Below are 65,526 nucleotides of genomic sequence, written 5' to 3' on the forward strand. Positions count from 1 at the left end.
TTAAGGCTATGAATTTATGTTTATGTCAAAAATTTATCAAGCTTAAGACCAGTATCACTGAGATTGAAGACGACAGTACGAATTTTTATATAATGTTAAATATGTAAATGCGAAGATAATTATCAGATAAGACTCAAAAAAATATATTTATTATATATCGGTGTACCTAATAAATAAGTTATCGTATTTATATTGTTATTAGTACATATACGCTCATTACTTCCTTTTTATTTAATTTCTTTTAAAATTTGTCAATTTCATATTTGATCTTAGAAGGCTAAAGCTCGTATATAATGAAACTTAATTTATAGAAATGTATTTTTGTAATGGATAGCTTTGAAATAATTTTTCATAAAACCCATCAAGTTATATTTATAATATTTTCCAAGGAATTCAATAATATATATATATATATAGATAATAATTAATAAACGTGTCGTGATTCTTATTTCATAATGAATTTACTCTCATATTCATTATAAGGATATAGACAAGTTATATTTACATAACTAATGAAAAAGTAACGTTAATTACTGTGTATTAATTTGGTCAATAATAATAGTTTTCTTTTGATAATAATGGGAAGACATATGAAAAACATGCTGGTCATATCAAAAGATCTTCTTTGAATTTATTATCACAAAGAACATGTCCTTCTGAATATTAACAGTAATCTCGATCTCAATGTATACTAGTGGAAATTCTAACAGGTAGTTCAAATGAAAAAAAATTATATTTAAATGGACGTTACTTAAAAGAGTTTCCTTAATCATTGATGCAGAAATCAATAAATAAATAAAAACATTGCTTTCGTGAATGATGACTATTTTCACTTTATATTCTTAGAATAGAAAACATAGTTGTTTATGAAGTCGATCTTTAAGAACTCCCTGTCTGATTATAGATAATTTCGTAAGAAAGACAATTCTGCTGTAAACACAAAAAAAAAACGAATTAAGTTTGTCTTCCTATATATTGTATTTTCAAAATTTTCTTCGTTTGTAAAAACTATAAAATTTGAAATTTTCTTCGTTTGTAAATACTATAAAATTCGAGTTATTTTGTCTTAGAATATCCCATACCCAGGAAATTTTGGAGTATTCCTCCTAAAGAAAAAAATTAGAATGCAATGATTAACAGAGATAGCTTGATTAATTATCATAACCAAAACATCACTTACCATAAAAAGACTATATATTTTACGCGTGTCAGTACCCCAATTGTTTATAATTATTTGTTATCTATAATTAATTTAAATCTTCGAAAAAAAATTAAATCTGATTCGTATAAAAACCTGTATTGGGCTTCTAAAATATATTAGCCAGTTTATTTATTACGTCATCAATGAACCAACATACTAAGGCATAACGAATCTGATTGAAAGTTTCAATCATAAATCGTTCCAGTGACTGATATTCAGCAACGAATCCACTGTCTCTCTTGACCATTAATAATCAATATTCGTACAACAATGAATTAAATAATAATCATAAGAAATAAATTTCTAGAACAAGGAAAAACTTTAATTTGAGTTCATTTCCAATTGAAAGGGCAATTTCTTCTGTTGATAAAGAAAATTAGAAAATAAACCATTTTTGGATATGGATCAATAATGGTTTTGAGATGTTTTTCTTTTAACCCGTTAAAAATCAAGAACTCTGGAATTATATTGTTCATATATATAACAACTTTTTGAATTGTTTTACAAAATTCATAAATTACTCAAAAATACATATATGTTGTGCGTTAACATAAAAATAATCTTGAGCCAAAATCAAGCAAGGAGAAAATTCCAATATATATTTTTTTTTTCATATATATATAAATCCCAATTTTTCATAGTGAGTCAATTATAGGCATTGTATTCAAACATGTTCAGATACCCAAGAATTCTAATTATAGTTTTATTTAAGAGACTTGTATTGCTACCAAATTTGCCTTTATAATAAAATCTATCTATTTCTCATTCTTTGATTGTGACAATCAATTTCGGCTTGTTTAAATTTGAATCTAAATGATTTGTTGATAGAAATTGAAGAAAATTATTTAAAGAACAGAAATGTAATGCATAATCAATTTTAAAAAAAATCATTCTCGCTTGTTTTTATGTTGCAAGCCATATATTTCAATAAAAAAATGGATTTATGGGTTATTGATATAGAAAAATTGGCTATAACAACACTCATACTTTCTGTCTATAAGCAAAAATTCGTTTCAAGAATGAGATTTGATCTTGTTGAATCCCTCTTCTTCAGTCCTTATTCTAGCTACTAAAGAAGTTTAAATACTGTTTTAATTTATTTCTTCTAATAATTAAAGTATTTAACAAAATTAGGTTTACCCCTTTCTTTTCTGTAACACTAACATAAACCATTTGATTTTTAAAAGAAGTTCCAATTCAAAACTACTATGTACCATATCATTAAAGGAGGTCATTATTTTTGACATTTTCTCAATTTCAATATTCCCGACAAATTGTAAAAATACCAAGTTCATGATAAACCGTTGCTGATTATCTAAGAGTTTGATGAATTCATAATTATATAAAATATATTTGTGAAAAAATCCAGTAATAATGAGGAGAATCTAAATTTCATTTCAAAACTTTGTATTCGTGCATATGAAATTATAAGAAATAAATGAAATTTGTCTCAAGTAGGATCTGATATTGGGAGATCATTAACAATCAATATGAAATCGATGAAAACGATGGAGATAAGTGTAGACTCTTTAAGAAAATGAGGCAAGTATTAGTTTTTAAATAAATATATGTTTATATTTTGTCTGTTTTTTCTTATAGGTACATAGTAACAATATATGTATTATGTGTGAATTGAAGAAAATAGAGTAATCATTTATTTGGCATAAGAGGGAAGATATTGGGCCAAAGGAGCGGGAGCACCATAACCCGATCCAGCACCATCACCAGTAGAGGCTTCAGGAAGTTCAGTGACAATATCAGCAACGAATCCACTGTCTCCTTCAACGGTATAAGACACAGTCATGATTTTTCCATCAGCAAGCTTGACCTTGTATTCACCAGAGACGATTCCACCTTCAGCTTGTTCCTCAGCACTGAAGTCATTTCCGGATTCAGCATCAAGAACAGCGTAGTTGAAAGCATAAGGAGGAGTTGGTTCAGGGGCAGCAGGTTCAGCTTGTCCAGCAGCAGCATAGGTTGGTTGAGGAGCAGTTGGTGCTCCATAAGCAGGTTGAGGTGGAGGAGGTGGTGGTGGTGCTCCGTAGGATGGTGGGGGTGCTCCATATGAGGAAGGAGCAGATGGAGCTCCTTGAGCAACGGCAAAGGCAAGACAAAGAGTAGAAGCAAGCTTGAAAAACATTTTGATGGAACTCTGAACGATCTTCAAATGATGATGAACTGAAGATGATCTTGTCTTTTTATATCCATTCCTTGCTACATGAAAATTTGTGACGCTTCTTCTTTACTACTTGTTTGACCCGTTTTGTTCGAGCGCTCATTTTAAGGCAATTTTAACCCAAAAACAAAACAAAAACGTACAACAATGAATTAAATAATAATCATACCAAGGGTAGTAGAATTTCTGCGATTGATTTAACAAGGAAAAACTTAAGTTGAGTTCATTTCCAATTGAAAGGGCAATTTCTTCTGTTGATAAAGCAAAATTAGAAAATAAACCATTTTTGGATATGGATCAATAATGGTTTTGACGTTTTATGTTTTTCTTTTAAGGTTAAAAACAAGAACTCTGGATTTTATATTGTTCATATATATAACAACTTTTTGAATTGTTTTACAAAATTCATAAATTACTCAAAAATACATATATGTTGTGCGTTAACATAAAAATAATCTTGAGCCAAAATCAAGCGAAGGAGAAAATTCCAATATATATTTTTTTACTTCATATATATATAAATCCCAATTTTTCATAGTGAGTCAATTATAGGCATTGTATTCAAACATGTTCAGATACCCAAGAATTCTAATTATAGTTTTATTTAAGAGACTTGTATTGCTACCAAATTTGCCTTTATAATAAAATCTATCTATTTCTCATTCTTTGATTGTGACAATCAATTTCGGCTTGTTTAAATTTGAATCTAAATGATTTGTTGATAGAAATTGAAGAAAATTATTTAAAGAACAGAAATGTAATGCATAATCAATTTAAAAAAAAAAATCATTCTCGCTTGTTTTTATGTTGCAAGCCATATATTTCAATAAAAAAAAATGGATTTATGGGTTATTGATATAGAAAAATTGGCTATAACAACACTCATACTTTCTGTCTATAAGCAAAAATTCGTTTCAAGAATGAGATTTGATCTTGTTGAATCCCTCTTCTTCAGTCCTTATTCTAGCTACTAAAGAAGTTTAAATACTGTTTTAATTTATTTCTTCTAATAATTAAAGTATTTAACAAAATTAGGTTTACCCCTTTCTTTTCTGTAACACTAACATAAACCATTTGATTTTTAAAAGAAGTTCCAATTCAAAACTACTATGTACCATATCATTAAAGGAGGTCATTATTTTTGACATTTTCTCAATTTCAATATTCCCGACAAATTGTAAAAATACCAAGTTCATGATAAACCGTTGCTGATTATCTAAGAGTTTGATGAATTCATAATTATATAAAATATATTTGTGAAAAAATCCAGTAATAATGAGGAGAATCTAAATTTCATTTCAAAACTTTGTATTCGTGCATATGAAATTATAAGAAATAAATGAAATTTGTCTCAAGTAGGATCTGATATTGGGAGATCATTAACAATCAATATGAAATCGATGAAAACGATGGAGATAAGTGTAGACTCTTTAAGAAAATGAGGCAAGTATTAGTTTTTAAATAAATATATGTTTATATTTTGTCTGTTTTTTCTTATAGGTACATAGTAACAATATATGTATTATGTGTGAATTGAAGAAAATAGAGTAATCATTTATTTGGCATAAGAGGGAAGATATTGGGCCAAAGGAGCGGGAGCACCATAACCCGATCCAGCACCATCACCAGTAGAGGCTTCAGGAAGTTCAGTGACAATATCAGCAACGAATCCACTGTCTCCTTCAACGGTATAAGACACAGTCATGATTTTTCCATCAGCAAGCTTGACCTTGTATTCACCAGAGACGATTCCACCTTCAGCTTGTTCCTCAGCACTGAAGTCATTTCCGGATTCAGCATCAAGAACAGCGTAGTTGAAAGCATAAGGAGGAGTTGGTTCAGGGGCAGCAGGTTCAGCTTGTCCAGCAGCAGCATAGGTTGGTTGAGGAGCAGTTGGTGCTCCATAAGCAGGTTGAGGTGGAGGAGGTGGTGGTGGTGCTCCGTAGGATGGTGGGGGTGCTCCATATGAGGAAGGAGCAGATGGAGCTCCTTGAGCAACGGCAAAGGCAAGACAAAGAGTAGAAGCAAGCTTGAAAAACATTTTGATGGAACTCTGAACGATCTTCAAATGATGATGAACTGAAGATGATCTTGTCTTTTTATATCCATTCCTTGCTACATGAAAATTTGTGACGCTTCTTCTTTACTACTTGTTTGACCCGTTTTGTTCGAGCGCTCATTTTAAGGCAATTTTAACCCAAAAACAAAACAAAAACGTACAACAATGAATTAAATAATAATCATACCAAGGGTAGTAGAATTTCTGCGATTGATTTAACAAGGAAAAACTTAAGTTGAGTTCATTTCCAATTGAAAGGGCAATTTCTTCTGTTGATAAAGCAAAATTAGAAAATAAACCATTTTTGGATATGGATCAATAATGGTTTTGACGTTTTATGTTTTTCTTTTAAGGTTAAAAACAAGAACTCTGGATTTTATATTGTTCATATATATAACAACTTTTTGAATTGTTTTACAAAATTCATAAATTACTCAAAAATACATATATGTTGTGCGTTAACATAAAAATAATCTTGAGCCAAAATCAAGCGAAGGAGAAAATTCCAATATATATTTTTTTTTACTTCATATATATATAAATCCCAATTTTTCATAGTGAGTCAATTATAGGCATTGTATTCAAACATGTTCAGATACCCAAGAATTCTAATTATAGTTTTATTTAAGAGACTTGTATTGCTACCAAATTTGCCTTTATAATAAAATCTATCTATTTCTCATTCTTTGATTGTGACAATCAATTTCGGCTTGTTTAAATTTGAATCTAAATGATTTGTTGATAGAAATTGAAGAAAATTATTTAAAGAACAGAAATGTAATGCATAATCAATTTTAAAAAAATCATTCTCGCTTGTTTTTATGTTGCAAGCCATATATTTCAATAAAAAAATGGATTTATGGGTTATTGATATAGAAAAATTGGCTATAACAACACTCATACTTTCTGTCTATAAGCAAAAATTCGTTTCAAGAATGAGATTTGATCTTGTTGAATCCCTCTTCTTCAGTCCTTATTCTAGCTACTAAAGAAGTTTAAATACTGTTTTAATTTATTTCTTCTAATAATTAAAGTATTTAACAAAATTAGGTTTACCCCTTTCTTTTCTGTAACACTAACATAAACCATTTGATTTTTAAAAGAAGTTCCAATTCAAAACTACTATGTACCATATCATTAAAGGAGGTCATTATTTTTGACATTTTCTCAATTTCAATATTCCCGACAAATTGTAAAAATACCAAGTTCATGATAAACCGTTGCTGATTATCTAAGAGTTTGATGAATTCATAATTATATAAAATATATTTGTGAAAAAATCCAGTAATAATGAGGAGAATCTAAATTTCATTTCAAAACTTTGTATTCGTGCATATGAAATTATAAGAAATAAATGAAATTTGTCTCAAGTAGGATCTGATATTGGGAGATCATTAACAATCAATATGAAATCGATGAAAACGATGGAGATAAGTGTAGACTCTTTAAGAAAATGAGGCAAGTATTAGTTTTTAAATAAATATATGTTTATATTTTGTCTGTTTTTTCTTATAGGTACATAGTAACAATATATGTATTATGTGTGAATTGAAGAAAATAGAGTAATCATTTATTTGGCATAAGAGGGAAGATATTGGGCCAAAGGAGCGGGAGCACCATAACCCGATCCAGCACCATCACCAGTAGAGGCTTCAGGAAGTTCAGTGACAATATCAGCAACGAATCCACTGTCTCCTTCAACGGTATAAGACACAGTCATGATTTTTCCATCAGCAAGCTTGACCTTGTATTCACCAGAGACGATTCCACCTTCAGCTTGTTCCTCAGCACTGAAGTCATTTCCGGATTCAGCATCAAGAACAGCGTAGTTGAAAGCATAAGGAGGAGTTGGTTCAGGGGCAGCAGGTTCAGCTTGTCCAGCAGCAGCATAGGTTGGTTGAGGAGCAGTTGGTGCTCCATAAGCAGGTTGAGGTGGAGGAGGTGGTGGTGGTGCTCCGTAGGATGGTGGGGGTGCTCCATATGAGGAAGGAGCAGATGGAGCTCCTTGAGCAACGGCAAAGGCAAGACAAAGAGTAGAAGCAAGCTTGAAAAACATTTTGATGGAACTCTGAACGATCTTCAAATGATGATGAACTGAAGATGATCTTGTCTTTTTATATCCATTCCTTGCTACATGAAAATTTGTGACGCTTCTTCTTTACTACTTGTTTGACCCGTTTTGTTCGAGCGCTCATTTTAAGGCAATTTTAACCCAAAAACAAAACAAAAACGTACAACAATGAATTAAATAATAATCATACCAAGGGTAGTAGAATTTCTGCGATTGATTTAACAAGGAAAAACTTAAGTTGAGTTCATTTCCAATTGAAAGGGCAATTTCTTCTGTTGATAAAGCAAAATTAGAAAATAAACCATTTTTGGATATGGATCAATAATGGTTTTGACGTTTTATGTTTTTCTTTTAAGGTTAAAAACAAGAACTCTGGATTTTATATTGTTCATATATATAACAACTTTTTGAATTGTTTTACAAAATTCATAAATTACTCAAAAATACATATATGTTGTGCGTTAACATAAAAATAATCTTGAGCCAAAATCAAGCGAAGGAGAAAATTCCAATATATATTTTTTTACTTCATATATATATAAATCCCAATTTTTCATAGTGAGTCAATTATAGGCATTGTATTCAAACATGTTCAGATACCCAAGAATTCTAATTATAGTTTTATTTAAGAGACTTGTATTGCTACCAAATTTGCCTTTATAATAAAATCTATCTATTTCTCATTCTTTGATTGTGACAATCAATTTCGGCTTGTTTAAATTTGAATCTAAATGATTTGTTGATAGAAATTGAAGAAAATTATTTAAAGAACAGAAATGTAATGCATAATCAATTTTTAAAAAAAATCATTCTCGCTTGTTTTTATGTTGCAAGCCATATATTTCAATAAAAAAATGGATTATGGGTTATTGATATAGAAAAATTGGCTATAACAACACTCATACTTTCTGTCTATAAGCAAAAATTCGTTTCAAGAATGAGATTTGATCTTGTTGAATCCCTCTTCTTCAGTCCTTATTCTAGCTACTAAAGAAGTTTAAATACTGTTTTAATTTATTTCTTCTAATAATTAAAGTATTTAACAAAATTAGGTTTACCCCTTTCTTTTCTGTAACACTAACATAAACCATTTGATTTTTAAAAGAAGTTCCAATTCAAAACTACTATGTACCATATCATTAAAGGAGGTCATTATTTTTGACATTTTCTCAATTTCAATATTCCCGACAAATTGTAAAAATACCAAGTTCATGATAAACCGTTGCTGATTATCTAAGAGTTTGATGAATTCATAATTATATAAAATATATTTGTGAAAAAATCCAGTAATAATGAGGAGAATCTAAATTTCATTTCAAAACTTTGTATTCGTGCATATGAAATTATAAGAAATAAATGAAATTTGTCTCAAGTAGGATCTGATATTGGGAGATCATTAACAATCAATATGAAATCGATGAAAACGATGGAGATAAGTGTAGACTCTTTAAGAAAATGAGGCAAGTATTAGTTTTTAAATAAATATATGTTTATATTTTGTCTGTTTTTTCTTATAGGTACATAGTAACAATATATGTATTATGTGTGAATTGAAGAAAATAGAGTAATCATTTATTTGGCATAAGAGGGAAGATATTGGGCCAAAGGAGCGGGAGCACCATAACCCGATCCAGCACCATCACCAGTAGAGGCTTCAGGAAGTTCAGTGACAATATCAGCAACGAATCCACTGTCTCCTTCAACGGTATAAGACACAGTCATGATTTTTCCATCAGCAAGCTTGACCTTGTATTCACCAGAGACGATTCCACCTTCAGCTTGTTCCTCAGCACTGAAGTCATTTCCGGATTCAGCATCAAGAACAGCGTAGTTGAAAGCATAAGGAGGAGTTGGTTCAGGGGCAGCAGGTTCAGCTTGTCCAGCAGCAGCATAGGTTGGTTGAGGAGCAGTTGGTGCTCCATAAGCAGGTTGAGGTGGAGGAGGTGGTGGTGGTGCTCCGTAGGATGGTGGGGGTGCTCCATATGAGGAAGGAGCAGATGGAGCTCCTTGAGCAACGGCAAAGGCAAGACAAAGAGTAGAAGCAAGCTTGAAAAACATTTTGATGGAACTCTGAACGATCTTCAAATGATGATGAACTGAAGATGATCTTGTCTTTTTATATCCATTCCTTGCTACATGAAAATTTGTGACGCTTCTTCTTTACTACTTGTTTGACCCGTTTTGTTCGAGCGCTCATTTTAAGGCAATTTTAACCCAAAAAACAAAACAAAAACGTACAACAATGAATTAAATAATAATCATACCAAGGGTAGTAGAATTTCTGCGATTGATTTAACAAGGAAAAACTTAAGTTGAGTTCATTTCCAATTGAAAGGGCAATTTCTTCTGTTGATAAAGCAAAATTAGAAAATAAACCATTTTTGGATATGGATCAATAATGGTTTTGACGTTTTATGTTTTTCTTTTAAGGTTAAAAACAAGAACTCTGGATTTTATATTGTTCATATATATAACAACTTTTTGAATTGTTTTACAAAATTCATAAATTACTCAAAAATACATATATGTTGTGCGTTAACATAAAAATAATCTTGAGCCAAAATCAAGCGAAGGAGAAAATTCCAATATATATTTTTTTACTTCATATATATATAAATCCCAATTTTTCATAGTGAGTCAATTATAGGCATTGTATTCAAACATGTTCAGATACCCAAGAATTCTAATTATAGTTTTATTTAAGAGACTTGTATTGCTACCAAATTTGCCTTTATAATAAAATCTATCTATTTCTCATTCTTTGATTGTGACAATCAATTTCGGCTTGTTTAAATTTGAATCTAAATGATTTGTTGATAGAAATTGAAGAAAATTATTTAAAGAACAGAAATGTAATGCATAATCAATTTAAAAAAATCATTCTCGCTTGTTTTTATGTTGCAAGCCATATATTTCAATAAAAAAATGGATTTATGGGTTATTGATATAGAAAAATTGGCTATAACAACACTCATACTTTCTGTCTATAAGCAAAAATTCGTTTCAAGAATGAGATTTGATCTTGTTGAATCCCTCTTCTTCAGTCCTTATTCTAGCTACTAAAGAAGTTTAAATACTGTTTTAATTTATTTCTTCTAATAATTAAAGTATTTAACAAAATTAGGTTTACCCCTTTCTTTTCTGTAACACTAACATAAACCATTTGATTTTTAAAAGAAGTTCCAATTCAAAACTACTATGTACCATATCATTAAAGGAGGTCATTATTTTTGACATTTTCTCAATTTCAATATTCCCGACAAATTGTAAAAATACCAAGTTCATGATAAACCGTTGCTGATTATCTAAGAGTTTGATGAATTCATAATTATATAAAATATATTTGTGAAAAAATCCAGTAATAATGAGGAGAATCTCAATTTCATTTCAAAACTTTGTATTCGTGCATATGAAATTATAAGAAATAAATGAAATTTGTCTCAAGTAGGATCTGATATTGGGAGATCATTAACAATCAATATGAAATCGATGAAAACGATGGAGATAAGTGTAGACTCTTTAAGAAAATGAGGCAAGTATTAGTTTTTAAATAAATATATGTTTATATTTTGTCTGTTTTTTCTTATAGGTACATAGTAACAATATATGTATTATGTGTGAATTGAAGAAAATAGAGTAATCATTTATTTGGCATAAGAGGGAAGATATTGGGCCAAAGGAGCGGGAGCACCATAACCCGATCCAGCACCATCACCAGTAGAGGCTTCAGGAAGTTCAGTGACAATATCAGCAACGAATCCACTGTCTCCTTCAACGGTATAAGACACAGTCATGATTTTTCCATCAGCAAGCTTGACCTTGTATTCACCAGAGACGATTCCACCTTCAGCTTGTTCCTCAGCACTGAAGTCATTTCCGGATTCAGCATCAAGAACAGCGTAGTTGAAAGCATAAGGAGGAGTTGGTTCAGGGGCAGCAGGTTCAGCTTGTCCAGCAGCAGCATAGGTTGGTTGAGGAGCAGTTGGTGCTCCATAAGCAGGTTGAGGTGGAGGAGGTGGTGGTGGTGCTCCGTAGGATGGTGGGGGTGCTCCATATGAGGAAGGAGCAGATGGAGCTCCTTGAGCAACGGCAAAGGCAAGACAAAGAGTAGAAGCAAGCTTGAAAAACATTTTGATGGAACTCTGAACGATCTTCAAATGATGATGAACTGAAGATGATCTTGTCTTTTTATATCCATTCCTTGCTACATGAAAATTTGTGACGCTTCTTCTTTACTACTTGTTTGACCCGTTTTGTTCGAGCGCTCATTTTAAGGCAATTTTAACCCAAAAAACAAAACAAAAACGTACAACAATGAATTAAATAATAATCATACCAAGGGTAGTAGAATTTCTGCGATTGATTTAACAAGGAAAAACTTAAGTTGAGTTCATTTCCAATTGAAAGGGCAATTTCTTCTGTTGATAAAGCAAAATTAGAAAATAAACCATTTTTGGATATGGATCAATAATGGTTTTGACGTTTTATGTTTTTCTTTTAAGGTTAAAAACAAGAACTCTGGATTTTATATTGTTCATATATATAACAACTTTTTGAATTGTTTTACAAAATTCATAAATTACTCAAAAATACATATATGTTGTGCGTTAACATAAAAATAATCTTGAGCCAAAATCAAGCGAAGGAGAAAATTCCAATATATATTTTTTTACTTCATATATATATAAATCCCAATTTTTCATAGTGAGTCAATTATAGGCATTGTATTCAAACATGTTCAGATACCCAAGAATTCTAATTATAGTTTTATTTAAGAGACTTGTATTGCTACCAAATTTGCCTTTATAATAAAATCTATCTATTTCTCATTCTTTGATTGTGACAATCAATTTCGGCTTGTTTAAATTTGAATCTAAATGATTTGTTGATAGAAATTGAAGAAAATTATTTAAAGAACAGAAATGTAATGCATAATCAATTTTTAAAAAAAATCATTCTCGCTTGTTTTTATGTTGCAAGCCATATATTTCAATAAAAAAATGGATTTATGGGTTATTGATATAGAAAAATTGGCTATAACAACACTCATACTTTCTGTCTATAAGCAAAAATTCGTTTCAAGAATGAGATTTGATCTTGTTGAATCCCTCTTCTTCAGTCCTTATTCTAGCTACTAAAGAAGTTTAAATACTGTTTTAATTTATTTCTTCTAATAATTAAAGTATTTAACAAAATTAGGTTTACCCCTTTCTTTTCTGTAACACTAACATAAACCATTTGATTTTTAAAAGAAGTTCCAATTCAAAACTACTATGTACCATATCATTAAAGGAGGTCATTATTTTTGACATTTTCTCAATTTCAATATTCCCGACAAATTGTAAAAATACCAAGTTCATGATAAACCGTTGCTGATTATCTAAGAGTTTGATGAATTCATAATTATATAAAATATATTTGTGAAAAAATCCAGTAATAATGAGGAGAATCTCAATTTCATTTCAAAACTTTGTATTCGTGCATATGAAATTATAAGAAATAAATGAAATTTGTCTCAAGTAGGATCTGATATTGGGAGATCATTAACAATCAATATGAAATCGATGAAAACGATGGAGATAAGTGTAGACTCTTTAAGAAAATGAGGCAAGTATTAGTTTTTAAATAAATATATGTTTATATTTTGTCTGTTTTTTCTTATAGGTACATAGTAACAATATATGTATTATGTGTGAATTGAAGAAAATAGAGTAATCATTTATTTGGCATAAGAGGGAAGATATTGGGCCAAAGGAGCGGGAGCACCATAACCCGATCCAGCACCATCACCAGTAGAGGCTTCAGGAAGTTCAGTGACAATATCAGCAACGAATCCACTGTCTCCTTCAACGGTATAAGACACAGTCATGATTTTTCCATCAGCAAGCTTGACCTTGTATTCACCAGAGACGATTCCACCTTCAGCTTGTTCCTCAGCACTGAAGTCATTTCCGGATTCAGCATCAAGAACAGCGTAGTTGAAAGCATAAGGAGGAGTTGGTTCAGGGGCAGCAGGTTCAGCTTGTCCAGCAGCAGCATAGGTTGGTTGAGGAGCAGTTGGTGCTCCATAAGCAGGTTGAGGTGGAGGAGGTGGTGGTGGTGCTCCGTAGGATGGTGGGGGTGCTCCATATGAGGAAGGAGCAGATGGAGCTCCTTGAGCAACGGCAAAGGCAAGACAAAGAGTAGAAGCAAGCTTGAAAAACATTTTGATGGAACTCTGAACGATCTTCAAATGATGATGAACTGAAGATGATCTTGTCTTTTTATATCCATTCCTTGCTACATGAAAATTTGTGACGCTTCTTCTTTACTACTTGTTTGACCCGTTTTGTTCGAGCGCTCATTTTAAGGCAATTTTAACCCAAAAAACAAAACAAAAACGTACAACAATGAATTAAATAATAATCATACCAAGGGTAGTAGAATTTCTGCGATTGATTTAACAAGGAAAAACTTAAGTTGAGTTCATTTCCAATTGAAAGGGCAATTTCTTCTGTTGATAAAGCAAAATTAGAAAATAAACCATTTTTGGATATGGATCAATAATGGTTTTGACGTTTTATGTTTTTCTTTTAAGGTTAAAAACAAGAACTCTGGATTTTATATTGTTCATATATATAACAACTTTTTGAATTGTTTTACAAAATTCATAAATTACTCAAAAATACATATATGTTGTGCGTTAACATAAAAATAATCTTGAGCCAAAATCAAGCGAAGGAGAAAATTCCAATATATATTTTTTTACTTCATATATATATAAATCCCAATTTTTCATAGTGAGTCAATTATAGGCATTGTATTCAAACATGTTCAGATACCCAAGAATTCTAATTATAGTTTTATTTAAGAGACTTGTATTGCTACCAAATTTGCCTTTATAATAAAATCTATCTATTTCTCATTCTTTGATTGTGACAATCAATTTCGGCTTGTTTAAATTTGAATCTAAATGATTTGTTGATAGAAATTGAAGAAAATTATTTAAAGAACAGAAATGTAATGCATAATCAATTTTTAAAAAAATCATTCTCGCTTGTTTTTATGTTGCAAGCCATATATTTCAATAAAAAAAAATGGATTTATGGGTTATTGATATAGAAAAATTGGCTATAACAACACTCATACTTTCTGTCTATAAGCAAAAATTCGTTTCAAGAATGAGATTTGATCTTGTTGAATCCCTCTTCTTCAGTCCTTATTCTAGCTACTAAAGAAGTTTAAATACTGTTTTAATTTATTTCTTCTAATAATTAAAGTATTTAACAAAATTAGGTTTACCCCTTTCTTTTCTGTAACACTAACATAAACCATTTGATTTTTAAAAGAAGTTCCAATTCAAAACTACTATGTACCATATCATTAAAGGAGGTCATTATTTTTGACATTTTCTCAATTTCAATATTCCCGACAAATTGTAAAAATACCAAGTTCATGATAAACCGTTGCTGATTATCTAAGAGTTTGATGAATTCATAATTATATAAAATATATTTGTGAAAAAATCCAGTAATAATGAGGAGAATCTAAATTTCATTTCAAAACTTTGTATTCGTGCATATGAAATTATAAGAAATAAATGAAATTTGTCTCAAGTAGGATCTGATATTGGGAGATCATTAACAATCAATATGAAATCGATGAAAACGATGGAGATAAGTGTAGACTCTTTAAGAAAATGAGGCAAGTATTAGTTTTTAAATAAATATATGTTTATATTTTGTCTGTTTTTTCTTATAGGTACATAGTAACAATATATGTATTATGTGTGAATTGAAGAAAATAGAGTAATCATTTATTTGGCATAAGAGGGAAGATATTGGGCCAAAGGAGCGGGAGCACCATAACCCGATCCAGCACCATCACCAGTAGAGGCTTCAGGAAGTTCAGTGACAATATCAGCAACGAATCCACTGTCTCCTTCAACGGTATAAGACACAGTCATGATTTTTCCATCAGCAAGCTTGACCTTGTATTCACCAGAGACGATTCCACCTTCAGCTTGTTCCTCAGCACTGAAGTCATTTCCGGATTCAGCATCAAGAACAGCGTAGTTGAAAGCATAAGGAGGAGTTGGTTCAGGGGCAGCAGGTTCAGCTTGTCCAGCAGCAGCATAGGTTGGTTGAGGAGCAGTTGGTGCTCCATAAGCAGGTTGAGGTGGAGGAGGTGGTGGTGGTGCTCCGTAGGATGGTGGGGGTGCTCCATATGAGGAAGGAGCAGATGGAGCTCCTTGAGCAACGGCAAAGGCAAGACAAAGAGTAGAAGCAAGCTTGAAAAACATTTTGATGGAACTCTGAACGATCTTCAAATGATGATGAACTGAAGATGATCTTGTCTTTTTATATCCATTCCTTGCTACATGAAAATTTGTGACGCTTCTTCTTTACTACTTGTTTGACCCGTTTTGTTCGAGCGCTCATTTTAAGGCAATTTTAACCCAAAAAACAAAACAAAAACGTACAACAATGAATTAAATAATAATCATACCAAGGGTAGTAGAATTTCTGCGATTGATTTAACAAGGAAAAACTTAAGTTGAGTTCATTTCCAATTGAAAGGGCAATTTCTTCTGTTGATAAAGCAAAATTAGAAAATAAACCATTTTTGGATATGGATCAATAATGGTTTTGACGTTTTATGTTTTTCTTTTAAGGTTAAAAACAAGAACTCTGGATTTTATATTGTTCATATATATAACAACTTTTTGAATTGTTTTACAAAATTCATAAATTACTCAAAAATACATATATGTTGTGCGTTAACATAAAAATAATCTTGAGCCAAAATCAAGCGAAGGAGAAAATTCCAATATATATTTTTTTACTTCATATATATATAAATCCCAATTTTTCATAGTGAGTCAATTATAGGCATTGTATTCAAACATGTTCAGATACCCAAGAATTCTAATTATAGTTTTATTTAAGAGACTTGTATTGCTACCAAATTTGCCTTTATAATAAAATCTATCTATTTCTCATTCTTTGATTGTGACAATCAATTTCGGCTTGTTTAAATTTGAATCTAAATGATTTGTTGATAGAAATTGAAGAAAATTATTTAAAGAACAGAAATGTAATGCATAATCAATTTTTAAAAAAATCATTCTCGCTTGTTTTTATGTTGCAAGCCATATATTTCAATAAAAAAATGGATTTATGGGTTATTGATATAGAAAAATTGGCTATAACAACACTCATACTTTCTGTCTATAAGCAAAAATTCGTTTCAAGAATGAGATTTGATCTTGTTGAATCCCTCTTCTTCAGTCCTTATTCTAGCTACTAAAGAAGTTTAAATACTGTTTTAATTTATTTCTTCTAATAATTAAAGTATTTAACAAAATTAGGTTTACCCCTTTCTTTTCTGTAACACTAACATAAACCATTTGATTTTTAAAAGAAGTTCCAATTCAAAACTACTATGTACCATATCATTAAAGGAGGTCATTATTTTTGACATTTTCTCAATTTCAATATTCCCGACAAATTGTAAAAATACCAAGTTCATGATAAACCGTTGCTGATTATCTAAGAGTTTGATGAATTCATAATTATATAAAATATATTTGTGAAAAAATCCAGTAATAATGAGGAGAATCTCAATTTCATTTCAAAACTTTGTATTCGTGCATATGAAATTATAAGAAATAAATGAAATTTGTCTCAAGTAGGATCTGATATTGGGAGATCATTAACAATCAATATGAAATCGATGAAAACGATGGAGATAAGTGTAGACTCTTTAAGAAAATGAGGCAAGTATTAGTTTTTAAATAAATATATGTTTATATTTTGTCTGTTTTTTCTTATAGGTACATAGTAACAATATATGTATTATGTGTGAATTGAAGAAAATAGAGTAATCATTTATTTGGCATAAGAGGGAAGATATTGGGCCAAAGGAGCGGGAGCACCATAACCCGATCCAGCACCATCACCAGTAGAGGCTTCAGGAAGTTCAGTGACAATATCAGCAACGAATCCACTGTCTCCTTCAACGGTATAAGACACAGTCATGATTTTTCCATCAGCAAGCTTGACCTTGTATTCACCAGAGACGATTCCACCTTCAGCTTGTTCCTCAGCACTGAAGTCATTTCCGGATTCAGCATCAAGAACAGCGTAGTTGAAAGCATAAGGAGGAGTTGGTTCAGGGGCAGCAGGTTCAGCTTGTCCAGCAGCAGCATAGGTTGGTTGAGGAGCAGTTGGTGCTCCATAAGCAGGTTGAGGTGGAGGAGGTGGTGGTGGTGCTCCGTAGGATGGTGGGGGTGCTCCATATGAGGAAGGAGCAGATGGAGCTCCTTGAGCAACGGCAAAGGCAAGACAAAGAGTAGAAGCAAGCTTGAAAAACATTTTGATGGAACTCTGAACGATCTTCAAATGATGATGAACTGAAGATGATCTTGTCTTTTTATATCCATTCCTTGCTACATGAAAATTTGTGACGCTTCTTCTTTACTACTTGTTTGACCCGTTTTGTTCGAGCGCTCATTTTAAGGCAATTTTAACCCAAAAAACAAAACAAAAACGTACAACAATGAATTAAATAATAATCATACCAAGGGTAGTAGAATTTCTGCGATTGATTTAACAAGGAAAAACTTAAGTTGAGTTCATTTCCAATTGAAAGGGCAATTTCTTCTGTTGATAAAGCAAAATTAGAAAATAAACCATTTTTGGATATGGATCAATAATGGTTTTGACGTTTTATGTTTTTCTTTTAAGGTTAAAAACAAGAACTCTGGATTTTATATTGTTCATATATATAACAACTTTTTGAATTGTTTTACAAAATTCATAAATTACTCAAAAATACATATATGTTGTGCGTTAACATAAAAATAATCTTGAGCCAAAATCAAGCGAAGGAGAAAATTCCAATATATATTTTTTTACTTCATATATATATAAATCCCAATTTTTCATAGTGAGTCAATTATAGGCATTGTATTCAAACATGTTCAGATACCCAAGAATTCTAATTATAGTTTTATTTAAGAGACTTGTATTGCTACCAAATTTGCCTTTATAATAAAATCTATCTATTTCTCATTCTTTGATTGTGACAATCAATTTCGGCTTGTTTAAATTTGAATCTAAATGATTTGTTGATAGAAATTGAAGAAAATTATTTAAAGAACAGAAATGTAATGCATAATCAATTTAAAAAAATCATTCTCGCTTGTTTTTATGTTGCAAGCCATATATTTCAATAAAAAAAATGGATTTATGGGTTATTGATATAGAAAAATTGGCTATAACAACACTCATACTTTCTGTCTATAAGCAAAAATTCGTTTCAAGAATGAGATTTGATCTTGTTGAATCCCTCTTCTTCAGTCCTTATTCTAGCTACTAAAGAAGTTTAAATACTGTTTTAATTTATTTCTTCTAATAATTAAAGTATTTAACAAAATTAGGTTTACCCCTTTCTTTTCTGTAACACTAACATAAACCATTTGATTTTTAAAAGAAGTTCCAATTCAAAACTACTATGTACCATATCATTAAAGGAGGTCATTATTTTTGACATTTTCTCAATTTCAATATTCCCGACAAATTGTAAAAATACCAAGTTCATGATAAACCGTTGCTGATTATCTAAGAGTTTGATGAATTCATAATTATATAAAATATATTTGTGAAAAAATCCAGTAATAATGAGGAGAATCTCAATTTCATTTCAAAACTTTGTATTCGTGCATATGAAATTATAAGAAATAAATGAAATTTGTCTCAAGTAGGATCTGATATTGGGAGATCATTAACAATCAATATGAAATCGATGAAAACGATGGAGATAAGTGTAGACTCTTTAAGAAAATGAGGCAAGTATTAGTTTTTAAATAAATATATGTTTATATTTTGTCTGTTTTTTCTTATAGGTACATAGTAACAATATATGTATTATGTGTGAATTGAAGAAAATAGAGTAATCATTTATTTGGCATAAGAGGGAAGATATTGGGCCAAAGGAGCGGGAGCACCATAACCCGATCCAGCACCATCACCAGTAGAGGCTTCAGGAAGTTCAGTGACAATATCAGCAACGAATCCACTGTCTCCTTCAACGGTATAAGACACAGTCATGATTTTTCCATCAGCAAGCTTGACCTTGTATTCACCAGAGACGATTCCACCTTCAGCTTGTTCCTCAGCACTGAAGTCATTTCCGGATTCAGCATCAAGAACAGCGTAGTTGAAAGCATAAGGAGGAGTTGGTTCAGGGGCAGCAGGTTCAGCTTGTCCAGCAGCAGCATAGGTTGGTTGAGGAGCAGTTGGTGCTCCATAAGCAGGTTGAGGTGGAGGAGGTGGTGGTGGTGCTCCGTAGGATGGTGGGGGTGCTCCATATGAGGAAGGAGCAGATGGAGCTCCTTGAGCAACGGCAAAGGCAAGACAAAGAGTAGAAGCAAGCTTGAAAAACATTTTGATGGAACTCTGAACGATCTTCAAATGATGATGAACTGAAGATGATCTTGTCTTTTTATATCCATTCCTTGCTACATGAAAATTTGTGACGCTTCTTCTTTACTACTTGTTTGACCCGTTTTGTTCGAGCGCTCATTTTAAGGCAATTTTAACCCAAAAAACAAAACAAAAACGTACAACAATGAATTAAATAATAATCATACCAAGGGTAGTAGAATTTCTGCGATTGATTTAACAAGGAAAAACTTAAGTTGAGTTCATTTCCAATTGAAAGGGCAATTTCTTCTGTTGATAAAGCAAAATTAGAAAATAAACCATTTTTGGATATGGATCAATAATGGTTTTGACGTTTTATGTTTTTCTTTTAAGGTTAAAAACAAGAACTCTGGATTTTATATTGTTCATATATATAACAACTTTTTGAATTGTTTTACAAAATTCATAAATTACTCAAAAATACATATATGTTGTGCGTTAACATAAAAATAATCTTGAGCCAAAATCAAGCGAAGGAGAAAATTCCAATATATATTTTTTTACTTCATATATATATAAATCCCAATTTTTCATAGTGAGTCAATTATAGGCATTGTATTCAAACATGTTCAGATACCCAAGAATTCTAATTATAGTTTTATTTAAGAGACTTGTATTGCTACCAAATTTGCCTTTATAATAAAATCTATCTATTTCTCATTCTTTGATTGTGACAATCAATTTCGGCTTGTTTAAATTTGAATCTAAATGATTTGTTGATAGAAATTGAAGAAAATTATTTAAAGAACAGAAATGTAATGCATAATCAATTTAAAAAAAAATCATTCTCGCTTGTTTTTATGTTGCAAGCCATATATTTCAATAAAAAAATGGATTTATGGGTTATTGATATAGAAAAATTGGCTATAACAACACTCATACTTTCTGTCTATAAGCAAAAATTCGTTTCAAGAATGAGATTTGATCTTGTTGAATCCCTCTTCTTCAGTCCTTATTCTAGCTACTAAAGAAGTTTAAATACTGTTTTAATTTATTTCTTCTAATAATTAAAGTATTTAACAAAATTAGGTTTACCCCTTTCTTTTCTGTAACACTAACATAAACCATTTGATTTTTAAAAGAAGTTCCAATTCAAAACTACTATGTACCATATCATTAAAGGAGGTCATTATTTTTGACATTTTCTCAATTTCAATATTCCCGACAAATTGTAAAAATACCAAGTTCATGATAAACCGTTGCTGATTATCTAAGAGTTTGATGAATTCATAATTATATAAAATATATTTGTGAAAAAATCCAGTAATAATGAGGAGAATCTCAATTTCATTTCAAAACTTTGTATTCGTGCATATGAAATTATAAGAAATAAATGAAATTTGTCTCAAGTAGGATCTGATATTGGGAGATCATTAACAATCAATATGAAATCGATGAAAACGATGGAGATAAGTGTAGACTCTTTAAGAAAATGAGGCAAGTATTAGTTTTTAAATAAATATATGTTTATATTTTGTCTGTTTTTTCTTATAGGTACATAGTAACAATATATGTATTATGTGTGAATTGAAGAAAATAGAGTAATCATTTATTTGGCATAAGAGGGAAGATATTGGGCCAAAGGAGCGGGAGCACCATAACCCGATCCAGCACCATCACCAGTAGAGGCTTCAGGAAGTTCAGTGACAATATCAGCAACGAATCCACTGTCTCCTTCAACGGTATAAGACACAGTCATGATTTTTCCATCAGCAAGCTTGACCTTGTATTCACCAGAGACGATTCCACCTTCAGCTTGTTCCTCAGCACTGAAGTCATTTCCGGATTCAGCATCAAGAACAGCGTAGTTGAAAGCATAAGGAGGAGTTGGTTCAGGGGCAGCAGGTTCAGCTTGTCCAGCAGCAGCATAGGTTGGTTGAGGAGCAGTTGGTGCTCCATAAGCAGGTTGAGGTGGAGGAGGTGGTGGTGGTGCTCCGTAGGATGGTGGGGGTGCTCCATATGAGGAAGGAGCAGATGGAGCTCCTTGAGCAACGGCAAAGGCAAGACAAAGAGTAGAAGCAAGCTTGAAAAACATTTTGATGGAACTCTGAACGATCTTCAAATGATGATGAACTGAAGATGATCTTGTCTTTTTATATCCATTCCTTGCTACATGAAAATTTGTGACGCTTCTTCTTTACTACTTGTTTGACCCGTTTTGTTCGAGCGCTCATTTTAAGGCAATTTTAACCCAAAAAACAAAACAAAAACGTACAACAATGAATTAAATAATAATCATACCAAGGGTAGTAGAATTTCTGCGATTGATTTAACAAGGAAAAACTTAAGTTGAGTTCATTTCCAATTGAAAGGGCAATTTCTTCTGTTGATAAAGCAAAATTAGAAAATAAACCATTTTTGGATATGGATCAATAATGGTTTTGACGTTTTATGTTTTTCTTTTAAGGTTAAAAACAAGAACTCTGGATTTTATATTGTTCATATATATAACAACTTTTTGAATTGTTTTACAAAATTCATAAATTACTCAAAAATACATATATGTTGTGCGTTAACATAAAAATAATCTTGAGCCAAAATCAAGCGAAGGAGAAAATTCCAATATATATTTTTTTACTTCATATATATATAAATCCCAATTTTTCATAGTGAGTCAATTATAGGCATTGTATTCAAACATGTTCAGATACCCAAGAATTCTAATTATAGTTTTATTTAAGAGACTTGTATTGCTACCAAATTTGCCTTTATAATAAAATCTATCTATTTCTCATTCTTTGATTGTGACAATCAATTTCGGCTTGTTTAAATTTGAATCTAAATGATTTGTTGATAGAAATTGAAGAAAATTATTTAAAGAACAGAAATGTAATGCATAATCAATTTTTAAAAAAAAATCATTCTCGCTTGTTTTTATGTTGCAAGCCATATATTTCAATAAAAAAATGGATTTATGGGTTATTGATATAGAAAAATTGGCTATAACAACACTCATACTTTCTGTCTATAAGCAAAAATTCGTTTCAAGAATGAGATTTGATCTTGTTGAATCCCTCTTCTTCAGTCCTTATTCTAGCTACTAAAGAAGTTTAAATACTGTTTTAATTTATTTCTTCTAATAATTAAAGTATTTAACAAAATTAGGTTTACCCCTTTCTTTTCTGTAACACTAACATAAACCATTTGATTTTTAAAAGAAGTTCCAATTCAAAACTACTATGTACCATATCATTAAAGGAGGTCATTATTTTTGACATTTTCTCAATTTCAATATTCCCGACAAATTGTAAAAATACCAAGTTCATGATAAACCGTTGCTGATTATCTAAGAGTTTGATGAATTCATAATTATATAAAATATATTTGTGAAAAAATCCAGTAATAATGAGGAGAATCTCAATTTCATTTCAAAACTTTGTATTCGTGCATATGAAATTATAAGAAATAAATGAAATTTGTCTCAAGTAGGATCTGATATTGGGAGATCATTAACAATCAATATGAAATCGATGAAAACGATGGAGATAAGTGTAGACTCTTTAAGAAAATGAGGCAAGTATTAGTTTTTAAATAAATATATGTTTATATTTTGTCTGTTTTTTCTTATAGGTACATAGTAACAATATATGTATTATGTGTGAATTGAAGAAAATAGAGTAATCATTTATTTGGCATAAGAGGGAAGATATTGGGCCAAAGGAGCGGGAGCACCATAACCCGATCCAGCACCATCACCAGTAGAGGCTTCAGGAAGTTCAGTGACAATATCAGCAACGAATCCACTGTCTCCTTCAACGGTATAAGACACAGTCATGATTTTTCCATCAGCAAGCTTGACCTTGTATTCACCAGAGACGATTCCACCTTCAGCTTGTTCCTCAGCACTGAAGTCATTTCCGGATTCAGCATCAAGAACAGCGTAGTTGAAAGCATAAGGAGGAGTTGGTTCAGGGGCAGCAGGTTCAGCTTGTCCAGCAGCAGCATAGGTTGGTTGAGGAGCAGTTGGTGCTCCATAAGCAGGTTGAGGTGGAGGAGGTGGTGGTGGTGCTCCGTAGGATGGTGGGGGTGCTCCATATGAGGAAGGAGCAGATGGAGCTCCTTGAGCAACGGCAAAGGCAAGACAAAGAGTAGAAGCAAGCTTGAAAAACATTTTGATGGAACTCTGAACGATCTTCAAATGATGATGAACTGAAGATGATCTTGTCTTTTTATATCCATTCCTTGCTACATGAAAATTTGTGACGCTTCTTCTTTACTACTTGTTTGACCCGTTTTGTTCGAGCGCTCATTTTAAGGCAATTTTAACCCAAAAAACAAAACAAAAACGTACAACAATGAATTAAATAATAATCATACCAAGGGTAGTAGAATTTCTGCGATTGATTTAACAAGGAAAAACTTAAGTTGAGTTCATTTCCAATTGAAAGGGCAATTTCTTCTGTTGATAAAGCAAAATTAGAAAATAAACCATTTTTGGATATGGATCAATAATGGTTTTGACGTTTTATGTTTTTCTTTTAAGGTTAAAAACAAGAACTCTGGATTTTATATTGTTCATATATATAACAACTTTTTGAATTGTTTTACAAAATTCATAAATTACTCAAAAATACATATATGTTGTGCGTTAACATAAAAATAATCTTGAGCCAAAATCAAGCGAAGGAGAAAATTCCAATATATATTTTTTTACTTCATATATATATAAATCCCAATTTTTCATAGTGAGTCAATTATAGGCATTGTATTCAAACATGTTCAGATACCCAAGAATTCTAATTATAGTTTTATTTAAGAGACTTGTATTGCTACCAAATTTGCCTTTATAATAAAATCTATCTATTTCTCATTCTTTGATTGTGACAATCAATTTCGGCTTGTTTAAATTTGAATCTAAATGATTTGTTGATAGAAATTGAAGAAAATTATTTAAAGAACAGAAATGTAATGCATAATCAATTTTAAAAAAAATCATTCTCGCTTGTTTTTATGTTGCAAGCCATATATTTCAATAAAAAAATGGATTTATGGGTTATTGATATAGAAAAATTGGCTATAACAACACTCATACTTTCTGTCTATAAGCAAAAATTCGTTTCAAGAATGAGATTTGATCTTGTTGAATCCCTCTTCTTCAGTCCTTATTCTAGCTACTAAAGAAGTTTAAATACTGTTTTAATTTATTTCTTCTAATAATTAAAGTATTTAACAAAATTAGGTTTACCCCTTTCTTTTCTGTAACACTAACATAAACCATTTGATTTTTAAAAGAAGTTCCAATTCAAAACTACTATGTACCATATCATTAAAGGAGGTCATTATTTTTGACATTTTCTCAATTTCAATATTCCCGACAAATTGTAAAAATACCAAGTTCATGATAAACCGTTGCTGATTATCTAAGAGTTTGATGAATTCATAATTATATAAAATATATTTGTGAAAAAATCCAGTAATAATGAGGAGAATCTAAATTTCATTTCAAAACTTTGTATTCGTGCATATGAAATTATAAGAAATAAATGAAATTTGTCTCAAGTAGGATCTGATATTGGGAGATCATTAACAATCAATATGAAATCGATGAAAACGATGGAGATAAGTGTAGACTCTTTAAGAAAATGAGGCAAGTATTAGTTTTTAAATAAATATATGTTTATATTTTGTCTGTTTTTTCTTATAGGTACATAGTAACAATATATGTATTATGTGTGAATTGAAGAAAATAGAGTAATCATTTATTTGGCATAAGAGGGAAGATATTGGGCCAAAGGAGCGGGAGCACCATAACCCGATCCAGCACCATCACCAGTAGAGGCTTCAGGAAGTTCAGTGACAATATCAGCAACGAATCCACTGTCTCCTTCAACGGTATAAGACACAGTCATGATTTTTCCATCAGCAAGCTTGACCTTGTATTCACCAGAGACGATTCCACCTTCAGCTTGTTCCTCAGCACTGAAGTCATTTCCGGATTCAGCATCAAGAACAGCGTAGTTGAAAGCATAAGGAGGAGTTGGTTCAGGGGCAGCAGGTTCAGCTTGTCCAGCAGCAGCATAGGTTGGTTGAGGAGCAGTTGGTGCTCCATAAGCAGGTTGAGGTGGAGGAGGTGGTGGTGGTGCTCCGTAGGATGGTGGGGGTGCTCCATATGAGGAAGGAGCAGATGGAGCTCCTTGAGCAACGGCAAAGGCAAGACAAAGAGTAGAAGCAAGCTTGAAAAACATTTTGATGGAACTCTGAACGATCTTCAAATGATGATGAACTGAAGATGATCTTGTCTTTTTATATCCATTCCTTGCTACATGAAAATTTGTGACGCTTCTTCTTTACTACTTGTTTGACCCGTTTTGTTCGAGCGCTCATTTTAAGGCAATTTTAACCCAAAAAACAAAACAAAAACGTACAACAATGAATTAAATAATAATCATACCAAGGGTAGTAGAATTTCTGCGATTGATTTAACAAGGAAAAACTTAAGTTGAGTTCATTTCCAATTGAAAGGGCAATTTCTTCTGTTGATAAAGCAAAATTAGAAAATAAACCATTTTTGGATATGGATCAATAATGGTTTTGACGTTTTATGTTTTTCTTTTAAGGTTAAAAACAAGAACTCTGGATTTTATATTGTTCATATATATAACAACTTTTTGAATTGTTTTACAAAATTCATAAATTACTCAAAAATACATATATGTTGTGCGTTAACATAAAAATAATCTTGAGCCAAAATCAAGCGAAGGAGAAAATTCCAATATATATTTTTTTACTTCATATATATATAAATCCCAATTTTTCATAGTGAGTCAATTATAGGCATTGTATTCAAACATGTTCAGATACCCAAGAATTCTAATTATAGTTTTATTTAAGAGACTTGTATTGCTACCAAATTTGCCTTTATAATAAAATCTATCTATTTCTCATTCTTTGATTGTGACAATCAATTTCGGCTTGTTTAAATTTGAATCTAAATGATTTGTTGATAGAAATTGAAGAAAATTATTTAAAGAACAGAAATGTAATGCATAATCAATTTTAAAAAAAAATCATTCTCGCTTGTTTTTATGTTGCAAGCCATATATTTCAATAAAAAAAATGGATTTATGGGTTATTGATATAGAAAAATTGGCTATAACAACACTCATACTTTCTGTCTATAAGCAAAAATTCGTTTCAAGAATGAGATTTGATCTTGTTGAATCCCTCTTCTTCAGTCCTTATTCTAGCTACTAAAGAAGTTTAAATACTGTTTTAATTTATTTCTTCTAATAATTAAAGTATTTAACAAAATTAGGTTTACCCCTTTCTTTTCTGTAACACTAACATAAACCATTTGATTTTTAAAAGAAGTTCCAATTCAAAACTACTATGTACCATATCATTAAAGGAGGTCATTATTTTTGACATTTTCTCAATTTCAATATTCCCGACAAATTGTAAAAATACCAAGTTCATGATAAACCGTTGCTGATTATCTAAGAGTTTGATGAATTCATAATTATATAAAATATATTTGTGAAAAAATCCAGTAATAATGAGGAGAATCTAAATTTCATTTCAAAACTTTGTATTCGTGCATATGAAATTATAAGAAATAAATGAAATTTGTCTCAAGTAGGATCTGATATTGGGAGATCATTAACAATCAATATGAAATCGATGAAAACGATGGAGATAAGTGTAGACTCTTTAAGAAAATGAGGCAAGTATTAGTTTTTAAATAAATATATGTTTATATTTTGTCTGTTTTTTTCTTATAGGTACATAGTAACAATATATGTATTATGTGTGAATTGAAGAAAATAGAGTAATCATTTATTTGGCATAAGAGGGAAGATATTGGGCCAAAGGAGCGGGAGCACCATAACCCGATCCAGCACCATCACCAGTAGAGGCTTCAGGAAGTTCAGTGACAATATCAGCAACGAATCCACTGTCTCCTTCAACGGTATAAGACACAGTCATGATTTTTCCATCAGCAAGCTTGACCTTGTATTCACCAGAGACGATTCCACCTTCAGCTTGTTCCTCAGCACTGAAGTCATTTCCGGATTCAGCATCAAGAACAGCGTAGTTGAAAGCATAAGGAGGAGTTGGTTCAGGGGCAGCAGGTTCAGCTTGTCCAGCAGCAGCATAGGTTGGTTGAGGAGCAGTTGGTGCTCCATAAGCAGGTTGAGGTGGAGGAGGTGGTGGTGGTGCTCCGTAGGATGGTGGGGGTGCTCCATATGAGGAAGGAGCAGATGGAGCTCCTTGAGCAACGGCAAAGGCAAGACAAAGAGTAGAAGCAAGCTTGAAAAACATTTTGATGGAACTCTGAACGATCTTCAAATGATGATGAACTGAAGATGATCTTGTCTTTTTATATCCATTCCTTGCTACATGAAAATTTGTGACGCTTCTTCTTTACTACTTGTTTGACCCGTTTTGTTCGAGCGCTCATTTTAAGGCAATTTTAACCCAAAAAACAAAACAAAAACGTACAACAATGAATTAAATAATAATCATACCAAGGGTAGTAGAATTTCTGCGATTGATTTAACAAGGAAAAACTTAAGTTGAGTTCATTTCCAATTGAAAGGGCAATTTCTTCTGTTGATAAAGCAAAATTAGAAAATAAACCATTTTTGGATATGGATCAATAATGGTTTTGACGTTTTATGTTTTTCTTTTAAGGTTAAAAACAAGAACTCTGGATTTTATATTGTTCATATATATAACAACTTTTTGAATTGTTTTACAAAATTCATAAATTACTCAAAAATACATATATGTTGTGCGTTAACATAAAAATAATCTTGAGCCAAAATCAAGCGAAGGAGAAAATTCCAATATATATTTTTTTACTTCATATATATATAAATCCCAATTTTTCATAGTGAGTCAATTATAGGCATTGTATTCAAACATGTTCAGATACCCAAGAATTCTAATTATAGTTTTATTTAAGAGACTTGTATTGCTACCAAATTTGCCTTTATAATAAAATCTATCTATTTCTCATTCTTTGATTGTGACAATCAATTTCGGCTTGTTTAAATTTGAATCTAAATGATTTGTTGATAGAAATTGAAGAAAATTATTTAAAGAACAGAAATGTAATGCATAATCAATTTTTAAAAAAAATCATTCTCGCTTGTTTTTATGTTGCAAGCCATATATTTCAATAAAAAAATGGATTTATGGGTTATTGATATAGAAAAATTGGCTATAACAACACTCATACTTTCTGTCTATAAGCAAAAATTCGTTTCAAGAATGAGATTTGATCTTGTTGAATCCCTCTTCTTCAGTCCTTATTCTAGCTACTAAAGAAGTTTAAATACTGTTTTAATTTATTTCTTCTAATAATTAAAGTATTTAACAAAATTAGGTTTACCCCTTTCTTTTCTGTAACACTAACATAAACCATTTGATTTTTAAAAGAAGTTCCAATTCAAAACTACTATGTACCATATCATTAAAGGAGGTCATTATTTTTGACATTTTCTCAATTTCAATATTCCCGACAAATTGTAAAAATACCAAGTTCATGATAAACCGTTGCTGATTATCTAAGAGTTTGATGAATTCATAATTATATAAAATATATTTGTGAAAAAATCCAGTAATAATGAGGAGAATCTAAATTTCATTTCAAAACTTTGTATTCGTGCATATGAAATTATAAGAAATAAATGAAATTTGTCTCAAGTAGGATCTGATATTGGGAGATCATTAACAATCAATATGAAATCGATGAAAACGATGGAGATAAGTGTAGACTCTTTAAGAAAATGAGGCAAGTATTAGTTTTTAAATAAATATATGTTTATATTTTGTCTGTTTTTTCTTATAGGTACATAGTAACAATATATGTATTATGTGTGAATTGAAGAAAATAGAGTAATCATTTATTTGGCATAAGAGGGAAGATATTGGGCCAAAGGAGCGGGAGCACCATAACCCGATCCAGCACCATCACCAGTAGAGGCTTCAGGAAGTTCAGTGACAATATCAGCAACGAATCCACTGTCTCCTTCAACGGTATAAGACACAGTCATGATTTTTCCATCAGCAAGCTTGACCTTGTATTCACCAGAGACGATTCCACCTTCAGCTTGTTCCTCAGCACTGAAGTCATTTCCGGATTCAGCATCAAGAACAGCGTAGTTGAAAGCATAAGGAGGAGTTGGTTCAGGGGCAGCAGGTTCAGCTTGTCCAGCAGCAGCATAGGTTGGTTGAGGAGCAGTTGGTGCTCCATAAGCAGGTTGAGGTGGAGGAGGTGGTGGTGGTGCTCCGTAGGATGGTGGGGGTGCTCCATATGAGGAAGGAGCAGATGGAGCTCCTTGAGCAACGGCAAAGGCAAGACAAAGAGTAGAAGCAAGCTTGAAAAACATTTTGATGGAACTCTGAACGATCTTCAAATGATGATGAACTGAAGATGATCTTGTCTTTTTATATCCATTCCTTGCTACATGAAAATTTGTGACGCTTCTTCTTTACTACTTGTTTGACCCGTTTTGTTCGAGCGCTCATTTTAAGGCAATTTTAACCCAAAAAACAAAACAAAAACGTACAACAATGAATTAAATAATAATCATACCAAGGGTAGTAGAATTTCTGCGATTGATTTAACAAGGAAAAACTTAAGTTGAGTTCATTTCCAATTGAAAGGGCAATTTCTTCTGTTGATAAAGCAAAATTAGAAAATAAACCATTTTTGGATATGGATCAATAATGGTTTTGACGTTTTATGTTTTTCTTTTAAGGTTAAAAACAAGAACTCTGGATTTTATATTGTTCATATATATAACAACTTTTTGAATTGTTTTACAAAATTCATAAATTACTCAAAAATACATATATGTTGTGCGTTAACATAAAAATAATCTTGAGCCAAAATCAAGCGAAGGAGAAAATTCCAATATATATTTTTTACTTCATATATATATAAATCCCAATTTTTCATAGTGAGTCAATTATAGGCATTGTATTCAAACATGTTCAGATACCCAAGAATTCTAATTATAGTTTTATTTAAGAGACTTGTATTGCTACCAAATTTGCCTTTATAATAAAATCTATCTATTTCTCATTCTTTGATTGTGACAATCAATTTCGGCTTGTTTAAATTTGAATCTAAATGATTTGTTGATAGAAATTGAAGAAAATTATTTAAAGAACAGAAATGTAATGCATAATCAATTTTTAAAAAAATCATTCTCGCTTGTTTTTATGTTGCAAGCCATATATTTCAATAAAAAAATGGATTTATGGGTTATTGATATAGAAAAATTGGCTATAACAACACTCATACTTTCTGTCTATAAGCAAAAATTCGTTTCAAGAATGAGATTTGATCTTGTTGAATCCCTCTTCTTCAGTCCTTATTCTAGCTACTAAAGAAGTTTAAATACTGTTTTAATTTATTTCTTCTAATAATTAAAGTATTTAACAAAATTAGGTTTACCCCTTTCTTTTCTGTAACACTAACATAAACCATTTGATTTTTAAAAGAAGTTCCAATTCAAAACTACTATGTACCATATCATTAAAGGAGGTCATTATTTTTGACATTTTCTCAATTTCAATATTCCCGACAAATTGTAAAAATACCAAGTTCATGATAAACCGTTGCTGATTATCTAAGAGTTTGATGAATTCATAATTATATAAAATATATTTGTGAAAAAATCCAGTAATAATGAGGAGAATCTAAATTTCATTTCAAAACTTTGTATTCGTGCATATGAAATTATAAGAAATAAATGAAATTTGTCTCAAGTAGGATCTGATATTGGGAGATCATTAACAATCAATATGAAATCGATGAAAACGATGGAGATAAGTGTAGACTCTTTAAGAAAATGAGGCAAGTATTAGTTTTTAAATAAATATATGTTTATATTTTGTCTGTTTTTTCTTATAGGTACATAGTAACAATATATGTATTATGTGTGAATTGAAGAAAATAGAGTAATCATTTATTTGGCATAAGAGGGAAGATATTGGGCCAAAGGAGCGGGAGCACCATAACCCGATCCAGCACCATCACCAGTAGAGGCTTCAGGAAGTTCAGTGACAATATCAGCAACGAATCCACTGTCTCCTTCAACGGTATAAGACACAGTCATGATTTTTCCATCAGCAAGCTTGACCTTGTATTCACCAGAGACGATTCCACCTTCAGCTTGTTCCTCAGCACTGAAGTCATTTCCGGATTCAGCATCAAGAACAGCGTAGTTGAAAGCATAAGGAGGAGTTGGTTCAGGGGCAGCAGGTTCAGCTTGTCCAGCAGCAGCATAGGTTGGTTGAGGAGCAGTTGGTGCTCCATAAGCAGGTTGAGGTGGAGGAGGTGGTGGTGGTGCTCCGTAGGATGGTGGGGGTGCTCCATATGAGGAAGGAGCAGATGGAGCTCCTTGAGCAACGGCAAAGGCAAGACAAAGAGTAGAAGCAAGCTTGAAAAACATTTTGATGGAACTCTGAACGATCTTCAAATGATGATGAACTGAAGATGATCTTGTCTTTTTATATCCATTCCTTGCTACATGAAAATTTGTGACGCTTCTTCTTTACTACTTGTTTGACCCGTTTTGTTCGAGCGCTCATTTTAAGGCAATTTTAACCCAAAAAACAAAACAAAAACGTACAACAATGAATTAAATAATAATCATACCAAGGGTAGTAGAATTTCTGCGATTGATTTAACAAGGAAAAACTTAAGTTGAGTTCATTTCCAATTGAAAGGGCAATTTCTTCTGTTGATAAAGCAAAATTAGAAAATAAACCATTTTTGGATATGGATCAATAATGGTTTTGACGTTTTATGTTTTTCTTTTAAGGTTAAAAACAAGAACTCTGGATTTTATATTGTTCATATATATAACAACTTTTTGAATTGTTTTACAAAATTCATAAATTACTCAAAAATACATATATGTTGTGCGTTAACATAAAAATAATCTTGAGCCAAAATCAAGCGAAGGAGAAAATTCCAATATATATTTTTTTACTTCATATATATATAAATCCCAATTTTTCATAGTGAGTCAATTATAGGCATTGTATTCAAACATGTTCAGATACCCAAGAATTCTAATTATAGTTTTATTTAAGAGACTTGTATTGCTACCAAATTTGCCTTTATAATAAAATCTATCTATTTCTCATTCTTTGATTGTGACAATCAATTTCGGCTTGTTTAAATTTGAATCTAAATGATTTGTTGATAGAAATTGAAGAAAATTATTTAAAGAACAGAAATGTAATGCATAATCAATTTTAAAAAAATCATTCTCGCTTGTTTTTATGTTGCAAGCCATATATTTCAATAAAAAATGGATTTATGGGTTATTGATATAGAAAAATTGGCTATAACAACACTCATACTTTCTGTCTATAAGCAAAAATTCGTTTCAAGAATGAGATTTGATCTTGTTGAATCCCTCTTCTTCAGTCCTTATTCTAGCTACTAAAGAAGTTTAAATACTGTTTTAATTTATTTCTTCTAATAATTAAAGTATTTAACAAAATTAGGTTTACCCCTTTCTTTTCTGTAACACTAACATAAACCATTTGATTTTTTAAAAGAAGTTCCAATTCAAAACTACTATGTACCATATCATTAAAGGAGGTCATTATTTTTGACATTTTCTCAATTTCAATATTCCCGACAAATTGTAAAAATACCAAGTTCATGATAAACCGTTGCTGATTATCTAAGAGTTTGATGAATTCATAATTATATAAAATATATTTGTGAAAAAATCCAGTAATAATGAGGAGAATCTCAAATTTCATTTCAAAACTTTGTATTCGTGCATATGAAATTATAAGAAATAAATGAAATTTGTCTCAAGTAGGATCTGATATTGGGAGATCATTAACAATCAATATGAAATCGATGAAAACGATGGAGATAAGTGTAGACTCTTTAAGAAAATGAGGCAAGTATTAGTTTTTAAATAAATATATGTTTATATTTTGTCTGTTTTTTCTTATAGGTACATAGTAACAATATATGTATTATGTGTGAATTGAAGAAAATAGAGTAATCATTTATTTGGCATAAGAGGGAAGATATTGGGCCAAAGGAGCGGGAGCACCATAACCCGATCCAGCACCATCACCAGTAGAGGCTTCAGGAAGTTCAGTGACAATATCAGCAACGAATCCACTGTCTCCTTCAACGGTATAAGACACAGTCATGATTTTTCCATCAGCAAGCTTGACCTTGTATTCACCAGAGACGATTCCACCTTCAGCTTGTTCCTCAGCACTGAAGTCATTTCCGGATTCAGCATCAAGAACAGCGTAGTTGAAAGCATAAGGAGGAGTTGGTTCAGGGGCAGCAGGTTCAGCTTGTCCAGCAGCAGCATAGGTTGGTTGAGGAGCAGTTGGTGCTCCATAAGCAGGTTGAGGTGGAGGAGGTGGTGGTGGTGCTCCGTAGGATGGTGGGGGTGCTCCATATGAGGAAGGAGCAGATGGAGCTCCTTGAGCAACGGCAAAGGCAAGACAAAGAGTAGAAGCAAGCTTGAAAAACATTTTGATGGAACTCTGAACGATCTTCAAATGATGATGAACTGAAGATGATCTTGTCTTTTTATATCCATTCCTTGCTACATGAAAATTTGTGACGCTTCTTCTTTACTACTTGTTTGACCCGTTTTGTTCGAGCGCTCATTTTAAGGCAATTTTAACCCAAAAAACAAAACAAAAACGTACAACAATGAATTAAATAATAATCATACCAAGGGTAGTAGAATTTCTGCGATTGATTTAACAAGGAAAAACTTAAGTTGAGTTCATTTCCAATTGAAAGGGCAATTTCTTCTGTTGATAAAGCAAAATTAGAAAATAAACCATTTTTGGATATGGATCAATAATGGTTTTGACGTTTTATGTTTTTCTTTAAGGTTAAAAACAAGAACTCTGGATTTTATATTGTTCATATATATAACAACTTTTTGAATTGTTTTACAAAATTCATAAATTACTCAAAAATACATATATGTTGTGCGTTAACATAAAAATAATCTTGAGCCAAAATCAAGCGAAGGAGAAAATTCCAATATATATTTTTTTACTTCATATATATATAAATCCCAATTTTTCATAGTGAGTCAATTATAGGCATTGTATTCAAACATGTTCAGATACCCAAGAATTCTAATTATAGTTTTATTTAAGAGACTTGTATTGCTACCAAATTTGCCTTTATAATAAAATCTATCTATTTCTCATTCTTTGATTGTGACAATCAATTTCGGCTTGTTTAAATTTGAATCTAAATGATTTGTTGATAGAAATTGAAGAAAATTATTTAAAGAACAGAAATGTAATGCATAATCAATTTAAAAAAATCATTCTCGCTTGTTTTTATGTTGCAAGCCATATATTTCAATAAAAAATGGATTTATGGGTTATTGATATAGAAAAATTGGCTATAACAACACTCATACTTTCTGTCTATAAGCAAAAATTCGTTTCAAGAATGAGATTTGATCTTGTTGAATCCCTCTTCTTCAGTCCTTATTCTAGCTACTAAAGAAGTTTAAATACTGTTTTAATTTATTTCTTCTAATAATTAAAGTATTTAACAAAATTAGGTTTACCCCTTTCTTTTCTGTAACACTAACATAAACCATTTGATTTTTAAAAGAAGTTCCAATTCAAAACTACTATGTACCATATCATTAAAGGAGGTCATTATTTTTGACATTTTCTCAATTTCAATATTCCCGACAAATTGTAAAAATACCAAGTTCATGATAAACCGTTGCTGATTATCTAAGAGTTTGATGAATTCATAATTATATAAAATATATTTGTGAAAAAATCCAGTAATAATGAGGAGAATCTCAATTTCATTTCAAAACTTTGTATTCGTGCATATGAAATTATAAGAAATAAATGAAATTTGTCTCAAGTAGGATCTGATATTGGGAGATCATTAACAATCAATATGAAATCGATGAAAACGATGGAGATAAGTGTAGACTCTTTAAGAAAATGAGGCAAGTATTAGTTTTTAAATAAATATATGTTTATATTTTGTCTGTTTTTTCTTATAGGTACATAGTAACAATATATGTATTATGTGTGAATTGAAGAAAATAGAGTAATCATTTATTTGGCATAAGAGGGAAGATATTGGGCCAAAGGAGCGGGAGCACCATAACCCGATCCAGCACCATCACCAGTAGAGGCTTCAGGAAGTTCAGTGACAATATCAGCAACGAATCCACTGTCTCCTTCAACGGTATAAGACACAGTCATGATTTTTCCATCAGCAAGCTTGACCTTGTATTCACCAGAGACGATTCCACCTTCAGCTTGTTCCTCAGCACTGAAGTCATTTCCGGATTCAGCATCAAGAACAGCGTAGTTGAAAGCATAAGGAGGAGTTGGTTCAGGGGCAGCAGGTTCAGCTTGTCCAGCAGCAGCATAGGTTGGTTGAGGAGCAGTTGGTGCTCCATAAGCAGGTTGAGGTGGAGGAGGTGGTGGTGGTGCTCCGTAGGATGGTGGGGGTGCTCCATATGAGGAAGGAGCAGATGGAGCTCCTTGAGCAACGGCAAAGGCAAGACAAAGAGTAGAAGCAAGCTTGAAAAACATTTTGATGGAACTCTGAACGATCTTCAAATGATGATGAACTGAAGATGATCTTGTCTTTTATATCCATTCCTTGCTACATGAAAATTTGTGACGCTTCTTCTTTACTACTTGTTTGACCCGTTTTGTTCGAGCGCTCATTTTAAGGCAATTTTAACCCAAAAAACAAAACAAAAACGTACAACAATGAATTAAATAATAATCATACCAAGGGTAGTAGAATTTCTGCGATTGATTTAACAAGGAAAAACTTAAGTTGAGTTCATTTCCAATTGAAAGGGCAATTTCTTCTGTTGATAAAGCAAAATTAGAAAATAAACCATTTTTGGATATGGATCAATAATGGTTTTGACGTTTTATGTTTTTCTTTAAGGTTAAAAACAAGAACTCTGGATTTTATATTGTTCATATATATAACAACTTTTTGAATTGTTTTACAAAATTCATAAATTACTCAAAAATACATATATGTTGTGCGTTAACATAAAAATAATCTTGAGCCAAAATCAAGCGAAGGAGAAAATTCCAATATATATTTTTTTACTTCATATATATATAAATCCCAATTTTTCATAGTGAGTCAATTATAGGCATTGTATTCAAACATGTTCAGATACCCAAGAATTCTAATTATAGTTTTATTTAAGAGACTTGTATTGCTACCAAATTTGCCTTTATAATAAAATCTATCTATTTCTCATTCTTTGATTGTGACAATCAATTTCGGCTTGTTTAAATTTGAATCTAAATGATTTGTTGATAGAAATTGAAGAAAATTATTTAAAGAACAGAAATGTAATGCATAATCAATTTTTAAAAAAATCATTCTCGCTTGTTTTTATGTTGCAAGCCATATATTTCAATAAAAAATGGATTTATGGGTTATTGATATAGAAAAATTGGCTATAACAACACTCATACTTTCTGTCTATAAGCAAAAATTCGTTTCAAGAATGAGATTTGATCTTGTTGAATCCCTCTTCTTCAGTCCTTATTCTAGCTACTAAAGAAGTTTAAATACTGTTTTAATTTATTTCTTCTAATAATTAAAGTATTTAACAAAATTAGGTTTACCCCTTTCTTTTCTGTAACACTAACATAAACCATTTGATTTTTAAAAGAAGTTCCAATTCAAAACTACTATGTACCATATCATTAAAGGAGGTCATTATTTTTGACATTTTCTCAATTTCAATATTCCCGACAAATTGTAAAAATACCAAGTTCATGATAAACCGTTGCTGATTATCTAAGAGTTTGATGAATTCATAATTATATAAAATATATTTGTGAAAAAATCCAGTAATAATGAGGAGAATCTAAATTTCATTTCAAAACTTTGTATTCGTGCATATGAAATTATAAGAAATAAATGAAATTTGTCTCAAGTAGGATCTGATATTGGGAGATCATTAACAATCAATATGAAATCGATGAAAACGATGGAGATAAGTGTAGACTCTTTAAGAAAATGAGGCAAGTATTAGTTTTTAAATAAATATATGTTTATATTTTGTCTGTTTTTTCTTATAGGTACATAGTAACAATATATGTATTATGTGAATTGAAGAAAATAGAGTAATCATTTATTTGGCATAAGAGGGAAGATATTGGGCCAAAGGAGCGGGAGCACCATAACCCGATCCAGCACCATCACCAGTAGAGGCTTCAGGAAGTTCAGTGACAATATCAGCAACGAATCCACTGTCTCCTTCAACGGTATAAGACACAGTCATGATTTTTCCATCAGCAAGCTTGACCTTGTATTCACCAGAGACGATTCCACCTTCAGCTTGTTCCTCAGCACTGAAGTCATTTCCGGATTCAGCATCAAGAACAGCGTAGTTGAAAGCATAAGGAGGAGTTGGTTCAGGGGCAGCAGGTTCAGCTTGTCCAGCAGCAGCATAGGTTGGTTGAGGAGCAGTTGGTGCTCCATAAGCAGGTTGAGGTGGAGGAGGTGGTGGTGGTGCTCCGTAGGATGGTGGGGGTGCTCCATATGAGGAAGGAGCAGATGGAGCTCCTTGAGCAACGGCAAAGGCAAGACAAAGAGTAGAAGCAAGCTTGAAAAACATTTTGATGGAACTCTGAACGATCTTCAAATGATGATGAACTGAAGATGATCTTGTCTTTTTATATCCATTCCTTGCTACATGAAAATTTGTGACGCTTCTTCTTTACTACTTGTTTGACCCGTTTTGTTCGAGCGCTCATTTTAAGGCAATTTTAACCCAAAAACAAAACAAAAACGTACAACAATGAATTAAATAATAATCATACCAAGGGTAGTAGAATTTCTGCGATTGATTTAACAAGGAAAACTTAAGTTGAGTTCATTTCCAATTGAAAGGGCAATTTCTTCTGTTGATAAAGCAAAATTAGAAAATAAACCATTTTTGGATATGGATCAATAATGGTTTTGACGTTTTATGTTTTTCTTTAAGGTTAAAAACAAGAACTCTGGATTTTATATTGTTCATATATATAACAACTTTTTGAATTGTTTTACAAAATTCATAAATTACTCAAAAATACATATATGTTGTGCGTTAACATAAAAATAATCTTGAGCCAAAATCAAGCGAAGGAGAAAATTCCAATATATATTTTTTTACTTCATATATATATAAATCCCAATTTTTCATAGTGAGTCAATTATAGGCATTGTATTCAAACATGTTCAGATACCCAAGAATTCTAATTATAGTTTTATTTAAGAGACTTGTATTGCTACCAAATTTGCCTTTATAATAAAATCTATCTATTTCTCATTCTTTGATTGTGACAATCAATTTCGGCTTGTTTAAATTTGAATCTAAATGATTTGTTGATAGAAATTGAAGAAAATTATTTAAAGAACAGAAATGTAATGCATAATCAATTTTTAAAAAAAAATCATTCTCGCTTGTTTTTATGTTGCAAGCCATATATTTCAATAAAAAAATGGATTTATGGGTTATTGATATAGAAAAATTGGCTATAACAACACTCATACTTTCTGTCTATAAGCAAAAATTCGTTTCAAGAATGAGATTTGATCTTGTTGAATCCCTCTTCTTCAGTCCTTATTCTAGCTACTAAAGAAGTTTAAATACTGTTTTAATTTATTTCTTCTAATAATTAAAGTATTTAACAAAATTAGGTTTACCCCTTTCTTTTCTGTAACACTAACATAAACCATTTGATTTTTAAAAGAAGTTCCAATTCAAAACTACTATGTACCATATCATTAAAGGAGGTCATTATTTTTGACATTTTCTCAATTTCAATATTCCCGACAAATTGTAAAAATACCAAGTTCATGATAAACCGTTGCTGATTATCTAAGAGTTTGATGAATTCATAATTATATAAAATATATTTGTGAAAAAATCCAGTAATAATGAGGAGAATCTAAATTTCATTTCAAAACTTTGTATTCGTGCATATGAAATTATAAGAAATAAATGAAATTTGTCTCAAGTAGGATCTGATATTGGGAGATCATTAACAATCAATATGAAATCGATGAAAACGATGGAGATAAGTGTAGACTCTTTAAGAAAATGAGGCAAGTATTAGTTTTTAAATAAATATATGTTTATATTTTGTCTGTTTTTTCTTATAGGTACATAGTAACAATATATGTATTATGTGTGAATTGAAGAAAATAGAGTAATCATTTATTTGGCATAAGAGGGAAGATATTGGGCCAAAGGAGCGGGAGCACCATAACCCGATCCAGCACCATCACCAGTAGAGGCTTCAGGAAGTTCAGTGACAATATCAGCAACGAATCCACTGTCTCCTTCAACGGTATAAGACACAGTCATGATTTTTCCATCAGCAAGCTTGACCTTGTATTCACCAGAGACGATTCCACCTTCAGCTTGTTCCTCAGCACTGAAGTCATTTCCGGATTCAGCATCAAGAACAGCGTAGTTGAAAGCATAAGGAGGAGTTGGTTCAGGGGCAGCAGGTTCAGCTTGTCCAGCAGCAGCATAGGTTGGTTGAGGAGCAGTTGGTGCTCCATAAGCAGGTTGAGGTGGAGGAGGTGGTGGTGGTGCTCCGTAGGATGGTGGGGGTGCTCCATATGAGGAAGGAGCAGATGGAGCTCCTTGAGCAACGGCAAAGGCAAGACAAAGAGTAGAAGCAAGCTTGAAAACATTTTGATGGAACTCTGAACGATCTTCAAATGATGATGAACTGAAGATGATCTTGTCTTTTTATATCCATTCCTTGCTACATGAAAATTTGTGACGCTTCTTCTTTACTACTTGTTTGACCCGTTTTGTTCGAGCGCTCATTTTAAGGCAATTTTAACCCAAAAACAAAACAAAAACGTACAACAATGAATTAAATAATAATCATACCAAGGGTAGTAGAATTTCTGCGATTGATTTAACAAGGAAAAACTTAAGTTGAGTTCATTTCCAATTGAAAGGGCAATTTCTTCTGTTGATAAAGCAAAATTAGAAAATAAACCATTTTTGGATATGGATCAATAATGGTTTTGACGTTTTATGTTTTTCTTTTAAGGTTAAAAACAAGAACTCTGGATTTTATATTGTTCATATATATAACAACTTTTTGAATTGTTTTACAAAATTCATAAATTACTCAAAAATACATATATGTTGTGCGTTAACATAAAAATAATCTTGAGCCAAAATCAAGCGAAGGAGAAAATTCCAATATATATTTTTTTACTTCATATATATATAAATCCCAATTTTTCATAGTGAGTCAATTATAGGCATTGTATTCAAACATGTTCAGATACCCAAGAATTCTAATTATAGTTTTATTTAAGAGACTTGTATTGCTACCAAATTTGCCTTTATAATAAAATCTATCTATTTCTCATTCTTTGATTGTGACAATCAATTTCGGCTTGTTTAAATTTGAATCTAAATGATTTGTTGATAGAAATTGAAGAAAATTATTTAAAGAACAGAAATGTAATGCATAATCAATTTTTAAAAAAATCATTCTCGCTTGTTTTTATGTTGCAAGCCATATATTTCAATAAAAAAATGGATTTATGGGTTATTGATATAGAAAAATTGGCTATAACAACACTCATACTTTCTGTCTATAAGCAAAAATTCGTTTCAAGAATGAGATTTGATCTTGTTGAATCCCTCTTCTTCAGTCCTTATTCTAGCTACTAAAGAAGTTTAAATACTGTTTTAATTTATTTCTTCTAATAATTAAAGTATTTAACAAAATTAGGTTTACCCCTTTCTTTTCTGTAACACTAACATAAACCATTTGATTTTTAAAAGAAGTTCCAATTCAAAACTACTATGTACCATATCATTAAAGGAGGTCATTATTTTTGACATTTTCTCAATTTCAATATTCCCGACAAATTGTAAAAATACCAAGTTCATGATAAACCGTTGCTGATTATCTAAGAGTTTGATGAATTCATAATTATATAAAATATATTTGTGAAAAAATCCAGTAATAATGAGGAGAATCTAAATTTCATTTCAAAACTTTGTATTCGTGCATATGAAATTATAAGAAATAAATGAAATTTGTCTCAAGTAGGATCTGATATTGGGAGATCATTAACAATCAATATGAAATCGATGAAAACGATGGAGATAAGTGTAGACTCTTTAAGAAAATGAGGCAAGTATTAGTTTTTAAATAAATATATGTTTATATTTTGTCTGTTTTTTCTTATAGGTACATAGTAACAATATATGTATTATGTGTGAATTGAAGAAAATAGAGTAATCATTTATTTGGCATAAGAGGGAAGATATTGGGCCAAAGGAGCGGGAGCACCATAACCCGATCCAGCACCATCACCAGTAGAGGCTTCAGGAAGTTCAGTGACAATATCAGCAACGAATCCACTGTCTCCTTCAACGGTATAAGACACAGTCATGATTTTTCCATCAGCAAGCTTGACCTTGTATTCACCAGAGACGATTCCACCTTCAGCTTGTTCCTCAGCACTGAAGTCATTTCCGGATTCAGCATCAAGAACAGCGTAGTTGAAAGCATAAGGAGGAGTTGGTTCAGGGGCAGCAGGTTCAGCTTGTCCAGCAGCAGCATAGGTTGGTTGAGGAGCAGTTGGTGCTCCATAAGCAGGTTGAGGTGGAGGAGGTGGTGGTGGTGCTCCGTAGGATGGTGGGGGTGCTCCATATGAGGAAGGAGCAGATGGAGCTCCTTGAGCAACGGCAAAGGCAAGACAAAGAGTAGAAGCAAGCTTGAAAAACATTTTGATGGAACTCTGAACGATCTTCAAATGATGATGAACTGAAGATGATCTTGTCTTTTTATATCCATTCCTTGCTACATGAAAATTTGTGACGCTTCTTCTTTACTACTTGTTTGACCCGTTTTGTTCGAGCGCTCATTTTAAGGCAATTTTAACCCAAAAAACAAAACAAAAACGTACAACAATGAATTAAATAATAATCATACCAAGGGTAGTAGAATTTCTGCGATTGATTTAACAAGGAAAAACTTAAGTTGAGTTCATTTCCAATTGAAAGGGCAATTTCTTCTGTTGATAAAGCAAAATTAGAAAATAAACCATTTTTGGATATGGATCAATAATGGTTTTGACGTTTTATGTTTTTCTTTTAAGGTTAAAAACAAGAACTCTGGATTTTATATTGTTCATATATATAACAACTTTTTGAATTGTTTTACAAAATTCATAAATTACTCAAAAATACATATATGTTGTGCGTTAACATAAAAATAATCTTGAGCCAAAATCAAGCGAAGGAGAAAATTCCAATATATATTTTTTTACTTCATATATATATAAATCCCAATTTTTCATAGTGAGTCAATTATAGGCATTGTATTCAAACATGTTCAGATACCCAAGAATTCTAATTATAGTTTTATTTAAGAGACTTGTATTGCTACCAAATTTGCCTTTATAATAAAATCTATCTATTTCTCATTCTTTGATTGTGACAATCAATTTCGGCTTGTTTAAATTTGAATCTAAATGATTTGTTGATAGAAATTGAAGAAAATTATTTAAAGAACAGAAATGTAATGCATAATCAATTTTTAAAAAAATCATTCTCGCTTGTTTTTATGTTGCAAGCCATATATTTCAATAAAAAAAATGGATTTATGGGTTATTGATATAGAAAAATTGGCTATAACAACACTCATACTTTCTGTCTATAAGCAAAAATTCGTTTCAAGAATGAGATTTGATCTTGTTGAATCCCTCTTCTTCAGTCCTTATTCTAGCTACTAAAGAAGTTTAAATACTGTTTTAATTTATTTCTTCTAATAATTAAAGTATTTAACAAAATTAGGTTTACCCCTTTCTTTTCTGTAACACTAACATAAACCATTTGATTTTTAAAAGAAGTTCCAATTCAAAACTACTATGTACCATATCATTAAAGGAGGTCATTATTTTTGACATTTTCTCAATTTCAATATTCCCGACAAATTGTAAAAATACCAAGTTCATGATAAACCGTTGCTGATTATCTAAGAGTTTGATGAATTCATAATTATATAAAATATATTTGTGAAAAAATCCAGTAATAATGAGGAGAATCTAAATTTCATTTCAAAACTTTGTATTCGTGCATATGAAATTATAAGAAATAAATGAAATTTGTCTCAAGTAGGATCTGATATTGGGAGATCATTAACAATCAATATGAAATCGATGAAAACGATGGAGATAAGTGTAGACTCTTTAAGAAAATGAGGCAAGTATTAGTTTTTAAATAAATATATGTTTATATTTTGTCTGTTTTTTCTTATAGGTACATAGTAACAATATATGTATTATGTGTGAATTGAAGAAAATAGAGTAATCATTTATTTGGCATAAGAGGGAAGATATTGGGCCAAAGGAGCGGGAGCACCATAACCCGATCCAGCACCATCACCAGTAGAGGCTTCAGGAAGTTCAGTGACAATATCAGCAACGAATCCACTGTCTCCTTCAACGGTATAAGACACAGTCATGATTTTTCCATCAGCAAGCTTGACCTTGTATTCACCAGAGACGATTCCACCTTCAGCTTGTTCCTCAGCACTGAAGTCATTTCCGGATTCAGCATCAAGAACAGCGTAGTTGAAAGCATAAGGAGGAGTTGGTTCAGGGGCAGCAGGTTCAGCTTGTCCAGCAGCAGCATAGGTTGGTTGAGGAGCAGTTGGTGCTCCATAAGCAGGTTGAGGTGGAGGAGGTGGTGGTGGTGCTCCGTAGGATGGTGGGGGTGCTCCATATGAGGAAGGAGCAGATGGAGCTCCTTGAGCAACGGCAAAGGCAAGACAAAGAGTAGAAGCAAGCTTGAAAAACATTTTGATGGAACTCTGAACGATCTTCAAATGATGATGAACTGAAGATGATCTTGTCTTTTTATATCCATTCCTTGCTACATGAAAATTTGTGACGCTTCTTCTTTACTACTTGTTTGACCCGTTTTGTTCGAGCGCTCATTTTAAGGCAATTTTAACCCAAAAACAAAACAAAAACGTACAACAATGAATTAAATAATAATCATACCAAGGGTAGTAGAATTTCTGCGATTGATTTAACAAGGAAAAACTTAAGTTGAGTTCATTTCCAATTGAAAGGGCAATTTCTTCTGTTGATAAAGCAAAATTAGAAAATAAACCATTTTTGGATATGGATCAATAATGGTTTTGACGTTTTATGTTTTTCTTTAAGGTTAAAAACAAGAACTCTGGATTTTATATTGTTCATATATATAACAACTTTTTGAATTGTTTTACAAAATTCATAAATTACTCAAAAATACATATATGTTGTGCGTTAACATAAAAATAATCTTGAGCCAAAATCAAGCGAAGGAGAAAATTCCAATATATATTTTTTACTTCATATATATATAAATCCCAATTTTTCATAGTGAGTCAATTATAGGCATTGTATTCAAACATGTTCAGATACCCAAGAATTCTAATTATAGTTTTATTTAAGAGACTTGTATTGCTACCAAATTTGCCTTTATAATAAAATCTATCTATTTCTCATTCTTTGATTGTGACAATCAATTTCGGCTTGTTTAAATTTGAATCTAAATGATTTGTTGATAGAAATTGAAGAAAATTATTTAAAGAACAGAAATGTAATGCATAATCAATTTTTAAAAAAAATCATTCTCGCTTGTTTTTATGTTGCAAGCCATATATTTCAATAAAAAAAATGGATTTATGGGTTATTGATATAGAAAAATTGGCTATAACAACACTCATACTTTCTGTCTATAAGCAAAAATTCGTTTCAAGAATGAGATTTGATCTTGTTGAATCCCTCTTCTTCAGTCCTTATTCTAGCTACTAAAGAAGTTTAAATACTGTTTTAATTTATTTCTTCTAATAATTAAAGTATTTAACAAAATTAGGTTTACCCCTTTCTTTTCTGTAACACTAACATAAACCATTTGATTTTTAAAAGAAGTTCCAATTCAAAACTACTATGTACCATATCATTAAAGGAGGTCATTATTTTTGACATTTTCTCAATTTCAATATTCCCGACAAATTGTAAAAATACCAAGTTCATGATAAACCGTTGCTGATTATCTAAGAGTTTGATGAATTCATAATTATATAAAATATATTTGTGAAAAAATCCAGTAATAATGAGGAGAATCTAAATTTCATTTCAAAACTTTGTATTCGTGCATATGAAATTATAAGAAATAAATGAAATTTGTCTCAAGTAGGATCTGATATTGGGAGATCATTAACAATCAATATGAAATCGATGAAAACGATGGAGATAAGTGTAGACTCTTTAAGAAAATGAGGCAAGTATTAGTTTTTAAATAAATATATGTTTATATTTTGTCTGTTTTTTCTTATAGGTACATAGTAACAATATATGTATTATGTGTGAATTGAAGAAAATAGAGTAATCATTTATTTGGCATAAGAGGGAAGATATTGGGCCAAAGGAGCGGGAGCACCATAACCCGATCCAGCACCATCACCAGTAGAGGCTTCAGGAAGTTCAGTGACAATATCAGCAACGAATCCACTGTCTCCTTCAACGGTATAAGACACAGTCATGATTTTTCCATCAGCAAGCTTGACCTTGTATTCACCAGAGACGATTCCACCTTCAGCTTGTTCCTCAGCACTGAAGTCATTTCCGGATTCAGCATCAAGAACAGCGTAGTTGAAAGCATAAGGAGGAGTTGGTTCAGGGGCAGCAGGTTCAGCTTGTCCAGCAGCAGCATAGGTTGGTTGAGGAGCAGTTGGTGCTCCATAAGCAGGTTGAGGTGGAGGAGGTGGTGGTGGTGCTCCGTAGGATGGTGGGGGTGCTCCATATGAGGAAGGAGCAGATGGAGCTCCTTGAGCAACGGCAAAGGCAAGACAAAGAGTAGAAGCAAGCTTGAAAAACATTTTGATGGAACTCTGAACGATCTTCAAATGATGATGAACTGAAGATGATCTTGTCTTTTTATATCCATTCCTTGCTACATGAAAATTTGTGACGCTTCTTCTTTACTACTTGTTTGACCCGTTTTGTTCGAGCGCTCATTTTAAGGCAATTTTAACCCAAAAAACAAAACAAAAACGTACAACAATGAATTAAATAATAATCATACCAAGGGTAGTAGAATTTCTGCGATTGATTTAACAAGGAAAAACTTAAGTTGAGTTCATTTCCAATTGAAAGGGCAATTTCTTCTGTTGATAAAGCAAAATTAGAAAATAAACCATTTTTGGATATGGATCAATAATGGTTTTGACGTTTTATGTTTTTCTTTTAAGGTTAAAAACAAGAACTCTGGATTTTATATTGTTCATATATATAACAACTTTTTGAATTGTTTTACAAAATTCATAAATTACTCAAAAATACATATATGTTGTGCGTTAACATAAAAATAATCTTGAGCCAAAATCAAGCGAAGGAGAAAATTCCAATATATATTTTTTTACTTCATATATATATAAATCCCAATTTTTCATAGTGAGTCAATTATAGGCATTGTATTCAAACATGTTCAGATACCCAAGAATTCTAATTATAGTTTTATTTAAGAGACTTGTATTGCTACCAAATTTGCCTTTATAATAAAATCTATCTATTTCTCATTCTTTGATTGTGACAATCAATTTCGGCTTGTTTAAATTTGAATCTAAATGATTTGTTGATAGAAATTGAAGAAAATTATTTAAAGAACAGAAATGTAATGCATAATCAATTTTTAAAAAAAATCATTCTCGCTTGTTTTTATGTTGCAAGCCATATATTTCAATAAAAAAATGGATTTATGGGTTATTGATATAGAAAAATTGGCTATAACAACACTCATACTTTCTGTCTATAAGCAAAAATTCGTTTCAAGAATGAGATTTGATCTTGTTGAATCCCTCTTCTTCAGTCCTTATTCTAGCTACTAAAGAAGTTTAAATACTGTTTTAATTTATTTCTTCTAATAATTAAAGTATTTAACAAAATTAGGTTTACCCCTTTCTTTTCTGTAACACTAACATAAACCATTTGATTTTTAAAAGAAGTTCCAATTCAAAACTACTATGTACCATATCATTAAAGGAGGTCATTATTTTTGACATTTTCTCAATTTCAATATTCCCGACAAATTGTAAAAATACCAAGTTCATGATAAACCGTTGCTGATTATCTAAGAGTTTGATGAATTCATAATTATATAAAATATATTTGTGAAAAAATCCAGTAATAATGAGGAGAATCTAAATTTCATTTCAAAACTTTGTATTCGTGCATATGAAATTATAAGAAATAAATGAAATTTGTCTCAAGTAGGATCTGATATTGGGAGATCATTAACAATCAATATGAAATCGATGAAAACGATGGAGATAAGTGTAGACTCTTTAAGAAAATGAGGCAAGTATTAGTTTTTAAATAAATATATGTTTATATTTTGTCTGTTTTTTCTTATAGGTACATAGTAACAATATATGTATTATGTGTGAATTGAAGAAAATAGAGTAATCATTTATTTGGCATAAGAGGGAAGATATTGGGCCAAAGGAGCGGGAGCACCATAACCCGATCCAGCACCATCACCAGTAGAGGCTTCAGGAAGTTCAGTGACAATATCAGCAACGAATCCACTGTCTCCTTCAACGGTATAAGACACAGTCATGATTTTTCCATCAGCAAGCTTGACCTTGTATTCACCAGAGACGATTCCACCTTCAGCTTGTTCCTCAGCACTGAAGTCATTTCCGGATTCAGCATCAAGAACAGCGTAGTTGAAAGCATAAGGAGGAGTTGGTTCAGGGGCAGCAGGTTCAGCTTGTCCAGCAGCAGCATAGGTTGGTTGAGGAGCAGTTGGTGCTCCATAAGCAGGTTGAGGTGGAGGAGGTGGTGGTGGTGCTCCGTAGGATGGTGGGGGTGCTCCATATGAGGAAGGAGCAGATGGAGCTCCTTGAGCAACGGCAAAGGCAAGACAAAGAGTAGAAGCAAGCTTGAAAAACATTTTGATGGAACTCTGAACGATCTTCAAATGATGATGAACTGAAGATGATCTTGTCTTTTATATCCATTCCTTGCTACATGAAAATTTGTGACGCTTCTTCTTTACTACTTGTTTGACCCGTTTTGTTCGAGCGCTCATTTTAAGGCAATTTTAACCCAAAAAACAAAACAAAAACGTACAACAATGAATTAAATAATAATCATACCAAGGGTAGTAGAATTTCTGCGATTGATTTAACAAGGAAAAACTTAAGTTGAGTTCATTTCCAATTGAAAGGGCAATTTCTTCTGTTGATAAAGCAAAATTAGAAAATAAACCATTTTTGGATATGGATCAATAATGGTTTTGACGTTTTATGTTTTTCTTTAAGGTTAAAAACAAGAACTCTGGATTTTATATTGTTCATATATATAACAACTTTTGAATTGTTTTACAAAATTCATAAATTACTCAAAAATACATATATGTTGTGCGTTAACATAAAAATAATCTTGAGCCAAAATCAAGCGAAGGAGAAAATTCCAATATATATTTTTTTACTTCATATATATATAAATCCCAATTTTTCATAGTGAGTCAATTATAGGCATTGTATTCAAACATGTTCAGATACCCAAGAATTCTAATTATAGTTTTATTTAAGAGACTTGTATTGCTACCAAATTTGCCTTTATAATAAAATCTATCTATTTCTCATTCTTTGATTGTGACAATCAATTTCGGCTTGTTTAAATTTGAATCTAAATGATTTGTTGATAGAAATTGAAGAAAATTATTTAAAGAACAGAAATGTAATGCATAATCAATTTTTAAAAAAAAATCATTCTCGCTTGTTTTTATGTTGCAAGCCATATATTTCAATAAAAAAAATGGATTTATGGGTTATTGATATAGAAAAATTGGCTATAACAACACTCATACTTTCTGTCTATAAGCAAAAATTCGTTTCAAGAATGAGATTTGATCTTGTTGAATCCCTCTTCTTCAGTCCTTATTCTAGCTACTAAAGAAGTTTAAATACTGTTTTAATTTATTTCTTCTAATAATTAAAGTATTTAACAAAATTAGGTTTACCCCTTTCTTTTCTGTAACACTAACATAAACCATTTGATTTTTAAAAGAAGTTCCAATTCAAAACTACTATGTACCATATCATTAAAGGAGGTCATTATTTTTGACATTTTCTCAATTTCAATATTCCCGACAAATTGTAAAAATACCAAGTTCATGATAAACCGTTGCTGATTATCTAAGAGTTTGATGAATTCATAATTATATAAAATATATTTGTGAAAAAATCCAGTAATAATGAGGAGAATCTAAATTTCATTTCAAAACTTTGTATTCGTGCATATGAAATTATAAGAAATAAATGAAATTTGTCTCAAGTAGGATCTGATATTGGGAGATCATTAACAATCAATATGAAATCGATGAAAACGATGGAGATAAGTGTAGACTCTTTAAGAAAATGAGGCAAGTATTAGTTTTTAAATAAATATATGTTTATATTTTGTCTGTTTTTTCTTATAGGTACATAGTAACAATATATGTATTATGTGTGAATTGAAGAAAATAGAGTAATCATTTATTTGGCATAAGAGGGAAGATATTGGGCCAAAGGAGCGGGAGCACCATAACCCGATCCAGCACCATCACCAGTAGAGGCTTCAGGAAGTTCAGTGACAATATCAGCAACGAATCCACTGTCTCCTTCAACGGTATAAGACACAGTCATGATTTTTCCATCAGCAAGCTTGACCTTGTATTCACCAGAGACGATTCCACCTTCAGCTTGTTCCTCAGCACTGAAGTCATTTCCGGATTCAGCATCAAGAACAGCGTAGTTGAAAGCATAAGGAGGAGTTGGTTCAGGGGCAGCAGGTTCAGCTTGTCCAGCAGCAGCATAGGTTGGTTGAGGAGCAGTTGGTGCTCCATAAGCAGGTTGAGGTGGAGGAGGTGGTGGTGGTGCTCCGTAGGATGGTGGGGGTGCTCCATATGAGGAAGGAGCAGATGGAGCTCCTTGAGCAACGGCAAAGGCAAGACAAAGAGTAGAAGCAAGCTTGAAAACATTTTGATGGAACTCTGAACGATCTTCAAATGATGATGAACTGAAGATGATCTTGTCTTTTTATATCCATTCCTTGCTACATGAAAATTTGTGACGCTTCTTCTTTACTACTTGTTTGACCCGTTTTGTTCGAGCGCTCATTTTAAGGCAATTTTAACCCAAAAACAAAACAAAAACGTACAACAATGAATTAAATAATAATCATACCAAGGGTAGTAGAATTTCTGCGATTGATTTAACAAGGAAAAACTTAAGTTGAGTTCATTTCCAATTGAAAGGGCAATTTCTTCTGTTGATAAAGCAAAATTAGAAAATAAACCATTTTTGGATATGGATCAATAATGGTTTTGACGTTTTATGTTTTTCTTTTAAGGTTAAAAACAAGAACTCTGGATTTTATATTGTTCATATATATAACAACTTTTGAATTGTTTTACAAAATTCATAAATTACTCAAAAATACATATATGTTGTGCGTTAACATAAAAATAATCTTGAGCCAAAATCAAGCGAAGGAGAAAATTCCAATATATATTTTTTTACTTCATATATATATAAATCCCAATTTTTCATAGTGAGTCAATTATAGGCATTGTATTCAAACATGTTCAGATACCCAAGAATTCTAATTATAGTTTTATTTAAGAGACTTGTATTGCTACCAAATTTGCCTTTATAATAAAATCTATCTATTTCTCATTCTTTGATTGTGACAATCAATTTCGGCTTGTTTAAATTTGAATCTAAATGATTTGTTGATAGAAATTGAAGAAAATTATTTAAAGAACAGAAATGTAATGCATAATCAATTTTTAAAAAAATCATTCTCGCTTGTTTTTATGTTGCAAGCCATATATTTCAATAAAAAAATGGATTTATGGGTTATTGATATAGAAAAATTGGCTATAACAACACTCATACTTTCTGTCTATAAGCAAAAATTCGTTTCAAGAATGAGATTTGATCTTGTTGAATCCCTCTTCTTCAGTCCTTATTCTAGCTACTAAAGAAGTTTAAATACTGTTTTAATTTATTTCTTCTAATAATTAAAGTATTTAACAAAATTAGGTTTACCCCTTTCTTTTCTGTAACACTAACATAAACCATTTGATTTTTAAAAGAAGTTCCAATTCAAAACTACTATGTACCATATCATTAAAGGAGGTCATTATTTTTGACATTTTCTCAATTTCAATATTCCCGACAAATTGTAAAAATACCAAGTTCATGATAAACCGTTGCTGATTATCTAAGAGTTTGATGAATTCATAATTATATAAAATATATTTGTGAAAAAATCCAGTAATAATGAGGAGAATCTAAATTTCATTTCAAAACTTTGTATTCGTGCATATGAAATTATAAGAAATAAATGAAATTTGTCTCAAGTAGGATCTGATATTGGGAGATCATTAACAATCAATATGAAATCGATGAAAACGATGGAGATAAGTGTAGACTCTTTAAGAAAATGAGGCAAGTATTAGTTTTTAAATAAATATATGTTTATATTTTGTCTGTTTTTTCTTATAGGTACATAGTAACAATATATGTATTATGTGTGAATTGAAGAAAATAGAGTAATCATTTATTTGGCATAAGAGGGAAGATATTGGGCCAAAGGAGCGGGAGCACCATAACCCGATCCAGCACCATCACCAGTAGAGGCTTCAGGAAGTTCAGTGACAATATCAGCAACGAATCCACTGTCTCCTTCAACGGTATAAGACACAGTCATGATTTTTCCATCAGCAAGCTTGACCTTGTATTCACCAGAGACGATTCCACCTTCAGCTTGTTCCTCAGCACTGAAGTCATTTCCGGATTCAGCATCAAGAACAGCGTAGTTGAAAGCATAAGGAGGAGTTGGTTCAGGGGCAGCAGGTTCAGCTTGTCCAGCAGCAGCATAGGTTGGTTGAGGAGCAGTTGGTGCTCCATAAGCAGGTTGAGGTGGAGGAGGTGGTGGTGGTGCTCCGTAGGATGGTGGGGGTGCTCCATATGAGGAAGGAGCAGATGGAGCTCCTTGAGCAACGGCAAAGGCAAGACAAAGAGTAGAAGCAAGCTTGAAAAACATTTTGATGGAACTCTGAACGATCTTCAAATGATGATGAACTGAAGATGATCTTGTCTTTTTATATCCATTCCTTGCTACATGAAAATTTGTGACGCTTCTTCTTTACTACTTGTTTGACCCGTTTTGTTCGAGCGCTCATTTTAAGGCAATTTTAACCCAAAAACAAAACAAAAACGTACAACAATGAATTAAATAATAATCATACCAAGGGTAGTAGAATTTCTGCGATTGATTTAACAAGGAAAAACTTAAGTTGAGTTCATTTCCAATTGAAAGGGCAATTTCTTCTGTTGATAAAGCAAAATTAGAAAATAAACCATTTTTGGATATGGATCAATAATGGTTTTGACGTTTTATGTTTTTCTTTTAAGGTTAAAAACAAGAACTCTGGATTTTATATTGTTCATATATATAACAACTTTTTGAATTGTTTTACAAAATTCATAAATTACTCAAAAATACATATATGTTGTGCGTTAACATAAAAATAATCTTGAGCCAAAATCAAGCGAAGGAGAAAATTCCAATATATATTTTTTTACTTCATATATATATAAATCCCAATTTTTCATAGTGAGTCAATTATAGGCATTGTATTCAAACATGTTCAGATACCCAAGAATTCTAATTATAGTTTTATTTAAGAGACTTGTATTGCTACCAAATTTGCCTTTATAATAAAATCTATCTATTTCTCATTCTTTGATTGTGACAATCAATTTCGGCTTGTTTAAATTTGAATCTAAATGATTTGTTGATAGAAATTGAAGAAAATTATTTAAAGAACAGAAATGTAATGCATAATCAATTTTTAAAAAAAATCATTCTCGCTTGTTTTTATGTTGCAAGCCATATATTTCAATAAAAAAATGGATTTATGGGTTATTGATATAGAAAAATTGGCTATAACAACACTCATACTTTCTGTCTATAAGCAAAAATTCGTTTCAAGAATGAGATTTGATCTTGTTGAATCCCTCTTCTTCAGTCCTTATTCTAGCTACTAAAGAAGTTTAAATACTGTTTTAATTTATTTCTTCTAATAATTAAAGTATTTAACAAAATTAGGTTTACCCCTTTCTTTTCTGTAACACTAACATAAACCATTTGATTTTTAAAAGAAGTTCCAATTCAAAACTACTATGTACCATATCATTAAAGGAGGTCATTATTTTTGACATTTTCTCAATTTCAATATTCCCGACAAATTGTAAAAATACCAAGTTCATGATAAACCGTTGCTGATTATCTAAGAGTTTGATGAATTCATAATTATATAAAATATATTTGTGAAAAAATCCAGTAATAATGAGGAGAATCTAAATTTCATTTCAAAACTTTGTATTCGTGCATATGAAATTATAAGAAATAAATGAAATTTGTCTCAAGTAGGATCTGATATTGGGAGATCATTAACAATCAATATGAAATCGATGAAAACGATGGAGATAAGTGTAGACTCTTTAAGAAAATGAGGCAAGTATTAGTTTTTAAATAAATATATGTTTATATTTTGTCTGTTTTTTCTTATAGGTACATAGTAACAATATATGTATTATGTGTGAATTGAAGAAAATAGAGTAATCATTTATTTGGCATAAGAGGGAAGATATTGGGCCAAAGGAGCGGGAGCACCATAACCCGATCCAGCACCATCACCAGTAGAGGCTTCAGGAAGTTCAGTGACAATATCAGCAACGAATCCACTGTCTCCTTCAACGGTATAAGACACAGTCATGATTTTTCCATCAGCAAGCTTGACCTTGTATTCACCAGAGACGATTCCACCTTCAGCTTGTTCCTCAGCACTGAAGTCATTTCCGGATTCAGCATCAAGAACAGCGTAGTTGAAAGCATAAGGAGGAGTTGGTTCAGGGGCAGCAGGTTCAGCTTGTCCAGCAGCAGCATAGGTTGGTTGAGGAGCAGTTGGTGCTCCATAAGCAGGTTGAGGTGGAGGAGGTGGTGGTGGTGCTCCGTAGGATGGTGGGGGTGCTCCATATGAGGAAGGAGCAGATGGAGCTCCTTGAGCAACGGCAAAGGCAAGACAAAGAGTAGAAGCAAGCTTGAAAAACATTTTGATGGAACTCTGAACGATCTTCAAATGATGATGAACTGAAGATGATCTTGTCTTTTTATATCCATTCCTTGCTACATGAAAATTTGTGACGCTTCTTCTTTACTACTTGTTTGACCCGTTTTGTTCGAGCGCTCATTTTAAGGCAATTTTAACCCAAAAAACAAAACAAAAACGTACAACAATGAATTAAATAATAATCATACCAAGGGTAGTAGAATTTCTGCGATTGATTTAACAAGGAAAAACTTAAGTTGAGTTCATTTCCAATTGAAAGGGCAATTTCTTCTGTTGATAAAGCAAAATTAGAAAATAAACCATTTTTGGATATGGATCAATAATGGTTTTGACGTTTTATGTTTTTCTTTTAAGGTTAAAAACAAGAACTCTGGATTTTATATTGTTCATATATATAACAACTTTTTGAATTGTTTTACAAAATTCATAAATTACTCAAAAATACATATATGTTGTGCGTTAACATAAAAATAATCTTGAGCCAAAATCAAGCGAAGGAGAAAATTCCAATATATATTTTTTTACTTCATATATATATAAATCCCAATTTTTCATAGTGAGTCAATTATAGGCATTGTATTCAAACATGTTCAGATACCCAAGAATTCTAATTATAGTTTTATTTAAGAGACTTGTATTGCTACCAAATTTGCCTTTATAATAAAATCTATCTATTTCTCATTCTTTGATTGTGACAATCAATTTCGGCTTGTTTAAATTTGAATCTAAATGATTTGTTGATAGAAATTGAAGAAAATTATTTAAAGAACAGAAATGTAATGCATAATCAATTTTTAAAAAAAATCATTCTCGCTTGTTTTTATGTTGCAAGCCATATATTTCAATAAAAAAATGGATTTATGGGTTATTGATATAGAAAAATTGGCTATAACAACACTCATACTTTCTGTCTATAAGCAAAAATTCGTTTCAAGAATGAGATTTGATCTTGTTGAATCCCTCTTCTTCAGTCCTTATTCTAGCTACTAAAGAAGTTTAAATACTGTTTTAATTTATTTCTTCTAATAATTAAAGTATTTAACAAAATTAGGTTTACCCCTTTCTTTTCTGTAACACTAACATAAACCATTTGATTTTTAAAAGAAGTTCCAATTCAAAACTACTATGTACCATATCATTAAAGGAGGTCATTATTTTTGACATTTTCTCAATTTCAATATTCCCGACAAATTGTAAAAATACCAAGTTCATGATAAACCGTTGCTGATTATCTAAGAGTTTGATGAATTCATAATTATATAAAATATATTTGTGAAAAAATCCAGTAATAATGAGGAGAATCTAAATTTCATTTCAAAACTTTGTATTCGTGCATATGAAATTATAAGAAATAAATGAAATTTGTCTCAAGTAGGATCTGATATTGGGAGATCATTAACAATCAATATGAAATCGATGAAAACGATGGAGATAAGTGTAGACTCTTTAAGAAAATGAGGCAAGTATTAGTTTTTAAATAAATATATGTTTATATTTTGTCTGTTTTTTCTTATAGGTACATAGTAACAATATATGTATTATGTGTGAATTGAAGAAAATAGAGTAATCATTTATTTGGCATAAGAGGGAAGATATTGGGCCAAAGGAGCGGGAGCACCATAACCCGATCCAGCACCATCACCAGTAGAGGCTTCAGGAAGTTCAGTGACAATATCAGCAACGAATCCACTGTCTCCTTCAACGGTATAAGACACAGTCATGATTTTTCCATCAGCAAGCTTGACCTTGTATTCACCAGAGACGATTCCACCTTCAGCTTGTTCCTCAGCACTGAAGTCATTTCCGGATTCAGCATCAAGAACAGCGTAGTTGAAAGCATAAGGAGGAGTTGGTTCAGGGGCAGCAGGTTCAGCTTGTCCAGCAGCAGCATAGGTTGGTTGAGGAGCAGTTGGTGCTCCATAAGCAGGTTGAGGTGGAGGAGGTGGTGGTGGTGCTCCGTAGGATGGTGGGGGTGCTCCATATGAGGAAGGAGCAGATGGAGCTCCTTGAGCAACGGCAAAGGCAAGACAAAGAGTAGAAGCAAGCTTGAAAAACATTTTGATGGAACTCTGAACGATCTTCAAATGATGATGAACTGAAGATGATCTTGTCTTTTTATATCCATTCCTTGCTACATGAAAATTTGTGACGCTTCTTCTTTACTACTTGTTTGACCCGTTTTGTTCGAGCGCTCATTTTAAGGCAATTTTAACCCAAAAAACAAAACAAAAACGTACAACAATGAATTAAATAATAATCATACCAAGGGTAGTAGAATTTCTGCGATTGATTTAACAAGGAAAAACTTAAGTTGAGTTCATTTCCAATTGAAAGGGCAATTTCTTCTGTTGATAAAGCAAAATTAGAAAATAAACCATTTTTGGATATGGATCAATAATGGTTTTGACGTTTTATGTTTTTCTTTTAAGGTTAAAAACAAGAACTCTGGATTTTATATTGTTCATATATATAACAACTTTTTGAATTGTTTTACAAAATTCATAAATTACTCAAAAATACATATATGTTGTGCGTTAACATAAAAATAATCTTGAGCCAAAATCAAGCGAAGGAGAAAATTCCAATATATATTTTTTTACTTCATATATATATAAATCCCAATTTTTCATAGTGAGTCAATTATAGGCATTGTATTCAAACATGTTCAGATACCCAAGAATTCTAATTATAGTTTTATTTAAGAGACTTGTATTGCTACCAAATTTGCCTTTATAATAAAATCTATCTATTTCTCATTCTTTGATTGTGACAATCAATTTCGGCTTGTTTAAATTTGAATCTAAATGATTTGTTGATAGAAATTGAAGAAAATTATTTAAAGAACAGAAATGTAATGCATAATCAATTTTTAAAAAAAATCATTCTCGCTTGTTTTTATGTTGCAAGCCATATATTTCAATAAAAAAATGGATTTATGGGTTATTGATATAGAAAAATTGGCTATAACAACACTCATACTTTCTGTCTATAAGCAAAAATTCGTTTCAAGAATGAGATTTGATCTTGTTGAATCCCTCTTCTTCAGTCCTTATTCTAGCTACTAAAGAAGTTTAAATACTGTTTTAATTTATTTCTTCTAATAATTAAAGTATTTAACAAAATTAGGTTTACCCCTTTCTTTTCTGTAACACTAACATAAACCATTTGATTTTTAAAAGAAGTTCCAATTCAAAACTACTATGTACCATATCATTAAAGGAGGTCATTATTTTTGACATTTTCTCAATTTCAATATTCCCGACAAATTGTAAAAATACCAAGTTCATGATAAACCGTTGCTGATTATCTAAGAGTTTGATGAATTCATAATTATATAAAATATATTTGTGAAAAAATCCAGTAATAATGAGGAGAATCTAAATTTCATTTCAAAACTTTGTATTCGTGCATATGAAATTATAAGAAATAAATGAAATTTGTCTCAAGTAGGATCTGATATTGGGAGATCATTAACAATCAATATGAAATCGATGAAAACGATGGAGATAAGTGTAGACTCTTTAAGAAAATGAGGCAAGTATTAGTTTTTAAATAAATATATGTTTATATTTTGTCTGTTTTTTCTTATAGGTACATAGTAACAATATATGTATTATGTGTGAATTGAAGAAAATAGAGTAATCATTTATTTGGCATAAGAGGGAAGATATTGGGCCAAAGGAGCGGGAGCACCATAACCCGATCCAGCACCATCACCAGTAGAGGCTTCAGGAAGTTCAGTGACAATATCAGCAACGAATCCACTGTCTCCTTCAACGGTATAAGACACAGTCATGATTTTTCCATCAGCAAGCTTGACCTTGTATTCACCAGAGACGATTCCACCTTCAGCTTGTTCCTCAGCACTGAAGTCATTTCCGGATTCAGCATCAAGAACAGCGTAGTTGAAAGCATAAGGAGGAGTTGGTTCAGGGGCAGCAGGTTCAGCTTGTCCAGCAGCAGCATAGGTTGGTTGAGGAGCAGTTGGTGCTCCATAAGCAGGTTGAGGTGGAGGAGGTGGTGGTGGTGCTCCGTAGGATGGTGGGGGTGCTCCATATGAGGAAGGAGCAGATGGAGCTCCTTGAGCAACGGCAAAGGCAAGACAAAGAGTAGAAGCAAGCTTGAAAAACATTTTGATGGAACTCTGAACGATCTTCAAATGATGATGAACTGAAGATGATCTTGTCTTTTTATATCCATTCCTTGCTACATGAAAATTTGTGACGCTTCTTCTTTACTACTTGTTTGACCCGTTTTGTTCGAGCGCTCATTTTAAGGCAATTTTAACCCAAAAAACAAAACAAAAACGTACAACAATGAATTAAATAATAATCATACCAAGGGTAGTAGAATTTCTGCGATTGATTTAACAAGGAAAAACTTAAGTTGAGTTCATTTCCAATTGAAAGGGCAATTTCTTCTGTTGATAAAGCAAAATTAGAAAATAAACCATTTTTGGATATGGATCAATAATGGTTTTGACGTTTTATGTTTTTCTTTTAAGGTTAAAAACAAGAACTCTGGATTTTATATTGTTCATATATATAACAACTTTTTGAATTGTTTTACAAAATTCATAAATTACTCAAAAATACATATATGTTGTGCGTTAACATAAAAATAATCTTGAGCCAAAATCAAGCGAAGGAGAAAATTCCAATATATATTTTTTTACTTCATATATATATAAATCCCAATTTTTCATAGTGAGTCAATTATAGGCATTGTATTCAAACATGTTCAGATACCCAAGAATTCTAATTATAGTTTTATTTAAGAGACTTGTATTGCTACCAAATTTGCCTTTATAATAAAATCTATCTATTTCTCATTCTTTGATTGTGACAATCAATTTCGGCTTGTTTAAATTTGAATCTAAATGATTTGTTGATAGAAATTGAAGAAAATTATTTAAAGAACAGAAATGTAATGCATAATCAATTTTTAAAAAAAATCATTCTCGCTTGTTTTTATGTTGCAAGCCATATATTTCAATAAAAAAAATGGATTTATGGGTTATTGATATAGAAAAATTGGCTATAACAACACTCATACTTTCTGTCTATAAGCAAAAATTCGTTTCAAGAATGAGATTTGATCTTGTTGAATCCCTCTTCTTCAGTCCTTATTCTAGCTACTAAAGAAGTTTAAATACTGTTTTAATTTATTTCTTCTAATAATTAAAGTATTTAACAAAATTAGGTTTACCCCTTTCTTTTCTGTAACACTAACATAAACCATTTGATTTTTAAAAGAAGTTCCAATTCAAAACTACTATGTACCATATCATTAAAGGAGGTCATTATTTTTGACATTTTCTCAATTTCAATATTCCCGACAAATTGTAAAAATACCAAGTTCATGATAAACCGTTGCTGATTATCTAAGAGTTTGATGAATTCATAATTATATAAAATATATTTGTGAAAAAATCCAGTAATAATGAGGAGAATCTAAATTTCATTTCAAAACTTTGTATTCGTGCATATGAAATTATAAGAAATAAATGAAATTTGTCTCAAGTAGGATCTGATATTGGGAGATCATTAACAATCAATATGAAATCGATGAAAACGATGGAGATAAGTGTAGACTCTTTAAGAAAATGAGGCAAGTATTAGTTTTTAAATAAATATATGTTTATATTTTGTCTGTTTTTTCTTATAGGTACATAGTAACAATATATGTATTATGTGTGAATTGAAGAAAATAGAGTAATCATTTATTTGGCATAAGAGGGAAGATATTGGGCCAAAGGAGCGGGAGCACCATAACCCGATCCAGCACCATCACCAGTAGAGGCTTCAGGAAGTTCAGTGACAATATCAGCAACGAATCCACTGTCTCCTTCAACGGTATAAGACACAGTCATGATTTTTCCATCAGCAAGCTTGACCTTGTATTCACCAGAGACGATTCCACCTTCAGCTTGTTCCTCAGCACTGAAGTCATTTCCGGATTCAGCATCAAGAACAGCGTAGTTGAAAGCATAAGGAGGAGTTGGTTCAGGGGCAGCAGGTTCAGCTTGTCCAGCAGCAGCATAGGTTGGTTGAGGAGCAGTTGGTGCTCCATAAGCAGGTTGAGGTGGAGGAGGTGGTGGTGGTGCTCCGTAGGATGGTGGGGGTGCTCCATATGAGGAAGGAGCAGATGGAGCTCCTTGAGCAACGGCAAAGGCAAGACAAAGAGTAGAAGCAAGCTTGAAAAACATTTTGATGGAACTCTGAACGATCTTCAAATGATGATGAACTGAAGATGATCTTGTCTTTTTATATCCATTCCTTGCTACATGAAAATTTGTGACGCTTCTTCTTTACTACTTGTTTGACCCGTTTTGTTCGAGCGCTCATTTTAAGGCAATTTTAACCCAAAAAACAAAACAAAAACGTACAACAATGAATTAAATAATAATCATACCAAGGGTAGTAGAATTTCTGCGATTGATTTAACAAGGAAAAACTTAAGTTGAGTTCATTTCCAATTGAAAGGGCAATTTCTTCTGTTGATAAAGCAAAATTAGAAAATAAACCATTTTTGGATATGGATCAATAATGGTTTTGACGTTTTATGTTTTTCTTTTAAGGTTAAAAACAAGAACTCTGGATTTTATATTGTTCATATATATAACAACTTTTTGAATTGTTTTACAAAATTCATAAATTACTCAAAAATACATATATGTTGTGCGTTAACATAAAAATAATCTTGAGCCAAAATCAAGCGAAGGAGAAAATTCCAATATATATTTTTTTACTTCATATATATATAAATCCCAATTTTTCATAGTGAGTCAATTATAGGCATTGTATTCAAACATGTTCAGATACCCAAGAATTCTAATTATAGTTTTATTTAAGAGACTTGTATTGCTACCAAATTTGCCTTTATAATAAAATCTATCTATTTCTCATTCTTTGATTGTGACAATCAATTTCGGCTTGTTTAAATTTGAATCTAAATGATTTGTTGATAGAAATTGAAGAAAATTATTTAAAGAACAGAAATGTAATGCATAATCAATTTTTAAAAAAAATCATTCTCGCTTGTTTTTATGTTGCAAGCCATATATTTCAATAAAAAAAATGGATTTATGGGTTATTGATATAGAAAAATTGGCTATAACAACACTCATACTTTCTGTCTATAAGCAAAAATTCGTTTCAAGAATGAGATTTGATCTTGTTGAATCCCTCTTCTTCAGTCCTTATTCTAGCTACTAAAGAAGTTTAAATACTGTTTTAATTTATTTCTTCTAATAATTAAAGTATTTAACAAAATTAGGTTTACCCCTTTCTTTTCTGTAACACTAACATAAACCATTTGATTTTTAAAAGAAGTTCCAATTCAAAACTACTATGTACCATATCATTAAAGGAGGTCATTATTTTTGACATTTTCTCAATTTCAATATTCCCGACAAATTGTAAAAATACCAAGTTCATGATAAACCGTTGCTGATTATCTAAGAGTTTGATGAATTCATAATTATATAAAATATATTTGTGAAAAAATCCAGTAATAATGAGGAGAATCTAAATTTCATTTCAAAACTTTGTATTCGTGCATATGAAATTATAAGAAATAAATGAAATTTGTCTCAAGTAGGATCTGATATTGGGAGATCATTAACAATCAATATGAAATCGATGAAAACGATGGAGAAAGTGTAGACTCTTTAAGAAAATGAGGCAAGTATTAGTTTTTAAATAAATATATGTTTATATTTTGTCTGTTTTTTCTTATAGGTACATAGTAACAATATATGTATTATGTGTGAATTGAAGAAAATAGAGTAATCATTTATTTGGCATAAGAGGGAAGATATTGGGCCAAAGGAGCGGGAGCACCATAACCCGATCCAGCACCATCACCAGTAGAGGCTTCAGGAAGTTCAGTGACAATATCAGCAACGAATCCACTGTCTCCTTCAACGGTATAAGACACAGTCATGATTTTTCCATCAGCAAGCTTGACCTTGTATTCACCAGAGACGATTCCACCTTCAGCTTGTTCCTCAGCACTGAAGTCATTTCCGGATTCAGCATCAAGAACAGCGTAGTTGAAAGCATAAGGAGGAGTTGGTTCAGGGGCAGCAGGTTCAGCTTGTCCAGCAGCAGCATAGGTTGGTTGAGGAGCAGTTGGTGCTCCATAAGCAGGTTGAGGTGGAGGAGGTGGTGGTGGTGCTCCGTAGGATGGTGGGGGTGCTCCATATGAGGAAGGAGCAGATGGAGCTCCTTGAGCAACGGCAAAGGCAAGACAAAGAGTAGAAGCAAGCTTGAAAAACATTTTGATGGAACTCTGAACGATCTTCAAATGATGATGAACTGAAGATGATCTTGTCTTTTTATATCCATTCCTTGCTACATGAAAATTTGTTACGCTTCTTCTTTACTACTTGCTTGACCCATTTATTTTTCACCCTAAAAATTTTAATATGTCGAGTTCAGTAGGGGATACAGAACTAATAAAAACACCTATAATCATAAAATACCTTGTTACATCAGCTTTTCCCTTATTAAGTAGGGGATAGCGAGGATACTTGTGACTAAAAATCAATTTTTTTTAAATTTTGTTATGTTTGACAATTGTAAAGACATCGTTTTTAATGATAATGATAAGATGTCGACATGGCATTATAAGTATTTTGTATGTTGTGCAATATTTTATAGCCACTTATTGTTTTTTTCGATACTAACCAAAAGTATGATACTTGATACACCGTGAGGAGACATAATACAGTGTAGGATTATTTATGTTGCGACAGGAGGAATCATGTAATCTCTGACATTTTTTTAATTTAAGTATTTAATGTAATTTTTATTACTGTTTGTCAGCATAAAGCAAATACTTAATAACTTATACCTATAAAATTAACAAATAAAAGATTTACAATAATAGAGTAGGGTTGAAAATGAAATTAAAAAAATATTTTCTTTCTCTTTTTATCGTGATTGATAATTTTACATTAAACATTTACATTTAAACTTGACATTTTAAAGTAATTGGTAGGGTAATATGTCTCGTCCGTAGCAAGTATCCTCACTCTCCCCTACTTTTTAATAATAAAAACACACCCATATAAGTTTTATTTATCCTACATCTAATTTGGGGATTGTTTTAAGGGCAAAAATGAATCTGATCGAGAATATTAATATAATTTTAGATATTTGCAGAATTCAAATGACTCAGAGAAAAAATGAGATCAGTTTTGGATTTTGCACTCATAGATAAATTCGGTTATTGTCTTCAATTCATTTGTACAAAATTATCCCCCCCCCCCTAATGGTTACCTGTGTAATTCATTAACTATTTCAGACGTTCATTCCTAATTATATATCATTTGTTGTAATTTTATTTTTCTATATATGACGTATTCTACTCCGTAAACCACCAGAGTATACATTGTCTTCAAAAATCTAAGTTGTCTGAGATAGGTTAATCAAAAAACTATTTCCTTCTTATTTCGGTAGAAAACAGCAAAAATATCTACTTAACCGTAATTAAAAACAAAGTATTCTTTGAAAACTCTTGAAACACCTTCTTTATTTATAATATAAATGCATTGAAGATGATATTATTTTGTAGAATGATAAAATACAATAATTTGATACTAACATTTGCCTAAAATTTTTGTATTTTTTATCATACCAGACGTTAATTATCAAAAAATCTTTCATTTACCTTTTATTTTCCTGTGGAAATTTCAATTTTATGGTTAACTTTTATAGATGTTTTCATACAAAACATGGTTAAAATAAATCTTAAGTATAATTTTCTAAAACTATTGGATAATTATTTTGATGGTTAAAAAAATATTTATCAAAATATGAAATCCACGGAAGATATTTATTTTAAATACGTATTAATTTTGATAATGAAATATAAGATTTGGGTATAATTTAAGAAAATATTCAAATCGTGGATATTCAGTTAAGTAGTTACAGGTCCTAAAGTTGGAAATAGGTTTTATTTATGCATACATATTAACAATATTAAAGGCTTTTTTTTCGTCGAATTTTTAAATATATGAAATAATTCTAGTATATTTATTTCCATATAGGCTTTATTCTACTAAAATGAATTATGAAGCATTATGTTTTTTTGTATTAGAGTTTCATTAATATCCTTTTTTATTCATTATTTTATTTAAATTCTGAGTGTCTAAAACAAATGTCTCATAGTTTTAAAAACTGACTTGTTTGGATTGAATTATCATGGTAAGTAACACTCATTACTACATTAAGCTTAAAAAATAAATATTATCATTTTTATAAAAAAGCATATTTTATCAATAATATTTATAAAATTTGGACACAGTTGTCTGGTT

The 65,526-nt window shown here is 31.4% G+C and overlaps 30 protein-coding genes across 30 annotated transcripts; all 30 read right to left on the reverse strand.

Moving 5' to 3' along the window:
* Nucleotides 1–2,750: 2,750 nt before the first annotated feature.
* On the reverse strand, nt 2,751–3,368 carry LOC121129584 (uncharacterized). The gene has a single exon (XM_040725304.2). It carries the CDS (start codon nt 3,339–3,341, stop codon nt 2,856–2,858), a length of 486 nt encoding a protein of 161 aa, XP_040581238.1. The 5' UTR covers nt 3,342–3,368; the 3' UTR covers nt 2,751–2,855.
* A 1,459-nt stretch (nt 3,369–4,827) lies between these two features.
* Nucleotides 4,828–5,445, reverse strand: LOC121129597 (uncharacterized). Its single transcript, XM_040725322.2, has one exon. It carries the CDS (start codon nt 5,416–5,418, stop codon nt 4,933–4,935), a length of 486 nt encoding a protein of 161 aa, XP_040581256.1. The 5' UTR covers nt 5,419–5,445; the 3' UTR covers nt 4,828–4,932.
* Nucleotides 5,446–6,901: 1,456 nt separating this feature from the next.
* Nucleotides 6,902–7,519, reverse strand: LOC121129590 (uncharacterized). Its single transcript, XM_040725309.2, has one exon. The coding sequence runs from the start codon at nt 7,490–7,492 to the stop codon at nt 7,007–7,009; it is 486 nt and encodes a 161-aa protein (XP_040581243.1). The 5' UTR covers nt 7,493–7,519; the 3' UTR covers nt 6,902–7,006.
* A 1,455-nt stretch (nt 7,520–8,974) lies between these two features.
* Nucleotides 8,975–9,592, reverse strand: LOC121129582 (uncharacterized). The gene has a single exon (XM_040725302.2). The coding sequence runs from the start codon at nt 9,563–9,565 to the stop codon at nt 9,080–9,082; it is 486 nt and encodes a 161-aa protein (XP_040581236.1). The 5' UTR covers nt 9,566–9,592; the 3' UTR covers nt 8,975–9,079.
* A 1,454-nt stretch (nt 9,593–11,046) lies between these two features.
* On the reverse strand, nt 11,047–11,664 carry LOC121129581 (uncharacterized). The gene has a single exon (XM_040725301.2). It carries the CDS (start codon nt 11,635–11,637, stop codon nt 11,152–11,154), a length of 486 nt encoding a protein of 161 aa, XP_040581235.1. The 5' UTR covers nt 11,638–11,664; the 3' UTR covers nt 11,047–11,151.
* A 1,457-nt stretch (nt 11,665–13,121) lies between these two features.
* LOC121129586 (uncharacterized) lies at nt 13,122–13,739 on the reverse strand. Its single transcript, XM_040725306.2, has one exon. The coding sequence runs from the start codon at nt 13,710–13,712 to the stop codon at nt 13,227–13,229; it is 486 nt and encodes a 161-aa protein (XP_040581240.1). The 5' UTR covers nt 13,713–13,739; the 3' UTR covers nt 13,122–13,226.
* Nucleotides 13,740–15,197: 1,458 nt separating this feature from the next.
* Nucleotides 15,198–15,815, reverse strand: LOC121129571 (uncharacterized). Its single transcript, XM_040725293.2, has one exon. It carries the CDS (start codon nt 15,786–15,788, stop codon nt 15,303–15,305), a length of 486 nt encoding a protein of 161 aa, XP_040581227.1. The 5' UTR covers nt 15,789–15,815; the 3' UTR covers nt 15,198–15,302.
* Nucleotides 15,816–17,271: 1,456 nt separating this feature from the next.
* On the reverse strand, nt 17,272–17,889 carry LOC121129585 (uncharacterized). The gene has a single exon (XM_040725305.2). The coding sequence runs from the start codon at nt 17,860–17,862 to the stop codon at nt 17,377–17,379; it is 486 nt and encodes a 161-aa protein (XP_040581239.1). The 5' UTR covers nt 17,863–17,889; the 3' UTR covers nt 17,272–17,376.
* Nucleotides 17,890–19,344: 1,455 nt separating this feature from the next.
* On the reverse strand, nt 19,345–19,962 carry LOC121129579 (uncharacterized). Its single transcript, XM_040725299.2, has one exon. The coding sequence runs from the start codon at nt 19,933–19,935 to the stop codon at nt 19,450–19,452; it is 486 nt and encodes a 161-aa protein (XP_040581233.1). The 5' UTR covers nt 19,936–19,962; the 3' UTR covers nt 19,345–19,449.
* A 1,456-nt stretch (nt 19,963–21,418) lies between these two features.
* On the reverse strand, nt 21,419–22,036 carry LOC121129583 (uncharacterized). Its single transcript, XM_040725303.2, has one exon. It carries the CDS (start codon nt 22,007–22,009, stop codon nt 21,524–21,526), a length of 486 nt encoding a protein of 161 aa, XP_040581237.1. The 5' UTR covers nt 22,010–22,036; the 3' UTR covers nt 21,419–21,523.
* Nucleotides 22,037–23,494: 1,458 nt separating this feature from the next.
* On the reverse strand, nt 23,495–24,112 carry LOC121129577 (uncharacterized). The gene has a single exon (XM_040725297.2). The coding sequence runs from the start codon at nt 24,083–24,085 to the stop codon at nt 23,600–23,602; it is 486 nt and encodes a 161-aa protein (XP_040581231.1). The 5' UTR covers nt 24,086–24,112; the 3' UTR covers nt 23,495–23,599.
* A 1,456-nt stretch (nt 24,113–25,568) lies between these two features.
* Nucleotides 25,569–27,542, reverse strand: LOC121129580 (uncharacterized). The gene has a single exon (XM_040725300.2). It carries the CDS (start codon nt 26,157–26,159, stop codon nt 25,674–25,676), a length of 486 nt encoding a protein of 161 aa, XP_040581234.1. The 5' UTR covers nt 26,160–27,542; the 3' UTR covers nt 25,569–25,673.
* Nucleotides 27,543–27,644: 102 nt separating this feature from the next.
* On the reverse strand, nt 27,645–28,253 carry LOC121129599 (uncharacterized). The gene has a single exon (XM_040725325.2). It carries the CDS (start codon nt 28,234–28,236, stop codon nt 27,751–27,753), a length of 486 nt encoding a protein of 161 aa, XP_040581259.1. The 5' UTR covers nt 28,237–28,253; the 3' UTR covers nt 27,645–27,750.
* Nucleotides 28,254–29,720: 1,467 nt separating this feature from the next.
* Nucleotides 29,721–30,338, reverse strand: LOC121129578 (uncharacterized). The gene has a single exon (XM_040725298.2). It carries the CDS (start codon nt 30,309–30,311, stop codon nt 29,826–29,828), a length of 486 nt encoding a protein of 161 aa, XP_040581232.1. The 5' UTR covers nt 30,312–30,338; the 3' UTR covers nt 29,721–29,825.
* A 1,455-nt stretch (nt 30,339–31,793) lies between these two features.
* Nucleotides 31,794–32,411, reverse strand: LOC121129572 (uncharacterized). Its single transcript, XM_040725294.2, has one exon. It carries the CDS (start codon nt 32,382–32,384, stop codon nt 31,899–31,901), a length of 486 nt encoding a protein of 161 aa, XP_040581228.1. The 5' UTR covers nt 32,385–32,411; the 3' UTR covers nt 31,794–31,898.
* Nucleotides 32,412–33,867: 1,456 nt separating this feature from the next.
* Nucleotides 33,868–34,485, reverse strand: LOC121129594 (uncharacterized). Its single transcript, XM_040725319.2, has one exon. The coding sequence runs from the start codon at nt 34,456–34,458 to the stop codon at nt 33,973–33,975; it is 486 nt and encodes a 161-aa protein (XP_040581253.1). The 5' UTR covers nt 34,459–34,485; the 3' UTR covers nt 33,868–33,972.
* Nucleotides 34,486–35,937: 1,452 nt separating this feature from the next.
* On the reverse strand, nt 35,938–36,555 carry LOC121129591 (uncharacterized). Its single transcript, XM_040725311.2, has one exon. The coding sequence runs from the start codon at nt 36,526–36,528 to the stop codon at nt 36,043–36,045; it is 486 nt and encodes a 161-aa protein (XP_040581245.1). The 5' UTR covers nt 36,529–36,555; the 3' UTR covers nt 35,938–36,042.
* Nucleotides 36,556–38,008: 1,453 nt separating this feature from the next.
* LOC121129659 (uncharacterized) lies at nt 38,009–38,614 on the reverse strand. Its single transcript, XM_040725383.2, has one exon. The coding sequence runs from the start codon at nt 38,595–38,597 to the stop codon at nt 38,112–38,114; it is 486 nt and encodes a 161-aa protein (XP_040581317.1). The 5' UTR covers nt 38,598–38,614; the 3' UTR covers nt 38,009–38,111.
* Nucleotides 38,615–40,079: 1,465 nt separating this feature from the next.
* Nucleotides 40,080–40,808, reverse strand: LOC121129363 (uncharacterized). The gene is made up of 2 exons (XM_040725084.2): nt 40,748–40,808; nt 40,080–40,690 (listed from the first exon to the last, which is right to left on the reverse strand). Exons 1-2 carry the CDS (start codon nt 40,806–40,808, stop codon nt 40,185–40,187), a joined length of 567 nt encoding a protein of 188 aa, XP_040581018.1. The 3' UTR covers nt 40,080–40,184.
* Nucleotides 40,809–42,151: 1,343 nt separating this feature from the next.
* LOC121129364 (uncharacterized) lies at nt 42,152–42,742 on the reverse strand. The gene has a single exon (XM_040725085.2). The coding sequence runs from the start codon at nt 42,740–42,742 to the stop codon at nt 42,257–42,259; it is 486 nt and encodes a 161-aa protein (XP_040581019.1). The 3' UTR covers nt 42,152–42,256.
* A 1,484-nt stretch (nt 42,743–44,226) lies between these two features.
* On the reverse strand, nt 44,227–44,844 carry LOC121129365 (uncharacterized). The gene has a single exon (XM_040725086.2). The coding sequence runs from the start codon at nt 44,815–44,817 to the stop codon at nt 44,332–44,334; it is 486 nt and encodes a 161-aa protein (XP_040581020.1). The 5' UTR covers nt 44,818–44,844; the 3' UTR covers nt 44,227–44,331.
* Nucleotides 44,845–46,299: 1,455 nt separating this feature from the next.
* Nucleotides 46,300–46,917, reverse strand: LOC121129367 (uncharacterized). The gene has a single exon (XM_040725087.2). It carries the CDS (start codon nt 46,888–46,890, stop codon nt 46,405–46,407), a length of 486 nt encoding a protein of 161 aa, XP_040581021.1. The 5' UTR covers nt 46,891–46,917; the 3' UTR covers nt 46,300–46,404.
* A 1,457-nt stretch (nt 46,918–48,374) lies between these two features.
* Nucleotides 48,375–48,992, reverse strand: LOC121129368 (uncharacterized). The gene has a single exon (XM_040725088.2). It carries the CDS (start codon nt 48,963–48,965, stop codon nt 48,480–48,482), a length of 486 nt encoding a protein of 161 aa, XP_040581022.1. The 5' UTR covers nt 48,966–48,992; the 3' UTR covers nt 48,375–48,479.
* Nucleotides 48,993–50,448: 1,456 nt separating this feature from the next.
* On the reverse strand, nt 50,449–51,177 carry LOC121129369 (uncharacterized). The gene is made up of 2 exons (XM_040725089.2): nt 51,117–51,177; nt 50,449–51,059 (listed from the first exon to the last, which is right to left on the reverse strand). The coding sequence occupies exons 1-2, from the start codon at nt 51,175–51,177 to the stop codon at nt 50,554–50,556; spliced, it is 567 nt and encodes a 188-aa protein (XP_040581023.1). The 3' UTR covers nt 50,449–50,553.
* Nucleotides 51,178–52,519: 1,342 nt separating this feature from the next.
* LOC121129370 (uncharacterized) lies at nt 52,520–53,137 on the reverse strand. Its single transcript, XM_040725091.2, has one exon. The coding sequence runs from the start codon at nt 53,108–53,110 to the stop codon at nt 52,625–52,627; it is 486 nt and encodes a 161-aa protein (XP_040581025.1). The 5' UTR covers nt 53,111–53,137; the 3' UTR covers nt 52,520–52,624.
* A 1,561-nt stretch (nt 53,138–54,698) lies between these two features.
* Nucleotides 54,699–55,184, reverse strand: LOC121129371 (uncharacterized). Its single transcript, XM_040725092.1, has one exon. The coding sequence runs from the start codon at nt 55,182–55,184 to the stop codon at nt 54,699–54,701; it is 486 nt and encodes a 161-aa protein (XP_040581026.1).
* A 1,589-nt stretch (nt 55,185–56,773) lies between these two features.
* Nucleotides 56,774–57,259, reverse strand: LOC121129372 (uncharacterized). The gene has a single exon (XM_040725093.1). It carries the CDS (start codon nt 57,257–57,259, stop codon nt 56,774–56,776), a length of 486 nt encoding a protein of 161 aa, XP_040581027.1.
* A 1,589-nt stretch (nt 57,260–58,848) lies between these two features.
* Nucleotides 58,849–59,334, reverse strand: LOC121129373 (uncharacterized). Its single transcript, XM_040725094.1, has one exon. The coding sequence runs from the start codon at nt 59,332–59,334 to the stop codon at nt 58,849–58,851; it is 486 nt and encodes a 161-aa protein (XP_040581028.1).
* Nucleotides 59,335–60,924: 1,590 nt separating this feature from the next.
* On the reverse strand, nt 60,925–61,410 carry LOC121129375 (uncharacterized). Its single transcript, XM_040725096.1, has one exon. The coding sequence runs from the start codon at nt 61,408–61,410 to the stop codon at nt 60,925–60,927; it is 486 nt and encodes a 161-aa protein (XP_040581030.1).
* Nucleotides 61,411–62,999: 1,589 nt separating this feature from the next.
* Nucleotides 63,000–63,485, reverse strand: LOC121129376 (uncharacterized). Its single transcript, XM_040725098.1, has one exon. The coding sequence runs from the start codon at nt 63,483–63,485 to the stop codon at nt 63,000–63,002; it is 486 nt and encodes a 161-aa protein (XP_040581032.1).
* Between the last annotated feature and the right edge of the window lie 2,041 nt (nt 63,486–65,526).

The sequence above is a fragment of the Lepeophtheirus salmonis genome, chromosome 14 (genome assembly GCF_016086655.4).
Source record: "Lepeophtheirus salmonis chromosome 14, UVic_Lsal_1.4, whole genome shotgun sequence".
In the NCBI taxonomy this organism is placed as follows: domain Eukaryota; kingdom Metazoa; phylum Arthropoda; class Copepoda; order Siphonostomatoida; family Caligidae; genus Lepeophtheirus; species Lepeophtheirus salmonis.

Excerpts from the sequence above, each read along its gene's own strand:
- LOC121129363 (XM_040725084.2), bottom strand. The coding sequence starts at position 40,808 with ATGAGCGCTCGAACAAAACGGGTCAAACAAGTAGTAAAGAAGAAGCGT. Across the intron at positions 40,691-40,747 it reads GAAGCGTCACAAATTTTCAT|ATCGTTCAGAGTTCCATCAA; the intron begins GTAGCAAGGAAT and ends CATCATTTGAAG.
- LOC121129577 (XM_040725297.2), bottom strand. The coding sequence starts at position 24,085 with ATGTTTTTCAAGCTTGCTTCTACTCTTTGTCTTGCCTTTGCCGTTGCT.
- LOC121129585 (XM_040725305.2), bottom strand. The coding sequence starts at position 17,862 with ATGTTTTTCAAGCTTGCTTCTACTCTTTGTCTTGCCTTTGCCGTTGCT.
- LOC121129376 (XM_040725098.1), bottom strand. The coding sequence starts at position 63,485 with ATGTTTTTCAAGCTTGCTTCTACTCTTTGTCTTGCCTTTGCCGTTGCT.
- LOC121129571 (XM_040725293.2), bottom strand. The coding sequence starts at position 15,788 with ATGTTTTTCAAGCTTGCTTCTACTCTTTGTCTTGCCTTTGCCGTTGCT.
- LOC121129375 (XM_040725096.1), bottom strand. The coding sequence starts at position 61,410 with ATGTTTTTCAAGCTTGCTTCTACTCTTTGTCTTGCCTTTGCCGTTGCT.
- LOC121129586 (XM_040725306.2), bottom strand. The coding sequence starts at position 13,712 with ATGTTTTTCAAGCTTGCTTCTACTCTTTGTCTTGCCTTTGCCGTTGCT.
- LOC121129594 (XM_040725319.2), bottom strand. The coding sequence starts at position 34,458 with ATGTTTTTCAAGCTTGCTTCTACTCTTTGTCTTGCCTTTGCCGTTGCT.
- LOC121129579 (XM_040725299.2), bottom strand. The coding sequence starts at position 19,935 with ATGTTTTTCAAGCTTGCTTCTACTCTTTGTCTTGCCTTTGCCGTTGCT.
- LOC121129659 (XM_040725383.2), bottom strand. The coding sequence starts at position 38,597 with ATGTTTTTCAAGCTTGCTTCTACTCTTTGTCTTGCCTTTGCCGTTGCT.
- LOC121129369 (XM_040725089.2), bottom strand. The coding sequence starts at position 51,177 with ATGAGCGCTCGAACAAAACGGGTCAAACAAGTAGTAAAGAAGAAGCGT. Across the intron at positions 51,060-51,116 it reads GAAGCGTCACAAATTTTCAT|ATCGTTCAGAGTTCCATCAA; the intron begins GTAGCAAGGAAT and ends CATCATTTGAAG.
- LOC121129367 (XM_040725087.2), bottom strand. The coding sequence starts at position 46,890 with ATGTTTTTCAAGCTTGCTTCTACTCTTTGTCTTGCCTTTGCCGTTGCT.
- LOC121129582 (XM_040725302.2), bottom strand. The coding sequence starts at position 9,565 with ATGTTTTTCAAGCTTGCTTCTACTCTTTGTCTTGCCTTTGCCGTTGCT.
- LOC121129371 (XM_040725092.1), bottom strand. The coding sequence starts at position 55,184 with ATGTTTTTCAAGCTTGCTTCTACTCTTTGTCTTGCCTTTGCCGTTGCT.
- LOC121129580 (XM_040725300.2), bottom strand. The coding sequence starts at position 26,159 with ATGTTTTTCAAGCTTGCTTCTACTCTTTGTCTTGCCTTTGCCGTTGCT.
- LOC121129370 (XM_040725091.2), bottom strand. The coding sequence starts at position 53,110 with ATGTTTTTCAAGCTTGCTTCTACTCTTTGTCTTGCCTTTGCCGTTGCT.
- LOC121129599 (XM_040725325.2), bottom strand. The coding sequence starts at position 28,236 with ATGTTTTTCAAGCTTGCTTCTACTCTTTGTCTTGCCTTTGCCGTTGCT.
- LOC121129591 (XM_040725311.2), bottom strand. The coding sequence starts at position 36,528 with ATGTTTTTCAAGCTTGCTTCTACTCTTTGTCTTGCCTTTGCCGTTGCT.
- LOC121129581 (XM_040725301.2), bottom strand. The coding sequence starts at position 11,637 with ATGTTTTTCAAGCTTGCTTCTACTCTTTGTCTTGCCTTTGCCGTTGCT.
- LOC121129365 (XM_040725086.2), bottom strand. The coding sequence starts at position 44,817 with ATGTTTTTCAAGCTTGCTTCTACTCTTTGTCTTGCCTTTGCCGTTGCT.
- LOC121129372 (XM_040725093.1), bottom strand. The coding sequence starts at position 57,259 with ATGTTTTTCAAGCTTGCTTCTACTCTTTGTCTTGCCTTTGCCGTTGCT.
- LOC121129578 (XM_040725298.2), bottom strand. The coding sequence starts at position 30,311 with ATGTTTTTCAAGCTTGCTTCTACTCTTTGTCTTGCCTTTGCCGTTGCT.
- LOC121129584 (XM_040725304.2), bottom strand. The coding sequence starts at position 3,341 with ATGTTTTTCAAGCTTGCTTCTACTCTTTGTCTTGCCTTTGCCGTTGCT.
- LOC121129583 (XM_040725303.2), bottom strand. The coding sequence starts at position 22,009 with ATGTTTTTCAAGCTTGCTTCTACTCTTTGTCTTGCCTTTGCCGTTGCT.
- LOC121129373 (XM_040725094.1), bottom strand. The coding sequence starts at position 59,334 with ATGTTTTTCAAGCTTGCTTCTACTCTTTGTCTTGCCTTTGCCGTTGCT.
- LOC121129572 (XM_040725294.2), bottom strand. The coding sequence starts at position 32,384 with ATGTTTTTCAAGCTTGCTTCTACTCTTTGTCTTGCCTTTGCCGTTGCT.
- LOC121129590 (XM_040725309.2), bottom strand. The coding sequence starts at position 7,492 with ATGTTTTTCAAGCTTGCTTCTACTCTTTGTCTTGCCTTTGCCGTTGCT.
- LOC121129364 (XM_040725085.2), bottom strand. The coding sequence starts at position 42,742 with ATGTTTTTCAAGCTTGCTTCTACTCTTTGTCTTGCCTTTGCCGTTGCT.
- LOC121129368 (XM_040725088.2), bottom strand. The coding sequence starts at position 48,965 with ATGTTTTTCAAGCTTGCTTCTACTCTTTGTCTTGCCTTTGCCGTTGCT.
- LOC121129597 (XM_040725322.2), bottom strand. The coding sequence starts at position 5,418 with ATGTTTTTCAAGCTTGCTTCTACTCTTTGTCTTGCCTTTGCCGTTGCT.